Source organism: Oryza glaberrima, chromosome 5, assembly GCF_000147395.1.
Source record: "Oryza glaberrima chromosome 5, OglaRS2, whole genome shotgun sequence".
Taxonomy (NCBI): domain Eukaryota; kingdom Viridiplantae; phylum Streptophyta; class Magnoliopsida; order Poales; family Poaceae; genus Oryza; species Oryza glaberrima.
Window position 1 is genome coordinate 11,474,491 of NC_068330.1, and position 72,089 is coordinate 11,546,579.

Sequence of the window (72,089 nt, forward strand, 5' to 3'; positions counted from 1 at the left end):
AGCACACGGTGGCTGGCGGAGTGGAGCGGGGCGGTGGCGGCGGCGGCGGCGGTGGACGAGCGTGCGGCCGGCGGAGCGGCAGTGTCAGGCGAGCGGAGTGGCGGCAACATCGAGCGAGCGCGTGGCAGGCGGGGTGGAGCGCTGGTGGCGGCGGGCGATCGCACGACGACCAGCGGAGCGGCGGCGGGCGGGGCGGGGCGGAGCGGAGCGGGCAGGTCGTGGCTGGCGGAGTAGAGCGGAGCGGCGGCAGGAGAAGGGGGGAGGAGGCCGGCCGAATAGGGGGAGATGAGGCCGGCGGGAGAGGGGAGGAGGATGCGGCTGCACCGGCGGGAGAGGGGGAAGAGGCGACGGCCGCTCTCGCCAGCTGCTGGAAGGAGGGGATAGAGAGAGAAGAGAGATAAGAGAGCTAACATGTGGGCCCAAGGGCATTTTTGACATTTCACATGATTTCTCTCTCCTCTTCAACCGAAAATTATTATTTCAATCGGCGTGGTTTCCACTGACAAATTACCATGTTATGGAGTGTTTTCCCCCAAAAGTGAGTTTGTGCAGTGTCCTAGGGCTAAAACCACACATTAGTAGTGTTCTGTAGAAAAATTTGCCAAACTAAAAAGGAATAAAAAGAGGGAGAGGAAGGGGAAGGTCTTGGCATCACACAGTGGTACATATTGTTCAATTGTTTAGAATTTCAGCACATTGCAAATTCAAAGTGTGTGATTGGAAATTTTGAAATAAAATTTGTGTAATTGATGTGAACCCTCGCATTGAGATAATGTTATGTTGTACACTATCATGCATTGAGATTTTTTCCCCATATTCTTGTTCTATACTAACTCTTGCGGATAATTTACGGGCCACACCGGCTGCGAGGGAGCTGCTCCGGCCTGGCGGGCACAGGGCAGCTGCGACGAGCAGTCCTTCCCTGTTGAGGACCCTCCCCCTTCGTGCGGCGGGAGGTAAGCTGTGGTGTCAAAGCCACCGGTGGTGTGCGCGACGGTGGGCGTGGCTGGGACGGTGTGCACGGAGGAAATCACGGTAGCGGACACCCGTGGTGCGTCTCCCCTGCATGCACTGGTACTGTGGCTCTGGATGTGCCGTGCCGAGTTGCCGGCCATCGACAACACCGTCGAGGAAGGCGGCGGCGCCAGGAGAAAGCCAAGCCGAGAGAGCCAAAGGGCAATATGGTCTTTACTTTTTGTCTCTTTCTCTGTTTTGTTTGAAAAGAATAAAATAATGTCTTCAGTGTCCTCAAGCATATTACATGTTTTTTTAGAGTGTCATAGAGCCAATTCACGTCTTTGTGGTGTCCTATAGCTAATTACACGTTTTTTCGATGTTATTGTTGACGGTCATTATTGACCAGTTTCGACCGTCAATATTACCCAATATATAAAGACTAACTATGCTTACAATGCATAATTTCCAAATAAAATATCTCCTTCCACTATATACTATGCTACTAACATGTATCCAGGAGAAGCACATATAAATGGAGGAGAATCGACAGCAAAGTAAATGATCAATCAATCTGATGCTGTCGAGAATCAGACTTGTGGTTAGATGGGCTGACAACACGGAATTAACACGAGCAAACAAGCCCACAATTCACACCACTGGATCAAAGGACCAATGTTGACGGTCGTGAGCGATCAGTTTCGACCATCAATACTACCAAAATAAAGGAGAACTAGTTATACTTGCAATGCATATTTGTGTTAGAATAATAAATATTCCACTAGCACTAGGATTACTAACCTCTTGCAGAGAATGACATAAAATGGAGGAGAATCGATATCAAAACAGGTGATCAATCAATCGGACGATGTTGAGAATCAGACTTATCAACGAATGGGCCAAGAACTCAGAAATAACACGACCAATTGGGCCAAAATTCATAAGTCTGCAGAAGGGATCGAGAGAGGAGGCCACCTGCCGAATTTGGGCCAGGCCGGCCCAGCCCATGGTTTGGCCGAATCATTGGGTTCGGCCGAACCCACCGTGGCTCCGTTCGATGCAGGGTTTGGATGGGCGGTCAGGATTGCTCCCCTATGGCGGTTGGAGGGTATTACTGACCTTTCCAACCGTCATAACCATCATTCTCAAGATATATAAAGCCCTCTCATCCTCCATTTCAAGACACACCTCAAGCAAGAAGTTCATTTCATCTCTCAAGTTTAGCATAGTTTCTAGAGTATAATGGAATAGAAATAGAATAGAATCTTCAGTCCTCAGAGTCTTCGGAAGAATTCGTGTATGGCTCTAGTAGCTTTTCCTTTTCTTTTTTTTTGTATGACTTGTACTTTATTTAGAATACTCTTCTTTATACTACTTTGGTATTGTATTACTTTCCGAGTATATGAATACCAACTTTACTATATATTCGAGTTATATTTATTATGATGCTAGCTTATCTGGGAGATGCAATGGTGTGGGTATAATAATCGTATTTATGATAACTCTATGTCATGACGATGATATTAGAGTAGTATTTGGTAATTTAAGCATAGTGTTTAGATTACTAGATATCATTATTTGGGGTTATATGCCGTGGAAGCGAGGTGGGCCGCTGATGGTGACAGCTCAGTATGGGTATTCCTCCACGCGTGTATATAGTCCTAAGTTACTTTCCTGGGGAGGGTACTCCACCGTATTTAGTCCCGGTTGTATGGTCATGACGGATTGTCGTAAGGAACTTGACAATCAGGGGTGGCTTCTCGAAGCACCAGCAGGGCATCGGATGGAGGGTATTAGCTAAGTAATACTATAACTAGGATGTAGATATAATATGTATGTAAATTAGAAGTATAGGAATAGGATCTTTCTATATTCTTTCCACTTAGCTTAGATAATCACGAGTAAGAGGATGAATGCTTCTACTTAGTGTTATTGTACCCTATGAATTATATTAACCCCTGCTTAGACTTTGGTTATAAATTATTCGTACAGTAATATATAAATTATTAGTACTATTCTCTCTATTATAATCTTCCCACGGGATTAAACAAATACGATACCTTTGGAATACTCTCAGGTGAAATGCTACAATGGTATATCCGTGCGCTTGCGGATGAACTCTGTAACCATAATATACCAGAAGTATTTCTGCGCCATTACTGGGAATTAAATTTCTAGTAATGTCGTTAAGAAATACCAACAAGCATTTCTGGCACCATTGCCAGGGAAGATTTATAAAAGAGATTACCATTACTAATACTTTATATTTACCTCTATATAATCACTGTACTTTGCAGGCTAACCATGGTTGTTTTCACTTTTATTGTGGAAACAGGGTAGTACATGACTGGTTTCAACTTGCCGGAAAACTCTAAGGAAAATCCAGAGGCTTTCTTTTGGAGCGTAAGCCACGAGTCGTCGCTCTGCAGTAAACTCTTCCGACATAGAAACCAGCCATACCAGCACTACCAACTTTCAAGACTATGGCTGACAAGACCCTCCGTGAATTTGCTGCTCCCTCTGCTAACAACGTGGCCACTGGGCCGCAAATCAACATGGGAGATGTGGATTTCGATCTGAAGTCCAGCCTTATCACAATGGCGCAGGCTAGCCCGTTCTGCGGCAAGCCTAATGAGGATGCCAATGCTCATCTGCAACAGTTCCTGGAGATCTGCAACACGTTCACAATGAAGGGTGTCAGTCCTGACACCGTCAGGCTGCAATTGTTTCCGTTTTCCCTCCTTGGGAAAGCGAAACAATGGTTTTATGCCAACCGTGCCACGATCAACACCTGGGATAAATGCTCTACGTCATTCCTGTCAAAATTCTTCCCGATGGGCAAAACCAACGCCCTTCTGGAAGGATCTCAAGTTTCCAGCAGACGAGGGATGAGTCCATTCCTGAGGCATGGGAACGACTTCAGGAATATATGGCCGCTTGTCCTCATCATGGGATGGACGACTGGCTGATCTTGTAGAACTTGTAGTATCATGACGAGCTGCGTGCTCGAGACATCCGACCATGTTTTATTAGTCGTAATTATCCAACTAAAATGTGACTTAATGGTGGGTTGTGGGTGCATGGTTTTGCTAGTCCCACCCATGGCAGTTAAGGACCGGTTCACAGGATGCACTGGAAGACTTACCGCACTTACCACAAGCGGGAATAGGTAACTGTCTGACTTGAAGTATAGCTTTCCTCTCTGACGCATCCAGGCAAGGGTGAGCGTGATGGAGTTCGGATGGGCCCTGCGATAGTCTATGCGGCTTTTTGATTTGCCTAGGCACAAGAGGGCACTGCCCGCTGCCTGTTGAGGAGTGGGGGTGAAACCTGAGGTGTGGTGTGCTTGGTCAGAGAGGGTTATATGAAGGGTCTTGTCACAATCACTTGACATGGTGACGTGTCCGGACAGGCGCGGTGACATGCCGGTGGATTGTGTCTTGTGGGTACAGTTGTGCACCTCTGGCCAGAGTAAAACTATTCGAATAGCCATGCCCGCGGTTATGGGCGATCGACCAGATTCATCGTGATTAGTCACACACTTATTAAATCGACTCAATGCACTGTAGTTCAGGTGGGTTGGTTGGGCCTATTCAACGTGGTGTAGCGTTGATCAGTTGAGATTTAATATTACCTTAATTAATCAACTATTTTACCGTTTTGCTCAATAAATGTTTTATAATCGCCTTTATGCAAATAGCCTCAAGCCATCCTTGTATCCCCTTGCACGGCTGCATCATTGGTGTGGCTTGCTGAGTACGGTGGTTGTACTCAGCCTTGCTATTATTCCCCCTTTTCAGAAGTGTAGTGCTTCTGAGCTAAAGACGGAGTTAGAGGACCAAGGCTCAGACCCCAGTTGAGTTTTGCCTGTGGAGTGGAGCTGAAGCCCTGCTAGGATTGCCTTTTTCCGCTGCTGCTGCTTTCGTTTCGGGTGTGAGGACTAAGTGCCTCTTCTGTAAGTATTTTACGCTTTATTTACGTTTGAAACCGTATATTACTTGTCGTTTTGTTTACCCTGGGTGATTCTTGGACGGAGATTTAATGCACAAAATAGTCTGGAAATTTGGGCTAAATTTCTAGGCGTGACAAGGTACGACTACAACTGGTCTTCAACTAGCAGCGTAGCGGTCCTCGTACCACGACTTCAAATGGTCGAGGTACGACTACAACTGGTCTTCGACCAGTGACGTAGCAGTCCACGTACCACGACTTTAAGTGATCAAGAACAACTACACACATGGTCTTCATCTTGTGTGGTAGTCACCTCAGCATCCTATGAGCATCAATGTCACACCCTGAAGTTCTCCTCCTAAGCCTAAAATTGAATTTATAAATCACCCTAAGAAAATACCGGTGCAAATCAAGAGAAAACCTTAATAAGTTAATGCAAATAATAATCGGAATTGGCATGTGGAATTTTTCTTGAGTTCTACATGTCGAAATACGCTAACAAGATTTTTAGTGGAATTTTCAGAGCTCTCGAAATAATTTTAACCAATTAAAATTGAGCACATGCAATTTTAAATCCCAGGGAAAATCTTTTCCTCCTTTTCTTTTTCTTTTCCCTCCTTTTCCTCTTCTTGGGCCGTCGGCCTAGTCCACCCCGCCGCCGCGCGCACCCTCCTCCTTGTGGGCCGGCCCAAGCCGCCCCTCCCTCTCTCTCCCCAGGACGCCGACAGGTGGGCCCCACCTGTCGGGGTCGTCCCCTTCCTCCGGCCGCCTGCCCCACGTCGCCACCACCGCCGAAACCGCCGCTGCGCCAACGTCCCCGCCTCCTCCGGCCCACGTCGGCCACGCCCGCGCATGCGCCGCGCCTCCCGCACCCACTCCCCCTTTCTCCCGCTCGCGCCCGCGCCCGAGATGGCCAGGATTCGAATTCCGAATCCCGCCTCTCTCTCCACCTCCACCTCCACCTCCCCGCGTTGGCCGGCGGAATCCCGCCCCTACCGGCCACGTCCAGGATTCCCCTCCCCTATTTAAGCTCCACCGCCACTCCCTCTCTCTTTTTCCCCATCTCGCCGAACTCCCTCGTGCTCCCCATCGCTCCCGCGCCGTGCTTCCACCCGCCGCCGCCGCTTCCGCTACTCCGGCTGCCGCTAGCCGCCGCTAGGCTCGCCACCGTACCACGCCGTCGCCGCCGCCCGTCCGATCGGCCCCGGGGACGATCTGGGCCGTTGGTTCGGTGGACCGGCAGCCTTGAGCCGCTGACCCGGGGGCCCCACTTGCTGGCGCCCCTCTCTCCCCTTGAGCCGTTGACATGCGGGCCCCGCCTGTCGGCACCACCCCCCTTTGATGACGTCAGCCCTGGGACATATTGCGCAATAAATGATTTAAGGACTTTTTGTTACAGTAATAAACACAGTGAATCTTCTAAAATTCATAACTAATTCATCCGTGCTCTGTTTAAGCCCATTCAAGTCTCAGTAAATCAAGAAAAATGTGTAGAATCCATTAAAAATGGTATTGTTCTCTGTTTCAGTAGTCTTATAGCCTGTTTGCATTGTTTGCTTTGTATGTCGCTTAGATTCCGGTTCTTCCGACGCTCCGGTGTACTTCGAGATAGTCGCCGAGGTTCCTCCAGCTGCAGAGCAAGGCAAGTCATGCCTGTCACTTGAACATGTTGATTCTATATTGCAAATACTCTATTGTTTTTCTTCAAATACTGCATTGTTTTATAATGTTACTATGGGATGTTTACCTATTGTTACAGCCATGCTATTTTGATACCATGCTCCTTTGTTAGCTTTGGTTATAACATGAATAGACTTTGGACTAGGAATTGCTTAGCCATGCTTAGTTCAACTAGCACACATTGGGGAAAAATCCTATTAATGTTTAGACTGTAGGTTCTAATGGTAATGTTGGATTAGTGACACCGCTTCGGTGTTGGTTAATTAAAATAAATCACATGGTGGGCTGTGGGTGCATGGTTTTGTTGGTCGCACCCATGGCAGTTAAGGACCGGTTCACGGGATGCCCTGGAAGAACTTATCGTACTTACCACAAGCCAGCGTGGGCAACGGCTGGGCTTGTAGTGTAGCTTTTCTCTAGCCGACGCATCCAGGCAAGGGTGGGCGTGATGGAGTTTGGATGGGCCCTGCGACGGCCTATGCGGCTTCCGGATTCACCTAGGCACGAGAGGGGACTGCCCGCTGCCTTGCGAGGAGTGGGGGTGAAACCTGAGGTGTGGTGTGCTTGGTTAGAGGGGGTTATGCGAAGGGTCCTATCACGGCCTCTTTCCGATATGTCGTGGTGGCATGTCGGCGCACGGAAACGTGTCGTGGGGCTGTGTCTTGTGGGTACAGTTGTACACCTCTGATCAGAGTAAAACTATTCGAATAGCCGTGCCCGCGGTTATGGGCGGTCAACCAGATTCACCGTGATTAGTCTCACCCTAGTTTAGTCTAATGAAATTGGATACTATAGGTGGATGGTTGGGCCTGTCGCAACGTGGTATAGCGTTGGACAGTGGATGAATAGTACGATTAATTATTACAACTGTTTAATTCTTTCAACTTCTGTTTATAAATGCTCGCTTTATGCAAATGAACCACTCTAGCTCTCCTTTGATAATTCCCTGCATCATACCCCTATTCCGGTATGACTTGCTGAGTACAGTGGGTAGTACTCAGTCTTGCTCTATTTTCCCCAACCCCAGAGTACGAGTATGTGTCAGATGGTGGTTTCTCCGAGGAGTAGGCTTCGTCCGTGCCGTCGAGGATGCCTGTGGAGTGGTGTTCCCGCTGCAGATCAAGTCAAGGCTTAGCTCCTATTATCCTTCGTTTTTCCGCTGCATTTATGTAAGACTTTTATGATGTTTGTAAGACGTGGATCTGAATGTCAACATTGTCGTTTGTGTACCCCGGCCGGTCCTGGACGGGGATTTTAATGCACATTCTACTTGGAATTCTATTCAGGAATTTCTGGGCGTGACAATCAACCTCTGTAAGTGTTTATATGTGCAATATTTATCCGTTGATCCTCTTTTCTTATATTGCCTTGTCTTGAAGTCGATCCTATCGTCCTTTTACGCTATTCTGCTTCCTAGATATGTATTAACCAAACCGTGTAATCGGGAATTGGTTTTCCCAATTTCATGGCTGTGGGCTAGGATTTCATCAGCTGCAGCTTGGTTTATTATAATATTTAAGCTGCCTTTGTGGAAACATGATTTTTCAATAAAGACAACTAGGGGCTAGGAAGTGTACCAAACTCTGATTGCTGAGGGCAGCTCTAGCGAGAGTACTCTTTTATTGTCACATGCAAATTGAATTTATTTTCAATTTTCAAATTCATATTATATCATGTTACCCTTGAGTGTTCGCTCGGGGGCTATTTCTATCTAACAATCTGTTTTGAGTATTGATTTCAGAAAAGTCAGATTTCAAGGCTTTGTCGCAGACTTTGCACCTTCTCGATTATTCGAGAACGGTTGGTGGAGTTCGACAAGGAATATGGAATAAAGCGATGGTGTACTCGCCGAGACGAAATTTCTTGACTTCAATCCAAATTCTCGATTACAACAAGACAATAGACTTAGTCGTATGCTCTGTACCTTCTCGGTCGACATCGGAGATTAACCTAGACAAACCCAATATGGTGCGTACGGAGCCGATAAGAGGGATTTAGTGCTATCTCTGATCTTGCCAAGTACGGTCAAGCGAGCACAACGACAGTTGTTCCAAGGTCTTTGGTTGAGAACATACACTTGTTCATTTGCATTGAAGTCGGGGGCTACTGTCATGGTTATGGATACCACATACCTAATAGTAGTTTACTAAGATCGGCAGGTGTCACGCCCGAAAATTCACTAGTAATTTCCGAACTAATTTGTGCATAAAAATCCTCGTCCAGGAATCAGCCGAGATACACAAACTGACAATTTAATATACAAATCCATCTTAATAATAACGTTACACACTTACAAAAGAAAAGAAAACAGCAGCGAAATAACGGTCTAGCGATGGCTTCAGCTCCACTCCCACAGGCAGCTCAACTGGGGTATAAGCCAAACGTCTTCTCCTTCTGGATTCTTTTTCTTCAACTGAGGTTTGATTGATTATTGCAAGAATAAGCATATGACATACTCAACAAGCCACACAGCAAATATGCAAGTGCACAAGGATACCAAAGGATGGCATAAAATAGGCTCATTTGCAAAAGCAGCATTTAGCAAATATTTAAGAGTAATAAAACAGTAGAGTACTTTAATCATTAATTTTAATCAACACTGAACAACACGCCCATGCTGCTCAGGCCCAACCTTTCTGAACAACCATACCCGGCTGTATAGATCTAACTCCAAACCAGGAGCTAAACAAATTATTACCAGTTATAGCATCCATAATTATTGTGAGAGGTGTGAGACTAATCACGAAAAACATTGCTCAACTCGCCCATAACCGCGGGCACGGCTATTCGAATAGTTTTACTCTGGCCAGAGATGTACCACTGTACCCACAAGACACAGCCTCAACATCATGTCTACCATGCGTCGCGATACTGGAAAGTACCCGAATAGAGGCTGTGACAATACCACCTGCACAACACAACTCACCACAGTGCACCATTCCTGGATCATAATCACCCCCTCTATAAATATAACCAGAGGTATGGACTCCCCAGCGACCCCCACGGACTTCTCGCCGCTTCTCAGTCTGGTGCCCCGCAATGAACCATGCTATACAAAAAGTAAAGCCGTTGCCCACGCTGGCTTGTGGTTGGCATGGTTAATGTCTCACAACAGTAGCTCGCGAACCGGTCCTTAATTGCCATGAGCACGACCTTCAAAACCATGTGCTCACAACCTACCATTGTCAAGTTTTAGTTATCAATTAATTATCATAACACGATTAACCATCGTGAGCTACCATTAAATATAATCATAAATAATAATGTAGTATGATTCATCCTATTAATGAGCTAATGTTTCTAAGCATGGCTAAGCAATTATATATATAGCATTTAGCTGAACCAAACCAATATATAAGGTCCTAGCTAATCAAATTATAACCCATAGGAAAATAAAGTCATCTTCGGCCATTAATTAATCGGGAAAGGCTCACCACCCGATGACATTCGAAAATAATGCATAAATTGAAATAAAACATTAGCTTTAAACAGGTTCAACATGCTCAAAGGGTTGTTTGGGATCTGTGTGACTTGCCTTGAGCTTCCTCAAACGCTTCTGAACCTTCCTCAACGAAAACGCTCTCCTCCGGAACGTCGGAAACTAAAGCGAAAGAACAAAATCAACAAAACTGTACAAAAACAAGCATAAACAGTACATGTAAAGTAAACAAACATGTAGATCTTGATTTTAGATGAATTTAGCAACTTGAACCACTCGAATCTGAGTTACGATGATTTAGTTATGAATTTCCGAAGATTTAATCTATTAGAAAAAAGGAAAAAGAAAAACGATGATGACGTCATGACGACCTCATCAATGGCCGGACCAAGATGGCGACCTCGCCGGAGATTGGATGGTCGGCTGCGACTTTGGAGGACATGTACACGTAGAGGACGACGAGACGAACCCAACCGTACTCACCCTCGAACCAAACGACAAACGACGATGGCCGGCGACGAGGTCTAGCGGCGGCGCGGCTTCGGTCGACGGCGGCGATGAGGCTCGGTGACCGGCGACAGCGGGGAGGGAGCGGCCGAGCTTGCCCACACCTCGGCGCACCTTACGGCGGTGACGGCGACCGGCGGCAACGGCGGAGGCGACGGCGCGACATGGCCGAAGTTCGGCCGGCGACGGCGGCGGAGAGGCTACGGGGCACGGGAGACCACGGGAGAGGGGGCAAACGAAAAAGGAGGACTAGGGGGTCCTATTTATAGCCTTGGATTGAAGAGATCGGACTCCTCCCGCAAGAAATCGGCTCGGGAAATCAAAAACTCGGTTTTGGAGATAAACTCGAAAACGAGTTCGATTCGGATAAGATACTCAACGATTAGCTCCGATTTTTGGGGGTAAAGATAGAGGAGAACGAGAGGATCAAAACCCCTCAAACAATCGGAAGAAAAGGGGAGAGATTGAGGAGGAAACGGCGCGGCAAAGCGGCTCGGCATGGCAGCCAACTCGGCTCGGCCGGCGGCTGGAGCTTGAAGACGCACTGTAGCGAGGGAGGTAAACTAGACTTTTGGCTGGGCTTCTACTTCCCAGGACTGATTAAAGGAGGGACAAAAAGCAGACTTCGAGAAAGAGAGGGAAAGGACTGCAGGCTGAGAGGAGACTGGGCCGAGAGTGAGAGGACTTTTCCTAATTCAGCCCGAAAAGGAAAAGGTGAATTTCAATTACTTTTCCAATTAAATTAATCACTGAAATGATCTTTGAATTGTTAAAAATACTTATATTGCTCAAATAATTTCAAGAAAAATCTTGAAAATACTTGGACCCTCAAAGTACTTAACAAAATTACAATCAGACCATTTAACGATTAATTTAATATGTGGATAATTACTGAAATGTTCTTTGTATGATTAAAATTAGGAATTGAGCTCCGAAAAATCTGAGAAAATTCCAGAGAGTATAATTAACCATGAAGAATTTAATAAAAATTGAATCCATCCATGCTTTATATTTAGGAAATTTTATTTCCCACATTTAAATTCACTTGTAAATTAATGAACATTTAATATAAATTCTAATAATAATTTATTAAATACTTTATAAATCCTGAAACGAAAATCAGGATGTGACAGCAGGGCCCACCATATACCAATACGGAATCATACCTCACATACGGAAGGTATTCTAGATAAGGAGGGACAAGTAGAGTTCTATATGGAAACTATCAGGACTACTCGGATTGTATCCATATTGGTCTCTCTAGTCCTATTTGGACAAGGGGACATCTATGGGTATAAATAGACCCCCTAGGAGGAGGGGGAGGGGAACACGAAGACAGACAGACCAATACAAGTCAACACACGCCAAGACAAGCTGCTGGATATCGACATCAGAGATAAGCCTAGACAAACCCCATAAGGTGCATGCACAGGCCGACAAGGGGGATCTAGCTCTATCTCTGATCTCGTCGAGTGCGGATTCAAGGAGGAAGACTACCTCATCGTCGACTACGTGATGGTATTTTAGGCCGCCAAGTCGACGACGATTAGATAGGTTATCCCAAATATTGTACTGGTGTAATTATGATTAATAAGAGCAACACCGGCTTCGGCCAACAGGAGTAGGGCTATTACCTGTCAGATAAGGGGCACAAACCTGTATAAAAATCCTTGTCTCCATCTCTTTTACTTCAATCTTGCGAATACCGTGGCACCAACAATTCCCATACTATACAAATACCGTAGTCGTAATCTCAAACCGACATATTCCATACCTTGAATTATTGTTGATTATCCTTGATTATTTGTCACCCTAGACTGTATGAGAGTCAAACATGGGGTATTGGTTCAGGGTAGTAGACTGCTTAGCCCTGCTCACACTCGTTTTACAAGCAAAATATAATATTGACTAATGATCTACTTATCACTGTTTTCATATAAACTGTGGCTGTGTGCTATCTTCTTGGTGGCATGTGTTGCACTGTGTAGTAATTAACTGGTGCAAAATGTTTTAGACTAGGGCGATGGTGGATCTGTGTGAACCTAGGAGGTAAGTCATCTGTGTGCGTGCTTACCGTTGACCTGTATGGTCGATTGAGCTGTGTGCTCCCTTTTTGCTGTGTTCTTGAGGTTCTTAGTTTAGGTCTAACAACCATCTGTGTTCATTTCAATTTTAAAGAAAATATCGCCTAAGTTCATTTGGTGTTCAGCTGCAACATGAGAGAAAATATCATCGGAGCTTGAATTTAATCTGGTTGCATTTGATAATTTCCGAAGAGTGACAAATCTGATGCTTTACAACCAAGGTTACATGGACTTTTTGCCTCACTTGTCCACATCACACCAAAGTGGCAAATGAGGCACAAAATTAAGAAATCATCTTGTGCTATGAACTTATAGTAGAGCAAATAGTTAATATCCTAGATTCTAGTTGTGCTACTCCTGATAGTACCCTGAGCAAAATAAATATCTAGAATTGAGTCTTTATGTCTGGGAGCAAGTACTTTCCACTCTCGTCATTGAGCTAAAAGAATAAGAATGCTTCTATAGCAGAAGCATGGGGCACTTGTAGTGTAAAAGACGATGGATGAGAATACAATGCAATCAGGGAATGCTTCTATAGCATAAGCATGGGTCACTTGTAGCGCAGAAGACGATGGATGAGATACAATGCAATCAGGAATATATTATTGGTTCTTTCTATTAGAGCGAGTACAATAGATGACTTATAAGCACTTATGGATGAGAGAAGAGAAGAGAGAGAAGGAAAGCAGGCTACACATTTGTATAGAGCGAGTACAATAGCTGACCTATAAGCACATATGGATGAGAGAAGAGAAGAGAGAGAAGGAAAGCGGGCTACACATTTGTAGCCAGCTGCAGCACGGACTCCAATACGTTATGTGTATATGAGAGGTAAGACCATATATTAATTAACAAAGTACAAGAATAATGAGAGGATTGCTGACAACTCTGGAATTTCTCCAACTTCTTCTACTTCACTCTCTCCCTATTCTAAATATACTTAGAATATATAAAGAAACCAAAGTATACTTAGAGCCTCTTGTAATTCAGCTCTACATCTTAGTGTGTGTGTGTGAAGTGAGGGAGAGGGGCTCTATTTATAGGCTTCATATGATGATTACAGTATGGGAAATGTCCTAAACGCCCTCCAACTGTCATTAGGGAGCAATCCTGGACGTCCACGTGGAAGGCTAGGATGAATTGGGCTTCATGACGATTCGGCCAAACCCATGGGCTAGCCCAACTGCCTCCGGCCATCTTCTGTCTCCTGACATTTGGGTCCCTCTTTATTATTCTTCCAGCGTTGGCCCAATAAATAATGATTTAATATAGTTTATAGGCTCATCACTCCATGGACTCCAGCGGGAAGTATAATCCCCTCCCTGTATGTTTATTTCTTCTTAACTTTGATAGTTTGTCACCTGTATACAAATATACACCAACACTAGTAGAAATCATTAGAAATAAACCCTACCACTATGATTAATGTTTTACATTTATGGTTTTATGCAGGTATTGACGGCGTAAATTTTGTATTTAACAGCGTCAACAACGACACCTTCGGTGCTGTGTCATTTTGGTAGTGCACACATTGTGCACAGGCAGCGCGCCAAGGCGCGCTCCGCCCTCTAGTACCATTCACTCTGGGAACTCATGGTGGTGCGTAATATATATGATTGGTACATATGGCATAATAGTGTTTGTACTTATCTTTCCATTAGAATTTTTCTATGTAGATCATTATGCCCAATCATGTTGTTACAAATGAAAGAATAATGTCTATCTATACATAATAAAGTAACTTCAAATGCAGCACAATATATGCGCCTAAACTTTGCAGTACTGATTTTGCAGTTCAGTTTTCTGTGAGCTTTATGAGATGTTGAAACCGAATTTTGTTCTTTGCCCAAAGAAAATAATTTAGAGAAGTTTTGTTTCAATCATTATTTTGGCCTGAGTTTACCCTGCTAAATGTGTGGAAAATTATCTCATTAAAATCTCATGTACATGTTTATATATCCAAATCAAACTATTTAATGCTCAGCAGACCGTGAAAGAGGAAAATTGGGAAACATCCATTGCTGATTCACTGATCTATTTTAAGCTGCATTTGTACATTTACTAGCTTTTGATAATACATGGCTGCTATCTCACTTTTTCTTGAGTTATCTATCGTCGTTTGTTCTCATAATAGTTTAACTCTTACAGGCTTAACCATTATCTATTGCATGTAGTCCAAGGCATAAAGTAATGAAAATAAGATTCTCACTGAAAAACATCTGTTACGCTATATAATACAATAACAAATTAGTTTTATTCAATGAATTACCAAGACAATGTTTACAATACTTTTATTTTTATCAATGATTATGAGCTTTAATTTGTGAGTATATGTAGATGTACATTAGCAATGAATGCATTTTTCTTCAATTGTATATATCAATGTGCTTTGCACGTGCACGTTCACTAGTTTTTTTAATATATGACGTTGTTGACTTTTAGATATGATGTTTGGATATTTTTTTTAAGAAAAACATATAAATATAATTTATTATCATTAAAGATATTTTAATCATTACTTATATTTTTCCTAAGACGAGTATGAAATGTTAGATAAAGAAAAATCAATAACACCATCTATTTATTAATACGGAAGGAGTAGTATTTTTACTTCTTTCCCTTATCTGTTTATTAATTTTTCCTTGGTTTTTTACTTTCCTTCAATCTATGATAGCTCCAGCTCGTGCGATTTGTCGCTATATCTGTGAGGTTGTGAGCCTGTGATCGTGAGAGGCTATTTGGGTAGCCAGCTAGTTTGATCCAGACTTTCAGAGGGAGATGAGCGGCGCACGAAACACTCCCCAATTTAGGTGCGTTTGGTTGCTCGTATACTTCTAGCCTGGCTCATCTCCTTTATCCAGGCTAAGATTGGCCTGGTTAAAGATATATATATGCAATTATTTGGTTGTTTGCATTAAATAAACCTGCATATGGTTACATGTTGTTTGGTTGGTTGTATTAAAGATACTGTATGCGAAAGATGTTTGGTTGGTTGGATCAAAAATACATTCTGGATTGGAGGGTGAGTTTACCTCCATGGGTATTAAATTGAGTTTTAACTAAGTCCAAGATGAAGTTTTCGGAATATTGAGTATAGTTTCTTCGTATTGGAGAGGATAACAACATATTACATGCAGTGCTACTGACTTCTTGGAGATGCACAAATTTCAATGACGAAAAAATTCGCCAAACTAGGAAGTCCCAAAAAATTGTGCCAAACATTAAATTACACTATTATAAATTAATCGTCGGGATTATCCGGTCAACCGGATAGAAAAAGAAAAGAAAAAAATGAAAAAAAAAAGGAAGAGAGAAACGCATCGCCATCTCGCAACTGCCGTCGCCGCTCGCCTACATGACGCTCGCCACTCTCCCTTTGAGTCCCGCTGTTTGCCGCCGCCAGCAGAGTTCATGGCTGCGGATCCGGTGCCGTCGAAGCTGAAGACTCCCGGATCTAGCGTGTCGAAGCTTAGCGGTGGCCGATGAGGGAGACGATGTCGGCAACGACTAGGAGAAGAGGAGGAAGAAGATGGCAGCGACGACGATGCCCCTAGCCCTCCCTCCGTCCCTCCTCCTGCCCTCTCTCTTTCTTCTGGATTTCGTTGAGCTCAAGCTCCCCATGGAGACGGCGCCGACAACTACTAGGAGAAGAGGAGAGGAGGTAGAAGATGGCAGTGCCGCCGCCGCCGCCGGTGCCCCTCGAGCCCTCCCTTCTGGATGCATCGACCCCTGCGCGCCGCTGCACCTGTCCATCCCGAGAAAATGGACATTTAGCCACTTCCAAAACACGGTTTCACTATAATGCCATTCCGAAAATGTGTTTTTGCTAAAATGCTAATATGAAGTGCGTGCTTACCGCCACTTTGCAAAATTTTGGCCCTTTTGTACATTTTCGAAATCATTTTCGCTTCTCCACCGGATGATGAGATAAAATTGCCCTTCATGTCATTTGCCGCCATCATTGAGGGAGAGGAGCTCGTCCTCATCGGCCATCTCCATGTCCACCATGAGCAGCTCACCGTCTTCCTCCTCCTCCTCCATGGATGGCATCCGAAGCAGTGCTATATGGGAGAGCCCAGACGACGAGGTGGCCGGCAAGTCCTCCGACATCTTCTCTTCCCTCGACCTTGCCACCTCCGCCGACTACCTCGCCACGGTCGACGACGACATCCCGGAGGTCGCTTCGCCGTGGTCGACGATGGCGGCTAGGGTTTCGAGGTGGCCCCATGGCCTCGTCGGCGACGGAGGCGAAGGGGGGGCCTCCTCGACGACCTCACCTCTGCTTCCGCCTCGTCGGTGCCATCCGGATGCGGCAGGCAGGGGCAGCTGCCGGTGGTTTTGTCGCTCCACGCACCCAGATACCCTCGTTGGCAGTGGGCGTGGACTCATCCGACGGCACTGTTGGCCATCCCGCCGTCGTCGGCAGCGGTGGTGGGCTCATCCGATGGCGCTGCCAAGGCTGCCACCATGGAAGGGGAAGGATGGAAGGGCAATTTCGTCTCATTACCCACTGAAGAAGCGAAGATGATTTCGAAAATGCACAAAAGGGCCAAAATGGCAAAGTGGTGATGAGCACGCACTTCATATTGGAATTTTAGTGAAACGCGTTTTCGAGATGGCATTCTAGCGAAACTGTGTTTTGAACGTGGCTAAATGTTCATTTTCTCGTCCATCCCACACTTGCATCCGCTCATCCCTGCGTCGGCATGAGCTGGGTCTGGCTGAGGACCTACGGCCGATTTCCGCGTTTCCTCGCAGCCTGGCTCAGCGGCCGCTTTTGCATCAGATAATCTTGGCTCGCTCACCCATGCAGGCAACCAAACGCGTTGCTGGTTGCATGCGGGATGCGAGCCACCCCCGGTGCAGCCAACCAAACACACCCTTAATTGCCGATCAAATTCTAGGGGAACGGCCGGGTTGAGGAGGTTTCGCAGGATGGGAATAAGTTCACTTTGGCTCCGTTAAGTAGCGTCCTAATCTGATCCATATCCCTCAACCACAATATCAGATATTTTGACCCTCCAACTATTAAAACCGGTGCAATTTGACTTCCTCAGCGGTTTGAAAGGGCGGTTTCGCTGACGTGGCGTCTACGTGACAATGTTGACCAGGTCTTTATGCCACGTGGCATTGACATGACGCTTATGTGACATTAGATTAAAAAATTATATGTGACCCATTTGGCATTTATGCAAAATATTTTGTGAGGCCCACATGTCATGCCCCTCTCTCTCCCTTATTTCTCTCTTTCTCTTCACCTTCATCCGATGGCGGCAGGCGAGGGCTTGAGTGGCGGCGACGGCGGCGGTGGGCTATGGGCACGGTGGCCGGCGGGCGGGCAAATGCTGGAGTGGCGAATGAAGCTTCCGAGGAACTCTTCATCGGGAAACTGTTTTAAGCATTCGGGTGAACGTCCACCTATTTCTTGCATGTCATCTAAATGGTTATGGAAAGTTTTAAAAAAAATTGACATGATAGGATAATATGTAATATATTACTTCACAAACATGCAAGTTCAAATTTAACTTCTACAAGTTGTAACAAAAATAACAAATTTGACTGTGAATATATGTATACTAAGAGTTTAATTTGTTATTTTCGTTACAACTTGTAAAATTTGAATTTGAACTTGCATGTTTGTGAAGTGATATATTACATATTAATCTATCTTGTAATTTTTTTGAAATTTTTTCATAATTATTTAATTGACATGCAAAAAACGGATGGACATCCACCCGAGAGATTAGAATTCATCCTCACGCTTCATCCTCTCCTCCCCCTGTCTCGTATGCCGCACTGCATTGCTTGGCTCGTCCTCGTGTGCATGTGTGTGTTCGCGCGTGCGAGTGCTCATTCTGCCTTGCCTTTCGATTGGTTACTATTCCCCTTGTAATTTGATGCTGATTTGCGGTGAAGTAGATGGATTCGCCTATGTGTTTCCACATTTTTTTTGGGTCTTGTTGCGAGCAGCGTCTGGTTGTTTTGTGCTGTGCGTGTTCGGTTGTTTCCAGTTTTTCTCCCCCAATTTCGTGCGTTCTAGAGGTAAATTAGTCTTGTCTCGTGGTCAATTTTTTGCGGGATATTTCGCCTCCCCATATTTGATCTCTGTTTTGGACTTTTGGTGCTATTTCCCCCCAACAAAGAGAGCTGAAATAATCATGCATTGCATGTGTAGTTTGACATTCGGTAGAGAAGATAAATAACATGCCTTAGAGCAGTGCTCATGTGAAGAGAAAGGGGTGAGAGGGAAAAAGAGAGATCATGACATGTGGGTCCCACAAATCATTTTTTGTAAATGACAAATGAGTCTCACATATTTTTTTTTAATTCTAATGTCATATAAATGTCACGTCAATACCATGTGGCATAAAGACTAGGTCAACACCGCTGCGTAGATGACATGTCAGCGAAACCACCCTCCAAAACCGCTGAGGGAGTCATATTGCACCGGTTTTAATAGATGAGGGGGGGGTCAAGATATGCAGTATCGTGTGGTGAGGGATACGAATTAGATTAAGCCACTGGTTAAGGGATACGATTGATTTCTCGCGGCGGTTTCTTAATCTGATCGTGGGCAACCGCAACCCTGATGTCAAATCGCTATGGTACTTCGACATGATGCACCAGCAGTTATTCTATCCGGCAACACCTCCACCGACACAGAAGGTTGGCGAATTCTGGCAAAAGTTTAAACAGGCAGCTGGCACGATGATGGATAGTATGGGGCTTCCCTTCTCCAGCATCAACTTCCGAGCTTCAGCTCTCAACGTCAACAACCAATCTAAGATGGACTGTTTCCCGCTTGCTAGCCGCAAGGTGATTTGCACGGATCAGTCTGGCCACGCATTCCTCGTCAACGCAGATACGTGCGAGGTAGGAACCATGCCCAGTCTTCACAAGCCCAAGTCGATGCCCTTGTCTGTCTTCGTAGTTTGTTCCCATGATGGCTATGGCAGCAGCCTCTTTGTCATGGAGAGGATTCCCAAACCAGAGTTGGGCTTCAACAGCAATCAGTTTGAGGCCTTCGTATACCACAAGTCTACATTATCTTCCTACAGAAAGGCCTGGCACTGCCATCAACTTCCACCTCCGCCTTTTGTCTGTGAACACAAGCACTGTCACAGCTGCTGCAGCAGCCCAGACCCAGAGATCAGCTCCTACGCTGTGCTTGGCGGTGGCTCACACATTTGCTTATCTGTCAATGGCATCGGCACCTACTGCCTGGAGACAGCAAGCCACTCATGGAGCCAAGTTGGCAAAGTGGACACTGCCATTCCATGGCAGGATTGATTATGTGCCTGAGTTCAACCTCTGGTTTGGCCTCTCTGCTGAGGCCCGGCGCTTGGCTGCGGCTGACCTCTCTGCCATGGACTCCCAGCCACAGCTAGTGGGCCCTTGGAAGGAACTCAACCTGCCAGAGGAATGGAGGGAATGCAAGGATCCACAACTTGTCAACCTTGGCTCAGGCAGGTTCTGCATCGCTAGGTTCTTCCGCAGCAACAGTGACTTTGGGAATGAACCAATTGCCATGTTTACAGGTGTGGAGGTAGTGCCACATGTCGGTGATGCCAATGGCAATGCAAATAAGGGCAGCAATGGGAAAGTGCAACTCCAAATGATCCCTCACAGATCAAAATGTCACGCATCTAATGCCACTACAATCGATGTTGTGCTCTGACTAATATTAGTGCTGGCATCCTTTTTTATCCATTTTGTTTTTTATCTGAATAAGAGATAACTTAGAATATTGTTGCAAGAGATGGTCTCCCTATTATCTCTATTTGCTAGTTGTGCAGTATTGTGTCCTGCAATGGCAGATTCTAAAATTAACTGAATTTACTCCTACCATTTATATGGCAGTCTTGTTTTATATTTGTGAGAAAATTGCACTTCTTCGTGGAGCTGAACGGCTATCTAACTAGCACCACTTTACTTGCAAGTCGTTTTATGAGCCACTTAACACTTTATCACAATTGACCAAAATATCTTTTTTAAAAAAACTAAATTTTACAAAACTATATATACGTGGATCAAACTATCACAGAACTACTACATGAATCACAAAGCTACAGATTTAGTCATTGCATCACAAAACTATATATTTATCACAAAACTATAGATTTAGTGAAGTTATCAAAGAACTACAAATTTCACTAAATTACAAAATTTGTACTACAAATTGTAGAGTTTAGATCCCTAGCACTATTATTTATTATAAGTTATAACAATTGTGGTTTTGTGATAAAATTATGCTACATCTATATTTTTATATGATACCTTAAATCGGATAAATTTAACACTAAATCTATAATTTTGTGATGCGCATTCTTTTGCGATAGTTTTCATCAAAGTACATGTAGTTTTATAAATTTTATTTATTCTTATTTATGACTTTGTTACCCTGTAAGTTGGCATTGGAAGAGAAACGTAGAAAGAGGCCATCGAAACGCTTTGTGAACGACGACGCTCTTGGCGGTGTGTGGTGAATAAGATTATTCTTTCGTTCATGTAATAACCATATATGCAAGTTTACACTTTCAACTCATTTCCATATTATTACTAAGTGCATGCTGAATGGTTGTTTCTGGATGACTGTTTATTGAAGGTTACTGAAACTATACTACCTGTTCTTTTTTTTTTATGCGGGGATTGATTCCAAGATATGATTGATGGGCATGTTTATCTTCAGAATCTCAATCTGAGATATATGTATCTATGAATGTATGTCAGATCACATGGTGTCTTCCGATGAAATCAACCAGTTAGAAGATGGTCTCGCCGACGATTCTGATCTCGACACTGGTGCTAGCTCCAACCTCGGCGACGATGGTGCCATCAACATTGACTCTGACGCCAACCTCGACAACGATGGTGCCGTCGACCTCGACCATGACACCGATCTCGATGACGATACCGGCATCGACCTTGACGTCGTCGGCGCCGAACTCAACATCGATGATGCTGCCATCGACCTTGACGACGATGCCGCCATCAACCTCGACAACTTTGATCCTATGGATATATATAACATGGATGATTTTCTTGCTGAGTTGGTGTTTTTAGATGAATATAGTGAGCAGATTATTCTCAGGATGAAGGACAAGATAACAGCTGAGCCATCTCATTGTCAACGTCAAAGTGGTACAAGACCGTATATACCAAGAAACCAAGAAGATGGCAATGAGGATCTTGTGGCCAACTACTTCTCCGAGTCCCCTATCTACACCGATGAGATATTCCATAGGAGGTTTCGGATGAGGAGGCCCTTAGTGAATGGTCTCCTTATTTTACTAATAGAGTGGATGCCACTGGTAGAGCAGGACATTCACCACTTCAGAAGTGTACGGCCACCATTCATATGCTAGCATATGGAACTCCGGTGGACCAACTTGACGAGGTATTAAAGATTGGTCCTAGTATAGCTTTGGAGTGTTTGGGCAAATTTGCTAAAGGAGTCATTGAAATATTTAGTGAAGAGTACTTACGAGCTCCAAGGAATGATGAGGTTGAAAGATTGCTACAGGTTGCTGAGTCGCGTGGTTTTCCTGGCATGTTAGGAAGCATAGACTGCATGCATTGGGCATGAAAAAATTGCCCGGTCTCTTGGCGTGGCCAATTTACTCGTGGTGACAGGGGAGTTCCTACCATGATCCTCGAAGCGGTAGCATCGAAAGACCTTCGCATATAGCATGCTTTTTTTTGGTACTACAGGATCCAATAACGACATCGATGTGTTAAACAAGTCACCGTTGTTCATTGATGCATTGATAGGGGAAGCTCCTCGTGTGCAGTTTACTGTAAATGGGAACCAATATAACACGGGGTACTACCTTGCTGATGGAATTTATCCTGAGTGGAAAACATTCGTGAAGACAATACAACTTTCTCAGACAGATGAAGATATATTATATGCAGCCCGTCAAGAGGGAGAGAGGAAGGATGTTGAGCGAGCCTTTGGTGTGTTGCAGTCTCACTTTAACATCGTATGTCGTCCAGCCCGGATGTGACAGAGGGGTGATGCTATCAACATAATGTAAGCTTGTATTATTCTTCACAATATGATAGTTGAAGATGAAAAGGAAATGGCTGAAATTCCTTTGGATTTGAATGAGAACCCAGGAGCATCAATCGTTCTTCCACCGGAAGTGAGCAACTCCTCCAACCCTAACCCATGCTTTGCTGCAGTACTACGAAGGAATTCATCTATTCGTGATCGTCCAACTCATATGCAACTCAAGAAAGATTTAGTTGCACATATATGGCAGCGCTTGGAAAAAAGTAGAACTACTCTGTATAACAAAATAATGTAATTTAGCTTACTGTTTGCTTAAAATAATAGTATGTGTGTGCTGGTATGCTCATTGTCTTTTTTATATGATAGCTTACTGTTTGCTTAAATAATAGCTTGTTGTTTGCACAATTTATGGAAGGCTAAAATTTACATTTGATCTAGTATACATGATGAATTTATTAGCCATTTATTAGCCTGTATTAATGGAGAGTCAGCTAAAGAGACCATCCTTTGTATATAGGAGTTTTTTCGCTGACATGGAGTGTAGAGAGCCTGCACTGGGCTCTAGCTTTGAACATGCCCTAAGATTACTTTCTCATTATATTGTTTTCTTTATTTCCAGATATGAACGCAATATAACATTAATTGAAACCTAATGAAGGTAAATGGCCAACATAAGCAAGGTGAGCAACTGAAAGCCAATTATGTGGAGTGCAATAATGAAGGGTATTGTTACTGATAACTGAGTTATCAGGTTGCCGCAAGAGGTGCCTGAATAAATTTATCTACACATCTGCATTCATTCAAATGATGCTTTGATGACAAAATTGCTTTCCTAATTAGTTATTGGCTGAATCATATATTTCAATAGACTATTGAACAGCACATATGCATTCTGCTATAGGCAATGTCTAAACCTAGGAGGTTGGGAATGCCCATGGACCATGGTGGAGCGGATGCTGCGTAGGTGCAGGAAGGATAGCCCCACAGTTGCATCACTGCGTGGGGTGCGGAGGAGGAAACTGAGGCGTCTGAGAGAAGGGGAGGTGTCGTTCAGGCGGCGAAGAATAACACTATTATTTGAGGAACTCTTTGTAAATAAATTTCTAGAAGGACTGGGAAGATATTTTTGCCAATTAAAGGATCCAACGGCCTGTAATGTCTGAATTGAAAATTGAACGCTTTATAATCACTTAATGATGTGGCACTGTAGTTTTGCGTGCAGGGTTTCACCTTTCACTTATTTAGATATAGTTAAACATAGTGAGATTTATGTTATGTGATATTCACCATGAGAAATACTTTTAGATAAAAATTAGTTAAGTGTTATATCTAAAAGCCAAAAACAGCGCATATTTAAAAATCGGTGGGAGTATGATTTAATTGGCATCACTATTAAGGACAAAACAATCAATTAAAGTAACCCCTTGCAACATTAGCCCTGAATGAGGACAGATTCATCGCATTTATATGGTAAGAAAAGACAATTCATTTAAATTGAAGTAGAAGAAATAGCCATAAGTCCGAAAACATTTTCTTCCTTTCATTTCCAATTGGTAGCTGCCAAGGTTTGTACATGTAAGCTTTAATGTCGACAGGAAACATCAACTTGTTACATTGGTCACAATAAACTGGCTAATCCAGAAACAATTAGAGAATACAATAACTTGTTGCCATCAAGTTAGAAATGAATTGGGATCAAGCTGAAATGAATATCAAGAAATGCAATTCTAGAAGAATGCAAACCAATGGTGGCTCTATTTCAATTCTAATGGTTCCCTAGGGAAGCTGTCTAGGATGAGTTATCTGAAATTTCTGATCTATTCATGGCACTATGTATCTACATTATTGTTCATCTCATCCTGGAGAGTGGCAATTGCCACTCCAGATGATACCACTGCTATCTGATCCACTAGACTGCTACTGAATACTTCTTTTCATCGCCATTAGCTCTGGTTCTTCTGGGAGCTTAGCTAGCCTTCTTCAGCAACCTGCCAAGTGTGACCTCCTCACACAGGAATTATTGAAGCTACTTGATTGTTCTGATTCCTTCCGGGTAATCTCAATCCCGAGCAACTTTATTGGGGGGTTAGTGGAGTCATTAACCATTGCTGCCATCACAGATTCCGAGGGGAGTTCAGTTCCAACAGAAGAAACCCTTGACAACCAATAGTCCAAGCATTGGTGACAGGGATCTAGAGCCTCGATTTCCTGTTGAACAACAAAGAATTTTTGTGTAATATTCAACTAGTTACTTGAAGTGACCAGGTTTCACAAAAATAAATACTGTGGATATCGTAAAAATCTACCTTAATTATAGGGGAGGACAAGAACCCAAACATTTCAAGTCCATTCAAAGAATTGCAGGATAGAAAATCAGGAAGGCCAGATTTTCCGAAACTTATTTGTTTTGCTATTTCTTCATTTACTCTGTCTCTTACACTGTCCCAACATTGCATTGGTGATGTGTGAGTAAACGAAACTTCTGGAAGACCTTCGACAGTCACCTGTTATTAATTCAGTAGCTTATGTGAGCACAATGAAGGAAAGCAGACAAATCCTGAAATTTAGAAAAACAAGAAGCGTTTATAATAAAAGCGTACCCTAAACAATGGTCCAAGAAGCCCAGCATCAAGAACTTCGGAGATGTAGCAGCATGTCCTTGTTGGATCTAGTACACTATGAAATGTAACTCGACTCTTAAATCCTGCATAGATGAATTTCTATTAGTGATATTTCTGGAGGATGTACATATTACCAGAAGACAAAAATAATCATTGCATTGTTCAGTGTATATACCTTTGGGGAATATAGCTTGCTGATTGCACCACTTTTTACCAATCATCATTGTTCCACTGTCTAGCAGCTCAACCGTATACTTAGCTATTGCTGGCTTAGAGACTTCATCAGTTTGGCTCGAGGAAGGCTTGGCCAATTGACTAACTTGGCCATCAGAAGACTGTGCTAAATTGGATTTAATGTCAACACCAAACAGTTTCTCTGTGGTAATGGAAGCTAGCGTAGAATTTCCTGTTTGAATTCTTGAAGATGGTAACTCAGATGAAAGATTCAAGGACAGTGAGCCACTGCAGTCAGACTTTGACCTGCTTGGATTACTAGCTGTTGCTGGAGACTCAAGATTGACAACCATCTTGTTCTTATCATGTTTTTCTGAAGCAATCTGGATTCCCTTCTCTTGCTGGTATCCTGCTGGCTTTGCGGGGTCATAGTGATATTGATCTTGACTTCCTAAGCTGCAGCCATGATTGATGTTGGTTGCTGAATCCGGAAATTCCGTGTTTTCACCCAAGTCCATCTTCTTGTACTGAGTAGAACCAGATGGGCAGACTAAACCTAAATCATTCTGTCCCCACTGGTAGACCGCAGTTGGATCACCCTCTAGAGCTGCAACAAGAGTATGGAGCTCCTCTATGGTATACCGCAACAACGCGGTTTTTCTGTCCATTTCACATGAACATAGAATGTTTGCATGGTTTAAGCAAGCAAAACGATTTGGGGAGCATTGGCAGCTGACAGCTGACAAATGGAGATCATAAAAACATGAAAAGCATTCCCGGTCAGCTGAATCATAATCCCCATCCATTTTCTTATATTGCAGTGCCATATTCCCTCCCCGTGCTGCCTTCTCCATTTTAACCCTTGTCTGCAATATAGTACAACCAAAATATGAGTAATTAGTCTTTTTGATCAAAAAGAAAGAGTTAATCCTTTGAGTCACAGCTGATTAATAATCAGTGATAAATAACAACGGCCTAAACTAGTGAGTACCTTAATTGCACTTGTCAGCATTCCGTCCTTTCCGCAAGTATCCTGCCATCTGTATACTCCTTGTTCACTTTTGCAGTCGCTAAGGTTCATCCAAAGCTGTCTGACAGCTTCATTTGCAGTTTTTAGTAATAATTTGTCATGTGATATGGATGTCTTGCGCCGCTGCTCCCTGTAGAGCTCAACAGCACATTGTCCGTGAGGCAGCCAATCCACAGGTGCGACATTTACTGCCTCCGCACAGTTGAAGCCACAGTTGAACCCAGAATGGTAAGCTCGCGGTAGCGTTAGAACAAACTCGCCTGGATTCTGAACAACACGATAAACAGGAACTCCTTCTGATTTAAGAACAGAAGGAGATAATTGCGTAACCTGCACCATGAAAATTTAGGATGAAAATGAATGAAGATGCAGCATATTTATTTGTACAATACAGGAAGATAATTATTCTCAGATGAACCACTGTGTAGTGTCAGCAAGAATTTGTGACTGGTAGTAGGCACTAGGCAATGATAATAAATAGAGTACTAAAATGGAACAGAAAATAATGTTTTCCTTTGAATTTCAGTACATGGATGCTAAGTTGTTTCCAGTTCGCAATATATCCAAAAAGTTTATTTTGCAATCAGTGAATTCATGTTGTTAGAATCACAGGGTCAATTCTATTACATAACAAACATGCAATTTCAAATGGTTACCAGCTCCTGTAGGAGATCAGGCTGTTCTTCAAACAATCTTGGTAAGTTCTTTCTCATAGCTTCTTCCAGCTTCACTGCATCAGCACCAGGAACACCATACCATACTTTTGGTTCACCAAAATGCATGTAATTCATAGAATAAAGGAAATGATCTTCCACGTGCTACAAAGTTCAAGAGAGAGATATCAGCCAAGAATAATTATCATAATCAATTAAAAATCACATATTTTCCTACTATGTAAACATTCATCTTATGTTAATCCACTAAGAAGATTGAATAGCACTGCCAGGTTAGAATATCACTAGGCTAGTAGCATTTTCCAATCCCATAGAGCAATAATATGTTCATTCTTCAACAAGCAAGGAAGTTAATTAGATTACTTTTACCTAGGCAAACGGCTATTATACTATTACCAACAGAATGATAACATTGTAAAAATGGGTCAATGAGAAAATAAAAGCTTACCCAACAGAATGATGAGAAGCACATCCCTACATAAAGCCAAGGGACTACGACGCCAGATATATCCTCAGTTTCAAATGACAGTACAGACCCAGGAATACGTGGAAGATTGTTCAAATTCCAACAAGATAAACCATATGGATCTCGTCTATTTGAATCTGAAGATAATTTAGAGAATCCACTACTGAACATTGAAGTGTCCAAATCAGCACCATAATCCACCTAGTCAAAGAGAGTCCGATGCTTATCAGTATGTATTAATAGTTAAATAGGAAGATGATGCACAGATAGCAAACTAAATACCTCAACTTCGTCAGTGGGGCATACAACTATCCGCCAATATTCTCCCTCTATTTCATCGACCGATGGTTGCCAATTTTTTTTCTTCTTTTTAATTTCAGAAAGAGGGATTTCGTCACTTCCCTTTATTCCAAAATACTGCTGCTTAAACTCATCTGCATATTTCTGAAACTCATCTAGTGTGAAATCTGAGCCAGATTGAAAGCCAAACTTCTCGTCTGCATCTGCGCAGTCTTCTGATGTATTTGCACTAGGACGCCTGTGAGTCATCCCAAATCTCAGTCTCTTTCTCCTCTTCCTCTTCTTCTGAACTCGAGGTTGTGATTTTTTCTTTGTGGGTTCCCGGTTTTGAAGCTTGTCAACTTGTTGAACACGGGTATTGAACTCTGTACATTCCCAGAAGTTCTTCTCCTTCAGAGAACAAGGCGGTCGCCAAGAAGATGGTGGAACAATACGACAAATTCCATACTTTTCTGCTTGGGGACGAATGCTCGTAATATATCTAATTGGATCTTTAAACTCCTGAAGGGAAAGAACGATTAGCTAACTATTACTATGCTATCAGCATATCTCATGGAATAGTTATGTAAGATAAATGTACACAAACCTCTTCCGTTGGAGTGAAAACAGGGGCATCATCAATTTCAGGTCTGTACGATTCATGTGGATGCCACTTTCCATTTGTCTGTTCATAAAAGTAAGATAAAATAGCATGAAAAATTAATTAGCCAATAATAATAAAGCTGTAGAGGAATAGAAATGACAACATTCAGCTAATAAAATCAAAACTTTTCAAGGAATTACAGTTGTAGCTCCAGCAACATTGTCCCCGCAAGCTCCTGATGGGCAGAGATCCTGAAAAGGAGTAGTCTTACAAAATTAGCTTGTACCTTGAATATTTCATTCATCAGGAAAGTGCCACAGATTGGATGTTCTTATAGGACAGAGAAATTTCTATTACAAGTTAACAATTTAACATTTACCAATGGAAAATAAATAATATTGCACGATACCATTCATCAAAATTTGTTTACATATCCGCATGTATATGCTTGAGTTCATGATTGGTCGATCAATGGACTTTAGTTCCAACATCATTACTTGAGGAAAGTTGATTTGATTTAGTAGAATTTTCTCATAGATTGGCATATATTTATATCATATAATCAATTCATGGATTTGTCAATCTACTAGCACAAGGGCAAATCCAAGTTTTTTCGCCGGGCCAAATCCCAAATTCCTCCAATAGGCCAAGAACATCGAATTAGTTACAGCCACTGAAATCACACACAAATTTGCATCACCAATTTACAGATCGACATGATAGGTTGGGGGAAATTATTCCTTTAATCTCAAATCAGGAACAACAGAACCCAGAGTTACCTAGGGGAAGATGCCAATCTGTTGCGGCATCCGAATCGCATATCAATTTTAAACCTACAATTCTCAGGATCCATAAGTTTTTCTCTCTAGGACACATTATTCATCGATCCACCCAATGCTCTCCCCTATCGATCCACCCAATGCTCTCCCGACCTAATCTAAGAACCCCAAATCAAACGCATCGCATCCAGAAATTCGCATCTCATTGCTACTGATCCGACCTGATAGCACCCAAACAACACACAAATAGAAACTCCCCCCACATGCTCCATACCAGAGAACTAAATTCACGATCCATATAGACAGAATTCTATCCTCTCCAATCAAAACGAACGAACCCCAAACCCACGGCAACGATTCCTTACGTGCAACAGTCGCCTACCAAATGAACAGTTCCTCGAAACGTGAAGGGCGAGACGGAACAAAAATTATATATATAACAAACAAAAAGGAATCCACCACCACGTACGACGACGAAGAAGGCGGCGTGTTCCCCCTTGATCTACTCTACTAACACCACATGCAAATCCGGCCTCGTAAGCACGTACCTGCGGCGCGGAGGCCGGCTCCGGCGACGGGGTGCGGCCGCGCATTCGCCGCTTCTCGCCGCGGCGCGGGGGCGGGGCCGGCGGCGCGCTGGCCTCCTCGCCGGGGTCGCGGGAGGAAACCATGGGCGAGATTTGGTGGGCGGCCGCGGAAGCTATCTCCATAGAGAAAAGAAAAGAAAAAAGAGAAGTCCGCGGCTTGGTTTTACGGGGGAGGGAGTCGGAGAGGGGTAACGACCTCGCACGTGCGCTGCACCACGGGGGACCCCCACTAGGAGTTGTGGTCGGGCCGGGCCGGTGGGCCCCACCGGTCAGCGTCAGCCCCCTCTTTGTGTTCTATACTTCTATTCGGACCCGGTCGGGATGTGTGTGTGATTGATTATGTGAAGAACACAAAGTTCAGATCCAGCTTGGGCTACCCTGGGTAGGGTTTGCTCTCAAGCCTAAGGAACTAAAGAACATGGTGATGTGAAAAATTGTGAGTTTGTGAATGTGATGGTAGATGGATGGCTGATGGGGGAGGGGGGAAGGGCTATGGGGTGGTTTTATAGGCGGCCGCGGCATGGAGGGAGGGACGCGTATTGATATCCTACTAAAGTTAAATTATTACAAATTTGGATGTGAGGATGATTAATATGTGGATTTAATGGTAGAAACCAACACCACCTAGACCTTAGGTGGTGGTACAAGTGTCATTTGAGCTAGGTGGTTGTTGACGTAAATCTGACGTCTAGTAAATATTATAATGTTATATTTGTTTTCTAGATTTATTTCGAGAGATATTTTTTATATAGGAGGAAGTGCATTGATTGATGTAGATATAGGTGTGATACTCATGTCATAACTGGTGGTAGCTAAATATAATGTTTATGAAAATGCAATTCACTAGATCTGTTTATGGGCATCCCGCCTTGACCGGCCTAGGTTGGGCCTCTATTTTCATCCTAAAAACTATTCCAAAGCCTGAACAAACCAAAAAAGTAAATTAAATATTAATACTCATACTTTTTTTATTTTAGAGTAACAATAATAATAACTACTCCATTCAAATATGGAAACTGATAAGTATTTTAGGTTATAGGCTGGGCCAAACTCGGGCTTGTAGTTTTCTCTCAGCTTTTTCATGACCCAGCATAACCTGCTTTGACATGTCTACCCTTGGCAGACTATGGGCAAAGATGACACATTGCCCAAATCTGTGGAAGGGATAGAGAACTTCAAGTGGGGATTCCATTAGTTTTCAAAAAAAAAAGTGGGGATTACATTCATTTCATATGTAGATCACAATTTGAGATATTTACTATGCTCAAATGATGGTATGGAATCATTTCAGTTTTTCACAAATGTGTGCTATGGATTTTAGGAAATATTTCAAACAGGATCGGAACCAACTACAAATCGAACGGCTGATTTAACACCAAAGTCGGGCACCGGGAGCCACAGGCGTGGAGGGACGTGCATTAAATATCTTGCTAAACTTAAATCAAGACGTATTTAGATGCGAGAATATGGTCCATAAATATGTGGATTTAATGGTGGAAACAAACATCGCTTATGTGGTGGTATAAGTGTCACTTGAGTTGTGTGCTAGTTGGTGTAAATTTGGCATCTAGTAAATGCTGAGACATATCTTAACACAAAAGGATTATATGTTCATTTTTTTCAATATTTATTTCAAGATATATTTTTACAGAAGGAAGTGCACTGATTGATGTGATATGGATGAGCTCATGACGTAATGGGTGGTAACTAAATATAATGTTTACGAGAATACCATTGACTAGATATGTTTATGGGTAGCCGACATTGATAGGCCAGCTTGGGTCTCTATTTTCATCCAAAAAAAACCTATTCTAGATCTTAAACAAGCCCCAAAAATAAATTAAATATCAATATTATACATTTTTGTTTAAATAATACATAATAACTATTTAGATATGAAAACTAGTGTGGGCTTGTAGTTTTCTCTCGGGCTTTTCATGACCCGGCTTAACCTACTTTGACATATCTACCCTTGGCAGACTATGGGCAAATATGACACATTGCCCAAATGTGTGGAAGGGATAGAGAACTTCAAGTGGGGATTCCATTAGTTTTTTTTTAAAAAAAAGTGGGGATTACATTAATTTCATATATGGATCATAATTTGAGATATTTACTATTCTCAAATGATGATATGGAATCATTTCTATTTTTCACAAATGTGTGATATGGATTTTGGTAAATCTTCCTAACAGGATCAGAACCGACTACAAAGCGAACACTTGATTTAACACCAAAAGTTGGGCGCCCACCCCAACCCCCCTCCCCAGGAGCCACAAGTGCAAAGGGATGTGATTTGACATCCTACAAAACTTAAATCAAGAGAGATTTAGATGCGAGGATATGGTCCATTAATACATGGATTCAAGGGTGGAAAACATCATCGCTTAGGTGGTGGTACAAGTGTCACTCGACGTATATGGTGGTTGGCATAAATCTGGTGTCTAGTAAATGTTGGGACAAATTTGGATGCAAAAGATTATATGTCGAATTATTTTCTAGATTTATTTCAAAATATATTTTTACAGGAGGAAGTGTATTTATTGATGTAGATGTAGATGAGCTCATGACATAACGGGTGGTAGCTAAATATTATATTTACGAAAATACCATTGACTAGACCTATTTATTGGCAACCCACATTGATAGGCTAGCTTGGGTCTCTATTTTTATCAAAAACCTATTCCATAGCTTAAACAAGCCCAAAAATAAAAATTAAATATTAATATTTATACTTTTTTGTTTAAATAATAATAATATCTATTCAGATATGAAAACTAGCTCAGTTTTGTAGTTTTTCCTCGCACTTTTCATGGCCCAAGATAACCCGCATTATTCGACATGCCTATCCTTGGCATACTGTGGTTGAAGATGGCATGCTGCCCAAATGTGTGAAAGGGATCAATATCTTCAACTGGGGATCACATTTATTTCATATGTAGATCATAATTTGAGATATTTACGATGTTCAAATTGTGGTGGTATGAAAACTTTTCTATTATTCACAAGTACAGATGTGGATCCGGTTAGAGGAGATGATCTGGTGACATTCCATAACTATGACAAGGGAGATTAATACCCAAAAGAGAGAAAGACATCGACTACGCTAATATGGTGGTACAAGCGCTATTGGACATGCCAAAATTCCAATGATATATATGGACTCCATGAAGATTCAGAATGGCAAGCAAGAGTTACAAACCCTGTCTTTATCTAGGGATCAGGGCTTAATATAGGGGAAAATAACCGTTATAAGTTCACTAGTCTTTCTGCCCTTCCCCCTACAACTCACTTTCGTAAAAGGACCCCTACAAGTTCAATTTCTCTTTTACTTCCCCTTTCACTAGTTTTTAACGATTTATCACCGTTGGTTCAATTCCTCGACTCCTCATGCCTCCTGGGCTTCAGCACGGCAAGACGAAGTTACCCCATGTCGTTTTAGCAAGAACGTCTACCTCCTTGTCAACTACGGATCACCTAAGTTGTAAACGTTCTTAATAGTTGTGCTGTGTTTTGTGTTGAGGTTTGCCATCACCACCCCTGTGCTCGTGGAAGGAAAGAGAATCCTAGTAAACTTAAATCAAAGAGGGATTTAGATGGGAGAATATGGTCAGTTGATATGTGGATTCAAGGGTGGAATCCAGCGTCACTTAGGTAGTGGTACAAGTGTCACTTGAGTTGTGTGTTGGTTGGTGTAAATATGGCGTTTAGTAAATGCCGGGACAAATTTAGTTGTAAAAGATTATATGCTGATTTTTTTTTCTAGATTTATTTCAAGAGATATTTTTATAGTGGAAGTGCATTGATTGATGTAGATAGAGATGAGCTCATGCCGTAAAGAGCGGTAGCTAAATATAATGTTTACAGAAATACCATTGCCTAGACCTGTTTATGGGCAGCCTACATTGAGGCTCTGTTTGGCAAATGGGATGAGGAGTGTGGGAAATGGATGTTATTTCCATTTTTCATATTTCCACCGTTTGGGTGTGGATGGGAGTGGGATATAGAATCCTGCTTGATTGAGGGTGGATTGACTGCTAGGAAAAATTACTGAATTACCCTCACCATTTGAACTTATAGCTAATAGCCGTGCTGTTTGTTTACTCATTTAGCATAGTTTGAAGGGGCATTTTGGTCATTCTTCTAGAAACTTCCTTTTCCAATCCATCCAACCAAACATGGAATAAAATTTCCCTTCATATAAGAGCAAGTTTAATAAGAGAGTCATCAGTTAGCTATAAGCCAATGACACGTCATCTAAAAGCAATCAAATAGATAGATCTTTGTATCAACCAGCTGCATAACACACACTCCAATACTAATCATTCATTTTATTATATAGAGGAGGGCCCACCATCATCCAATGCATGCATGAGAGTAAATGGCTGATGAAGATAATCGGCTAAGTTTTCTAGGCGCCTGTGCCAAGGCTGGCGATTGCATAAGCGCCCGATCCCCTCTCTCTCATCTTGCCTCTCTCCACCACGTCAGACGAAGCTGAGCTGTACAGGCTTATAGCTGACTGAAATTTTGTTATTATACTTGCTCTAAACTACCACCACATCCTACCAGGATATTATATCCATTTCCCAATGGGTATAACCCATTAGCCAAACGGAGCCTGATAGGCTAGCTTTGGCCTGTATTTTCACCCAAAAACCTATTCCAAAGCCTAAACAAGTCCAAAAAATAAATTAAATACCAATATTTATACATTTTTATTTTAGAATAATAATAATAACTATTCAATTATGAAAACTAGCAAAATACTACTCCCTCCGTCCCAAAATATAAGCATTTTTAGACCCTGACACGATCTCTGAGATGCTACTTTGACCAATAATATCTGTAAAGTAAGATGTTTTAAAATAAAAAGTATTGCATATTATGATAATTTGTTTAATGATAAATCTAGTAACATCAATTTTACATTTATTGATCTTTTTTCTTATTTTTTTTTTGTTACTAATGGTCAAAGTTAGAAATAATTGATTTATCACTATGCTAGAAAATGTTTATATTTTGGGACGGCGGGAGTATGTATTTTAGGTTTTGGGATGGGCCAAGATCGGGATTGCAGCTTTCTCTCGAGGGTTTTTGTGGCTACGCTAACAAGCTTTTGACATGTCTATCCCAGGGATTCCAATTTTGGTTTGAAAATTTGAAACTTTTGTAATTACGCTCCCCTCTAGCAAGCAAATATCTCGCCCGGAATTTTTGCTTTTTCCCCAAAATTATGTGAATTTGGTCAAAAATTTATCCAAATTCAGTCAAAGTTTGCTAAATTTTCAAATAATTTTGGGCAAAAAGTTCCAAAATTACCAAAAGTTTCAGTTGCACCAAAATTCTAAAATTTTGGTAAAAACCAAAAGTGAAAAACCTGGTCTATCCTTGGTGTACAAGGGTTAAAGATGACACGCTGCCTAAATGTGTGAAAGGGATCCAGATCTTTATGTGGGGATTACATTCATTTCATATGTAGATCGTAATTTAAGATATTTATGAAGTTCAAATTGTGGTGGTACAGAATCATTTCTATTTTTCACGAATTGTATATATGGATTTTAGGAACCCCCTCCCCTCCCCTCCCCTTCCCCACCTTGTTAGAGGATATGATACGGTGATATTCCACATACTCCCTCCATTTTTTAATAGATGACGCTGTTGACTTTTGAACATATGTTTGACCATTCGTATTATTTAAAAATTTTTATGTAAATGTATAGATATAAATCATGCTTAAAGTACTTTGAGTGATAAAACAACTCACAACAAAATAAATTATAATTACGTAAATTTTTTGAATAAGACGAATGGTCAAACGTGTGATAAAAAGTCAACGGCGTTATTTATTGAAAAACGGAGGTAGTATATGACAATAGAGGTTGATGGCAAAAAAGTGTTTGGAAAAGAAATAATTGTACTAGTTGCCTTCATTGTTTTCACTTGCTACGATCGGTAGGCACTGATGAGTTTGGTTTGCTGGTAAAGAGGGCCAGTGCATTCTTTCGTCTGTGACGTGAATTGGTGAATGTATGATGCACCCTTGATTTTTATTTTATATAAAAAATAGTAGTACTACTCTAGTGTCAAATCCCAATCAGGGTATCAAACTATTTTTATCCTAGTTAATTCTAGTATAAAAGAAAGCATACGATCAGCTAAAATGGCCATACAGAAATATAGTGGTTCCCCGAAAGAAGAAAACCAAAAACTGGACTGACAACCTTACATATACTATATGAGCAGCCAAAAAGTGATTATAAAAAGACCTTATGGTGACCATATACATTATGGAGGTAAGCCACAATACATTAAATGGTTGTTTGGATGCTATATTAACATTTTCATTCTTTAATATATGAGAAACGATTTTTTATCCTAAGTCCCAAAACACAAATATCTCGACTAGATTAAGAACTAGTACCAAAGATGCTTTAGTACTAGTTAAAGTCGAAGTACCTAGAAACATCTTTATTCTCGGTTGGTGTTACTAACCGATACTAAAGATGCCTCCAGGGTTAGTTTAAAAAGAAAGCAGAGCTGAGGTGAGAGCTCTTGAGTTCGAATTCCACATCTCACATTTTTTTTTTGTCTTAGTATGCATCTTGAGATCGAGATATTTAGTCTCGATTTACTGGATCGGTTGCTACAACCGGTATTAAAGATCGTTTCTCCTGCAGTTTTTAACCGGTACAAATTTATAATACTTTTGTACCACACTTTAGCTAAGTTATGACCAACAAAATGTAAACCACACTTTAGCTAGCAAAAGAAAAGTGTGCCATACACTTTTGAGTTGATGACATGTGGGACCATGAGAAATGAAAGAGAATCTTATCACAAGTGCGGTCATGAACCAAACAATGAGCTAACTTGATCAAACTTGCCTAACATGAGGTGTAACAATGTTTGGCAAAGTTTAGGAGGTAACCAAACAACCTCTAAATGCAAAGGATAACTCCAAACTTATGGCTCAACCACAAGCAATAAAATAATATGTAAAACTAAGATGGTTGATAAAGGTAATAAACTTTACACTTGTGAGGTCCATCTTAGCATACACTCTTGTTTTAAGCATTGTGGCAATAACCAAGAAATAGTGAGACCTACCTTAATGTTATCAAGGCCATAAATATTGGAGATGGAGATGCCTACTTTTTTTTTCTCTCTTTATGGATTTGGTGATTATCGTGTGTATGTTTTTCAATCTCCTAAACGATATTTTTTTTTAAAAAAAATCTTTTTAATATGTAATTCATTTGTTTGGGCCTCAAATAATTCTAATAAACTCAGTTCAATCCGATCATGTATTGGCTATAAAGAAGACAGCGAGAAAGGTTGAGGCCCCTTCATCCTGTTGGGAGGCATACTCCTAGTAGAAAGACAGCTGAGCTGTTCAATTCAGATAACCCAATTTTTGCTAAAATTTCGAACACTTTCTTTATCTGTTACTGTAAATCTGTATCCATTTTCTTGGCCGGGCTGTTTCTTCAAATGTCAGCACATCCATTGTCGATGTTCTTTCTCTATCTTGACCAATCGATTGAGCTAACTAACGCCGACGATTCAGCCATCCATGCTTCTTACCTAACCAGTTTATAAACCGATTGAGAATACTAAACATTGCAACAAAAGGTGCTTCTTTCTGAAACTGCGAACTGCTTCGATACCTACAGGCTACAATGCAGTTCTTTAATAGTTCTCCAATTAAAGTGATCCATTCAGTCACCAAAGACTTCGACGTTTGACTTTCATTAACTGAGCTTGAGATGCGATTTTGACCACAAATTTTATATTCGAATTAGTTTATATACACACCTCTTACCAATTTCTACTCCATCATTTTTCACATATACGCTATCCATATTCTAAACGGTAGATTTTAAAAGAACTATATAAAAAATTAATTTTAAAAAATATATTAATTTGTTTTCAAGTTTATTTAGCTAATACTTAATTAATCATGTGCTAATGAATCACTTTGTTTTACGTGCGGGAGATGAAGCTCCGAATCTCCACCTCTGAAAGCAGCCTAAGTTTATAAGGTACTATAAGTTATACTTACTGTATTTTTAAAACAAATATACATAAAATATATTTTTTTCAAATTAAGTATTTCATAAGCCATTGACAGTCGAAGCATCAAAAGTTTGATTAAATCTTATCCACAACAACAGTATTTGCGACCAGGAGTATAATTCGTGAAATGATAATATGGAGTACTCCACTTCTTAATAGTTTCTGAATACAAATATAATTTATATCAGTCTCAGCGTAGGAGCAGCATTAAGGATTTTCGCGTAAACTATAGCAGTATTTATGGGTCTTGTTTGTACCCCGTTGCACATGAACACACGTGGAGGGTCATACAGGGGCTGATCCAGGAACAAAATATTAGGAATTCAATTACACAGTTTTTTTAACCTTCAGCCATTTAGGAATCTTTAGTTTATCAGTCATGGTGAAAAAATTAAAGGAGGTGTTCCGAGGGGTATCCATGGGTCTTGTGGGTCCCCCTACACCCACGTTGAATCCGCCCTTGGAGTCAACGAACCACAGGGTGTAAATAAACATGAAACCACAAAAAGAAACTCTGAACTATGGGCTACTGACAGTTTGCCACAAAACCCCTGTTGCTAACATTCGATACATTAGGATACTTACAGATCTCACGCATCAATGTTCTCAATTCAAGTACCTTTATTAATTTATTATTTCTCTTAGATCTTGTTTGGTCAATTCCTTTCACAAGAAAATCCAAAGGAAATTTCATATACCTGGAACTAATCCCTTTTAATTCCCTCTAATTTATTTCTCATGGGGATTATCTGAAAAGCCTTTTCCTTCATTGACCTGGCAATGCCATACAAGCAATGATGAAAGAACATTACCAACAATCTCTGTGCGCGCTGTGAAATTATTGATAAATCCTCAGCTAAGTCATTTACCGACTCCGACGACCACCTTAATATACCGCGGCCGCAACAACTCGACGCCACCACCTCACAATCAAGGTCGCTGACGCACCGGCCACCGCCGCCACAGCACCACCACCTCATCACCGTAGTCGGCACCCCACGCCCGCCACCAAAGTCACAGCCACGGGCCCTCGCTACCTCGCAGCCGCCGCCGCTACCACACACAAGGGGAATTAAACTAGGGTGTTCAGCTAGAGAAAACTTATCTACACGAAAAGACAAAAATACCTTTCCACCACTCTCAATACAGGTGGTACCATCTCATAAGAAAATATGTAACTGGAGGTACCGTATGTTTCCAACCGTTCGATCGGCAGGATGAAGGGCCGAGATTCAGTACCGGGAGAGCTGCTGGATGGGAGCAAATATTCTTTCTAGCAAAGGGGCTAGTATTCAGTAGATTAACCTTACTGCATTTCCAAAATACAACACATCAAGTTATGATAGTCAGGTAACACATATAGATGCATGGGAACACTTAACCATCGTTCTGGCCTTAAGGGACTTCAACTTCTTCAATACCCTTCACATCACCACAAACAGCGTAATTTCCCTGCAATAAAATAACACAACATGACAATGGTACCAAATAGGGAACCGAAAACATCAAATGAAACACTTGACACAGTAAGTTTGCTAGCTATTTGAACTCTTTCTTTTTCCAGTAAGTTTGCTAGCTATTTGAACTCTTTCTTTTTCATCTACTTCGTCATTGCAGCATCGCATAATTGTTGCACCGTTTCTGAATCTAGACCAACACACTAACCATAGCACTGCTGGCAGCATCTGAAGCATCCTACACAGACAATGAAAACTTATCGATTTCGAAGGTAAAAAAAAAAAAAATCAAGGTAGAGATATCTCAGTGTTTTTTGGACAGTGACCAGCACGGATTCTCCTCTAAGCTTGACAGCTTCAAACCATCCCTGCATGTTTAGAACTATGATTAAGTATACAAACTTGGCACATAGCAGAATGAAAAAGTATGATGCTTCAATTAGGAATTCCATCTTACAGGTATTAACAAAAGATCGATCAAATCAAACCATTGTATATATGTTCACCCCCATGATAGGCAAGGAACCCACGTGCTTATTGTTTCAAAACAAAATATGCATGATTTTATGAACATGACAAAGGAATTACCTGAAAACACCAGCAAATGCAAGTGCAGTGTATTCTCATAAGCTGAGACTGCATGCGACATCTACAGAGTCAATTACATTTTGGTCTCAATCACGTGCACGCAGTACTTCTACAGCTGCAAGGCTGGTACTTCCTCCATTTCGCAATGTAAGACTTTTTAGCATTGCCCACGTTTATTTAGATATTAATGAATCTAGACATATGTATGTGTTTAGATTCATTAACATCTATATGTATGTGGGCAATGCTAGAAAGTCTTACATTATGAAACGGAGGAAATCCCATACATAGATGGCTAAAAAAAGTATTGTTCTACCATAAGAATTCAACTTTTTTAACTGACAATAACCGGAACCATATCTGAAATATGTCATACTTGGCACTCAAACAATTGTTGATAAAATCATAGCTGGGAATTCTCAAAAAAATTGTGGGCTAGACTTCTAGCAGAAATTGCAAGATGAAAATAACTAGAATTAGTTAAATAAATTATTCATGACTTACCACTTATATATATATATATATATAGGTGGAAAAGATATATGATAGGACTACTGCTATATGATAGAGGTGTTTAACTAGGGGCTGTTCAGATTATAGCCAAAATAAACATTATCAAATTTTGGCAATGCTAGAATGTTGGTAAGTTATCAATATTGCCAAGTTTTTGCAGGATTCCTTATGTATTTAGCAATATTTGGTACAAAACTAAATGTATGCACATCTTTGGTAACTTTAGAAAAATTGGTATGGTTTAAAATGTCATCAATCTAAACAACCCCTAGATTCATCAACAAACCTAATTGAATCAAGCTTTTCTTTTGGTCCATTGATTCAAAGATCCAACAAATTTTGGTCCATTGATTTAAAAACATTAGCATGATCACTATTTTTTTCAACTTTGGAGTAGAGCACAGAAACTTGTTAACATGGCAGAACAAGTACTCTGAAACAGGTGAAATCACATTGATAGAATAAAAGGTTGGGGGATACCCAGTACATCATTGGCCTTAATCAAATAGTTTGGCAGTTGCTGGAACATTCAGTGCTTCTGCAACCATTCCAACAATCTGAGCACCCTGAAAAGTGAATAAAGAAAGAATAAACACATAGAAGTAATGCAGTAGATACACTGCAAATGTTTATTTACCCTAAAATTGTGCATATGGTTAAACTGGGAATGTCTCTACACCATACTATCGCACAGGGGTTTAATTCAGTTTGGATCACATGGATTAAACAGCTTTTGGAATCCGGCAAAGTACACATCATGATTAATGGAACAACACTAATCAAATACCAACGAAGAGTCAGGGTGACCCTTGTTAAAAATATACATATTGATTTAATTTATTCTATAAATAAATCATAAGATTGAACATGTAAACTAGCATAATCGTATCATACAATCTATACATGTAAACTAAAACTAGACAGTACGTAAAACATGAATAGATTGAATATACGAAACAGGGTGAATGCGTACCGAGGGTTTTGGACGTTCAGCTACACAGCAGGAAGAACTCACGGTAAGGTGGGAGCCGGTTTCCAAATGGTTTACACAAGAGCCCAACCTCACCGATCAAACTGTCAAACCTCCAAATCCCCTAGTTAAGGAATGGGTAAGGTGGAAGCCAAACCTGAAGTTGTTCATATAAGGCTCGATCACTAGGACGGTTATTCCTTCAGCTGAAGGTGGTTGTGATGCCTAGGGTCTAAAGGCGGATTTAGGCGCAACTCAATTTGTTGGACCACACTATTGATGCTAAAAATACACACTGACCTGGGAGATCTGCTTAGCTCCAGTGCAGGTCCAAATCTTGATAATATGCAGGCGTGCCAGTCAGTTTGATCCTGCAACCGACAAGATATATAAACAACAGATAAAACAGCCGATCGGCTGACAAGCCGATGGAGTAGTTCTAGCCGATGCCGATACCAGCCGATAGTGATAGGGTTTCGAGTACTCGACTATACGTTCAATGTAGATAATGATATAAAGACAATCGGCCGATAATCAATATAATTAAACAATATAATCCAGTAGAAACCAGTCGGCTAGAAATGATATGATAGAATAAGCACTGATCCGAAGGTTAAAGCATACATCGGCTAGAGGTCTGATGTCATAAAATCCACAAGATTGGATAAACAGTGAAACCTTTGTTGCAATTAGCTAAATCCAACTTGTATGTAATGCTTGTAAGCCGATGCAACATCTAGATACCTCATCGGCTGAAACCCCGATGAAACCCTTATTAGCAGTCAAGAAGCAGGCTAGAGATTATGGTTCTAAACACGGCTTAGTAGATCAAACTTAACTGATGCAGCACTAAGTATGAAAAGAAACATAATATCTAGACAATCAAACCCTTGACTAATTAATTTTTAAGGTGGTAGATGCCTTATCTAATCTAATCTAGTAAAACAATTTAGCCGATACCGGCAGAAACCCTAAAGCGAGAGACAACCGATAGAGCTAAATTGATATACTAAGAATAGATTAACTAAGACATATGATAAATAGGAAGACAAATATATCATCCAAACCGGAGCAATCCAAGAGGTCGAATGTATTGATGCAGTCTTGAACGACGCCAACGTAGACGATATAATTGTCTCGGCCGGCGGAACATTTGACCTACCCCTTCGCCGGAGATCGAAAAGCGATGCAGCCCCGCGTTAGGTGCCAAATCCCGCCGGATGATAAAATAAAATAGAAAAGGTAAAAGGTGACGAGGCCCGAATTATATTAATCGTGGAGATCTCTTACAATGACCTCAGGTGTACATATTTATACCTATGGGAACATACTAGTACTTGTAGGACAATAAAGAAACTTTCCTAAAGATAAAAGGAAAACATATAAGTCCTTATAGGACATTAAATACACTTTCCTAAAGATGAAAAGAAATCTAACAAATTATTTCTAATTAATAGATAACTTGTCATGCCGCATCCTTCTTAAACTCTGTCACTTCTGGATAAGCTTTCTTTAATAGATTAATTTTCTTAACCAAATATAGCAGGAATCTGACTATTGGTGATGTGATAATTCTTTTAGGGGCTTACCAAATTTCACTGTTAACACACTTACAATGTAACACTATGTGCTTTTATCCTCGCTTTAAAAAAGTTTCAATTTTGATGTTAATATATAAGTAAGCTAGTATTATATCTCAAGCTTCACTAGAGATGTGGGACCAGCTAGCTTGTTGCGCTTTGCTGGCTGCCTGTTGCTGCTAGCCTGATACGTTGATAGCACCGCTACTCCTCGCGTGGGCCGGTCAAGGCCCAAAGGCCAACCAGACTAGTGCTGCACGCTAGCTAGCTTTGCTCTATGCGTCCATTATATTTGCTGCTTACTTTTTTTTTTCTTCATCCCTTTTTTCTTTTTCCTAATTATTTCTGGGGCATCACAGACAACTAATATCAAGTCTCCTTCACAATCTTCTCGTAGAGGTCACTGGACAACTCGTTCCAACCATATAGGATGCAGCAACCTTCAAAAGTAACAGGTGGCAACCATGCTCGAATGTGATGAAGTGCCACAATAGTTCAAACAAGGGACAATTTTGTTTCTGCCCCTATTTTAATGTCTAATATTGATTTTACCCCTACTTTTTAGAATTTTTTTTACCCTCACTTTTTTAACTGAACGCTTGTTTTGCCCCTACTTTGGATGGTGAAGTTAATGATGTTAAGTAATTGACAAAATGGCATTTATACCCTCTCATGTATGTTCATTAATTGTGTTTTTGTCCCCATCTTTATGCATGTAGCTTTAGAACCTTATTTTTGTGAGTATATTTAAAATTAAATGAAGCACATTGACTAATATCTAGAGGGAACATATAATTACATTTTACAAAATGTTGTCAAAATTTTGTTTAAGTTCTATCAAAATGCTGAAATTTTGTCAAAATTCCATCAAATTCAGAATTTGTCCAAATTGTTATATTAGTCAATGTGCGTCATCTAATTTTAAATATACTCCAAAAATAAAGTTCCAAAGCTACGTGTATAAAATGGGGACAAAAACATAATTAATGTACATACATGAGAGGGTATAAATGTCATTTTCTCAATCACTTAACACCGTTAACTTCACCATCCAAAGTAGGGGCAAAACAAGCATTCACTTCGAAAAATTGAGGGTAAAAACGAAAACCCTAAAAAATAAGGGTAAAATCAATATTAGACATCAAAGTAGGGGTAGAAACGAAATTGCACCTTCAAACAATGATCAAACAATGATGCAATACACTTATCTTGGCTTACTCTCCCTCAAAAACCAACAGTGAATGGAGAAGTGCTCAAGTGGTATGAGAGTAAATACAATAGATCAAGTGAAATATAAAAATATTGCCAAGAGTGTCTCCTTGCCGAGGAGGAAGGTGTTGAGGGGGTTATAGCGCCATGGGCATGCCCGGACCGACCGGCCTAGCGCCCGGTCTATCCACCTTATCCAAAAAGGTTTTCTAATATGTTGGACCAACCCAAAGCGACCAGTTCTAAAACCCTGGTTCGACCGGCCTCCACTGTCAGGGTTACGAATAAGGCATATCTCCTATCCTTGGGGTCGTAAGATATACAAATACGGTATATCCTCAAGTATACGGGAATGTTACCTCCAAACTAAGGAAAACAGCCGATCCGCAAGGAAACCGTCTCCCCGAATAAAAGATGTTAGTGTTGTCAGGGTTACGGATACCACATACCTAATAGTAGTTGACTAAATCTTGGTAGGACCCACCACATACCATATCTTATACGGAAACTGACCTCGGATATGGAGGGAGTTCCGGATAAGGAAAGACAACCAGAGTTCTACATGGAAACGACAAGGACTACTCGGATTGTATCCATATTGGTTTCCCTAGTCCTACTTGGACAATGAGACACCTATGGGTATAAATACAAGGCCTCCTAGGAGGAGAGGGACACACCCACCACAATCAACATACACGGAACAATAGATCAAGACAGAAGATCAACATACAAACCAACATACGCCAAGACAAGACGCCGGATATCGACTTCAGGGATAAGCATAGCTAGTTCCCTACGGTGTCTCCAGATACTGTCAGGAGAGACGAAAACGCTATCTCTGATCTCGCCGGGCACGGATTCGAAGAGGAAGACTACCCTGTTGTCGACTACGAGTCAGAACTTCAGACCGCCATGTCGACGACAATTAGATAGGCTACCCCAAATATTGTACTGGTGTGATTATGATGAATAAGAGCAACGACCGGCTTCAGCCAACAGGATGTAGGGCTATTACCTGGCAATTCAGGGGTCCGAACCTGTATAAAATCCTTGTACATATCTCTTTTACCTCAGTCTCGCATATATCCTAGCACCGACGATCCCCATACCATACAAATACCGGAATCGCGACATCAAACGTCGACAAGAGTCATATTCGGAGGAAATAGGGGATTTGTGATCCCATACGTAGAAAGGTATCTCCGAGTTCTACTGGAGGTCAAGATAACCTACGATATAAATACAGGACCCTGGAGGGGCACATGGCATCGAATCTTAGCGCAAGACACCCGCCATAGCAGAAACAATCAAGAGAACACGAAGCCAACTCGCCGGTGGATCTCGTCGAGCCGTTCTTGATAGGGATCTCGTCGGCAATCTCAGGGTTCCATTGTTCTCTATTATAATCTATATGGTTTTCTCCATAATTCCATATAAACTGGATTAGGGCTTCCTCGCAAGTGACCTGAACCAGTATAATCTTTGTCTCATGTGTGCTTGATGTCCTATCGTATAGATTCTCGTACACAGAAAACAAGATCAAAGCTACAAATAAAAAAAACGCGCTCATGTACTAATGTGGCGTGTGTTTGCTTAGGGCATTTGTAGTGTTGGTTCGGTAAGGCTGTGTTTGCAACCCCTGTTCCCAACCCCTCTCCCTCATTTTTCCTCCGCACACTTTTCAAACTACTAGACGGTACGTTTTTTGTAAAAATTTTCTATACTAAAGTTGCTTAAAAAATCAAATTAATCCATTTTTGAAAAAAAAATAGCCAATACTTAATTAATCATATGTTAAAAGGACGCTCCGTTTTACGTGCAAGAGGGATGTGTTCCCATCCTGCACTTGCGAACACAAAAGTCTAGTCCACAAAAGTCGAATAAACATTCGATTCGACCCCTACAACGTTAAAATCGATTTTGGGTGGGACCCATAAAAAAAATCTTAATCCCACCTATAGCAACAAGCAATTTTTTATCATCACTGTTCGACTTTTGTTTTGGAGTTGCTTTTTCATCTGACTCATGCAGTTCGCTTCCCACAGTGTGCATAGTTCGGTTCTTTTTACGTTGAAATCGATTTTAGGTGCAGGCTAGAGCTGCTCTTATATGTTTGCCAAGATTATCACCTCTCTTGATAGTATGACAAATTTATAAAGAAAACCAAGCAAATAAGTATAGGTGGTTTAGGCATGCGTACAACTCTTTCTTTTTGATGGGCTGCACTTGATGTTCAGGGCGTCTTTTTTCTTTATATATATACAAACAAGTATAGGTGGTCTTGGCATAATCTCTAGTAGTATTAAAAATCCTTCGCCAGGCAGACCCGCGGAGTATGAACCGTTGGATCGATCGCGAAATCCAACATCTGGATCGCCTTTCTTTCGAAAATCTCTACGTCGCGCGACCGGCGCGGGAGAGCCGGATCAGGCACTCCCCGCGCGCCCCTCCCCCCACGTGGGCCCACCCACTTCTCCCTCCTTTTGTTTTCACCAAATATATGTTTCACGTAATGTACTTATAATGTTTTACTATTTGTAGATCTAATGTTGCAGTGAATTAAAATACTCTTTTGCAACAAAAAAAACCCTCATATTTTAGAAACTCTCTATTAAGGGAATTTGGTTTATTTTTTGTTCCACCAAAAATGTTTCACCTAGTGTACTCACAATGTTTTACTATATATAGATCTAATATTGCAGTGAACGAAATATTCCAGTGCAACAAAAAAAAAATCACATATTTTGGAAACCTCCTATTAAGAGAATTCGTTTTATTTTTTGTTCCACCGAAAAATGTTTCACTTAGTGTACTTAATGTTTTACTATGTATGGATTAAATTTTGCGTTCACTTAGTGTACAGACGATCCCGTTCCTGTACAGGAGGCATACGAGGCAGGGTATGGTTCATTCATTCATAGAGATTCATAATGGCTTTAGAGTTTAGAAATCCACTGTGTTGACTAAATCCCCACTGTTCACTATTAACCATAATTTCTCATGTTTATTCAATGATTTTAATTATAGCAGCTAAAATCAAGATTATGTATGTTGGGTAGTCTGATATATTAAAAAGGATCGCTGCAATATATTTTTAATGAATATCTGCAGAGAAATTGGATAAGCTTTCTCACTCTGGTTTTCCTTTTCAGGCTACACTTCGATCATCTCTTAATTTTCCTCAATTCAATCTCTCTTAAGGCTGTTCAAGTTCAGCATCATGCCATCTACCTCTCCAGTATAATACACTTCTTGGTAAGTTCTGCTGACTGCATATGCTGCCATGTTTTCTCTTCATAATAACAGCAGATATATACATACTAGCCATGTTAGGGAGCTCATGCCATCACATACATTAGTTTAAGTTTCAGGTTGTAAATAGGCACAACACGTATAAAATCTGCTGATTTTCTTTCCTACTAAGTTGATCATACGGTTTTGAATATAATCAAAAATCATGAACAAGAACAACCTTGATTCGCTTTATGTTCTCTACTGGAGAGATTCAGATTGTTATCACTCATTTGTCTGCACAACTGGTGTCATGGGCTGCCGATGGGCCTTAGCCGGCCCAACGCCCATGACAACTGGTATTTCAGATAATCACCTATATGTAAAAATCACCTGTATGTAAAAAAAGCAAAGTTAAGTTTGGAACCATTTGGTAATCCCCTACATCTGGTATTTCAGATAATCCCCTCCATCTCGCGTTGCGATGACCACAAGTATATGCAAACAATAAATTTCTTCTGATTCGAGTTTCAGAGTTTACAAGCTGGCTGACAGGAAGCTGACCCAGGTGCATAGTGTCCGGTGAGAATTGTTCTTTTTATTCGAGTTTCAACTGTTGCAAACCCACATGCTTTCACCTCACGAAATCTTCTTTTGCTTTTTTCTGTTCACAGATTGATGCTTTAAGGATTGCAGCTCCAGTTATTCAGATCTTGTGAACTCACATGCTACTATCTCTAGGTGAGAATCTTAACTTCTCAACTCTTGATTGCTATAATATATGTGTTCACACTATTCCCTGGTTCACGAATGTCTTTTTTTTATGGCTGATCAATATTTTTAGATGCAAGATGAAGGTTGAAAAATCATTAGTTTACAAATGCAGACCTTCTTTTTTTTTGAAACAAAAATACTGATGTGAACAATGCAGACCTTTTTGTTTCTAAAAAATTCTAATGACACATTTCTTTGTTGTTCCTTTAATTGAGTCAGCCATTCTAACGGGATAGAAGCACTAAAATATTGTGTAATTGCTTGGAGAACATGACCTAAAATTGATAAAATGATGTGAACTAGTTGGGTGCCCGTGCGTTGCAACTTGAAAAAAATATATATCAATTTAAGATCACATGTTTTAATCACTCACGATCCCATGTGACTAAAATTTGAGCCAATGCCATAAAAGGGAAGTAATAAGTAGATAATTTGCTTAATAAAAAATACTTGAAAAGAAAGTTTAAGCATGAAATATATGTATCTTCTTTTATAGCTGGACAATAGTACGAATACATGAACAACAAGTTCCTAATTGTTTTTTGAAGTACACATAACGTTAGGTGAATTCGAATCCGACCAGTCAATGATTATTTGGATCAAATATACGACGTAACAATCATCTAGCCATCATAAAAACTCATGATATATTAAAAAAAATGAAAATCATCTCGATAGACTGTATGCTACATTTTAAATCCAATGATAGAAGCTTAATTTAAATGATAAAATACGGTACATTGAAGATATGTATCAAATATATGCCAATTTGTGATGCATAATTTGCATACAAATTGTTCTGATCAATGTTAAATTTCCATACAAAAATTTCTGCCACGAGTTCACGTGTTTGCCTTCACCACATGCTTTAAGTTATCAAAAGGAGTAAAACCTGCAGAATGAAAACTGTATTCTCTTAGCATATTCGTCAACATACTATCGTAATAGATGTTAACTCTTTCTAAATAAAGAACTAACCTGGGTTACAAATCAAAGAAGCAACTTGCTATTAATTTGGAAAAAAATCAACATGGCTTACAAATTTAAAAATACAACCAGCTACTACTTTGGACAATTTAATATGCCGAGATGACTTATATGTCCAACTAACAAAAAAGACTACAGACATGATGATAACAATCTTACATCTTATTGGTCAACATACAGGAAGGATTTAATTTATTGACAATGAAATACCATCAGGAACATGTTAGTTGGACAATTACGCTGGATATTTTAGCAACATAAGGGAAGCTACACAAACTGAAATCAATTCTACATATGTGTACATATATGAACATATCAATATATTCATATTTGGTGAAATCACTCTGCAAATCTGATCATGCAAGTGAGGCAAATAGTATATTAATCTTATTTTCTCAATTAATACTGATTGAATTAGTTATAACAATAATTGAAAAAAAAAGGAATGTGATAGCCAGATCTATCATGTTTAACTGCATGTGATAAACCATTGTGTACGGCAAATGAAATATGAAATAAGTTTGACTGATATTCCAGTAGGTAATGATTTCAACTGAAATATCAAATGTGTTCAATAGTTAATATAAAAATTGCAAAGATAATTAGTTAGTACACAATATTCTTTGTGCACATTAGATATACCTCGTCTATGTTGTGAGGACCTCCTTGTACATAATATTCTTTGTGCATGTTGCAGTCTGTTTAGACCGTTTGTTTTTTTTCCTCTTTGTCCTGCACGGTGAGAATCTTGATGTTTGTTTTAGAGGGTTGCTCTAGACAACACGATGTAGAGCTGACCATTTTTTTTCTCCTTCTCTTTGTCCTGCACGGAGAGAATCTTGATGTTTGTTCTAGAGGTTGCTCTAGACAACGCGATGTAGAGCTGACCATGAGAGAACACCGGCTTCGGGAGGTAGACGCCTGCATTTGGAATTGTTTGTCATTGTGCCTTATTGATCGTCAATGCGAAGCTCAGTCTAATTGGAAATTGCTTCCTCTTAAAGCGAAACGGGAACATCTCATCATCCGAAGGGCATAGGAGTATCCAAGGAAGGAAAACTCTCTTACCAGCATGTTTCCATACCACAATCTCCACGTCAATAGCATTTCTTCTGAACCCACGAACCACTAGCCTTGTCCTGTTAAAAAGTTCGTTGGCTGGGTCAATGTTCCTCAATAGCATGATGGGACAGTTTATCTTCAGCTTTAACACATGTGGAGGTAGCCCGTTTGGAGTTAGAGAGTTCAAGAATTCGAGCGGGTAATAGTTACAAGGGTCATCCTCTGCTCGATCAAAACTATGATATGTCATCACCTCTCCTCGAAATCGCTCAATCATTTTCATGTTTATTCGATCCACGAAACCATTCTGAGTGGACATTATGGCCCTAGATGTGATGTAGTTTGGGTCCATAAGGTTATCATTTAGGTTGGGGAACACGGTATCGATGAGCCCATCGAGGTCCGACTCAATCCCTTTGCATGGCACACAAATATCCGAAGTCAGGTGTATGTGTCCTTCCTCATTCACCTCCTCAATGCCATTCCCAACTCGAAGGAGGTTGTCCGCAAACCACGGGTCGATATGCGCCCTCTTATTGCGAACAAGCTTCAACTGAACTATAGAATCCCAAAGATAGGACCTGCGTAGAGTGGCATCTGTTATCTGAGACCTAGTGTCCTTCCTAATGATGCATACACCTAGTGTCCTTCCTAGGTCTCAGATAACAGATGCCACTCTACATAGGTCCTATCTTTGGGATTGTATGATTCAGTTGAAGCCTGTTCGCAATATGAGAGTGTAGAGCGACTCGTGGTTTGCGGACTACCTCCTTCGAGTTGGGAATGGCATTGAAGAGGTGAATGAGGAAGGACACATACACCTGCCTTCGGATATTTGTGTGACGTGCAAAGGGAATGACTCGGACCTCGATGGGCTGATACCGTGTTCCCCAACCTAAATGATAACCTTACGGACCCAAACTACATCACATCTAGGGCCATAATGTCCACTCAGAATGAGTTCATGGATCGAATAAACATGAAAATGATCGAGCGATTTCGAGGAGAGATGATGACATATCATAGTTTTTTACCGAGCAGAGGATGACCCTCATAGCTATTACCCGCCCGAATTCTTGAACTCTCTAACTCTAAACGGGCTACCTCCGCATGTGCTAAAGCTGAAGTTAAACTGCCCATCATGCTATTGAGGAACATTGACCCAGCCAATGGACTTTGAAACGGGACAAGGCCGCTGGTGGTTCATGGGTTCGGAAGAAATGCTATTAACGTGGAGATTGTGGTAGGGCAGCATGCTGGTAAGGGAGTTTTCCTTCCTCGGATACCTCTATGCCTTTTAGATGATGAAATGTTCCCGTTTCACTTTAAGAGAAAGCTGTTTCCAGTTAGACTAAGTTTCAAATTGACGATCAATAAGGCATAAGGACAAACAATTCCAAATGCAGGCGTCTACCTCCCGGAGCCGGTGTTCTCTCATGGTCAGCTCTACGTCGCGTTGTCTAGAGCAACCTCAGGAACAAACATCAAGATTCTCTCATGCAGGACAAAGAGAGGAAGAAAAACAAACGGTCCAAACATACTACAACGTGCACAAAGAATATTGTGTACAAGGATGTCCTCATAGCATAGACGAGGTATATCTAGTGTGCACAAAGAATATTGTGTACTAACTAATTATCTTTGCAATTTTTATATTAACTATTGAAATCATTACCTACTGGAATATCAGTCAAACTTATTTCATATTTCATTTACCGTACACAATGGTTTATCACATGCAGTTAAACATGATAGATCCGGCATGCATTTATCACATTCTTTTTTTTTCAATTATTGTTATAACTAATTCGATCAGTATTAGTTGAGAAAAATAAGATTAATACACTATGTGTGCATGATTAGATTTGCAGAGTGATTTCACCAAATATGAATATTATATGGTCATATATGTACACACATGTAGAATCTATTTCAGTCTGTGTAGCTGTCCTTATGTTGCTGAAATATCCAGTGTTACTGTCCAACTAACATGTTCCTAATGGCATTTCATTGTCAATAAATTCCATCATTCCTGTATGTTGACCTATAAGATGTAAGCTGTTATCATGATGTCTGTAGTCATGGTTTTTTCTATTAGTTGGACATATAAGATGTCATCTTGGAATATTAAATTGTACAAATTAGTAGCTGGTTGTATTTTTAAATTTTTAAGCCTTGTTGATTTTTTGGATCTTTATTTATTGTCAAATGTTCTTTAAGCATGATTTTTTAATGTTCTTTAAGCCTTGTTGATTTTTTGTCCAAATTAAGCTTCTATCATTAGATTTAATATGTAGCATACAGTCTCTTGAGATGATTTTTATTTTTTTAATATACCATGAGCTTTTATGATGGCCGGATGATTGTTACGTTGTATATTTGATACATATAATCATTGACTGTTCGGAGTGGGATCTAACGTTACGTTATGTGTACTTCAAAAAAATTTAGGAACTCGTTGATCATGTATTCATACTATTGTTAACGTTCCTCGCAAAAAAAAATAGTATTGTTAACGTTATGTGTACTTCAAAATAAAACATTAGTAATATTGTTCAGCTATAAAATAAGATACATATATTTCATGCTTAAACTTCCTTTTTCAAGTACTCCCTCCGTCGTTGATTTTTGACCAACATTTGATCATTCGTTTTATTTAAAATTTTTGTGCAAATATAAAAATATTTATGTCATGCTTAAAGAACATTTGATGATAAATCAAGTCAATAAAATAAATGATAATTACATAATTTTTTTGAATAAGACGAAGAGTCAAACGTTAGTCAAAAAGTCAACATCGTCGTACATTAAAATACAGAGGGGGTATTTTTTTTATTAAGCAAATTATCTACTTATTACTTCGCTTTCATGGCATTGGCTCAAATTTTAGTCACATGGGATAGTGAGTGATTAAAACATGTGATCTTAAATTGATTTTTTTTTCCCGTTGCAACGCATTGGCACCCAATCCAAACAGTAAGAGATGATCGCTTTTATGGCATTGGCTCAAATTTTAGTCACATGGGATCGTGAGTGATTAAAACATGTGATCTTAAATTGATTTTTTTTCCCGTTGCAACGCATGGGTACCCAATCCAAACAATAAGAGATGATTTCTAAGCATGCACCTCAGTCAGTTGTGGTTGAAGATAGTTGATACTAATAGTAGGCATATTTCACACCTTCCGAGCATGCACGTCAGGAAGCAGATTCAGCATATTTGTTCATCTTGTTAGCTTTCCGTCATCGATGACAATAAGAGGGAGGACATTGAGGAGCAGTCAACCTCTATAGGATGACTGGATGTTTTTTCAACTCTGCTGCCAATTGCTACTACGCTTCAAATTACTGAATCAAATTCCTTCTTCGTAGATCATAGCTTCAAATTATGTAATTATTCTCATTAACTGAATCAACTACCGTTGCAACTGAACATCTCCTCCATGAGAGATCAAACCAGCTTGCAGCCTCCCAGCCAACTGCCGTTCAAGCACTTCCAGTTTTTCTTCCTTCTTTGCTTTTGGAGGTTGTGGAATCATACCTGCGGTCCCTCGCTAGGTTTATAACAAAATGTGTAGATGATGCTATGCGGCTCTAAGCTGAGCATCTGAAATACGATTGCAGGATTGTAGTTACACCCTGTGAAGAAATTTTATCTCCCCTTTATGCTCCATTGTAAATCAATGAACCTTGTATTATCCTCCCTACTTATAATCAATTCAGATGAAGAAACCTTCACCTAGTGATCGGTCTAAGAAAACTAGTGCTCCCTGTGTGTGTATTTTAATGTATGGCGCCGTTGATTTTTTATCAACGTTAAAAAGTCAATGGCGTCCTACAGTACGGAGGGAATATTGTATTGCTAGTTTGTAATTAACACTTTGCCTGCTAGTATTACGCAAATGAATTCGGGAATATCGTTACGCAAGTAAATTTAACGGCACCTGTACGGGAATATCGTGAAGAGCGAGCAGGTACTAAGGTTTCATAAAAGTACACTTTTCACTTCCCTTATATAAACACAAAAGTACACTTGTTGCAGATTGTTTTAGAAAACTAAACTTTGCAACAAACAGGTGCAGTTTCGTAAACAAGATTGGAACAAACGTGTAGTTTGGAGCCGGGAAAAATCAAATGCAGTTGTTGGAGGAAAAATCATGTCTGTGCAATAAACAATTAGCCACGGATTAGTGATGTGACCATGGCTACTATAGATACAACCGTCGTTCACATCAAGATCAAGCCGTCCAAGTTCTGCAATCTAGTTCGGCCACCTCCTACAGTGTCAACTTCAAACGGCCGCCAAATATGCATGCGAGCTCCGTTTTGGGTCCATGAGTACTTGATGGAAAGCTCTCGGAGTCATCTTTCCAATGGATCCAGCTTCATCACCAAATTCCATCCCAGTCGGCCGAAATCACAAAAAGAAGGTGCTGCGTCACCTATAATGGGCCTATGGGCTTGTAACTTCGTCTGGGACCCCGGCCCAAGTGGGGCCCATGTGGGGTGCGCCCCAACCAGGTGGAGCACGACCCTAGGGTTCCCTTAGGTCGTCCTCCCACCTCCTTAAATAGTTAGGTACCCCTTTAGAGTTTCTGGGGTTTTGATTAATTGTAAGTTTAGCCATTGCTACTTCGCTTGCAGCGCGCGTGTCGGCTAGACCGTCCGTCTGCTTGTTCGGAACCCCACTTTATAGTGTATCAATTTATCTTTGTGTGTCTTGTCTATCTAGCAATTCAGTTGCTTTATATCTTGTTCTTGCTTGTTCTCGATTGCTTGCAGGAATAGGGTTGGTCTGCACCGGCAAGATCAGCAACCCACGGAGAGGTGTATCGATCGCTAAGGCGCAACACAACGTCTAGTACGGTTGTAGTCGGATCGTCAACGTTTCTCCCAAATCGTAGTTATCACAACTCACCGAAAGATCGGGCCAACAACAGCCTTGAGTGTCGAGAGGAACTCAGGGTTCATCAGGTGGTATCAGAGCTTTCGTTGCTCGGTGAGTTTTATCTACCCATAACCAGAAAATTGCCATACAAAAAAACTGTCCTGTACCTAGCCATATTGTACCATTGCATTGTTTTTATCAGTTTTTGCTTTGTTGAGTTTTGTGTTACATCGTCGAGTCGAGTTGCTGGTGTTAGCGTCTAGTTCGTTTAGAGTTTCGAGTTCTGGTCACGTTTTGTACCACAGTCGTCGTCGCCTCCGTGTCTCTGTTGTCGTCGGGACCTACGAAAACGGAATCGGCTCGCTGCCACGGTTCTATTTTTGTAGTTTTCATAAATTTTTGTTGGTTGGTTTTGGAGTTGATGAGTTATATCTAGGTTTTCTGTCGTGTGTTTGAACCCTCTCCCGTGGCCGTGCTGTTGCGCGTGAAAAGGGAAGAAGGAAGGGGGCGTCTGTTTGTAGATTAGATCAATCAGGTTGGTTTGTTTCTATCCAAGGCTGACCTTTCCAATTTGGCCGACTCTGCTCCCACCACCCCCCACGTGTGCGTTTCTTTCCATGTGAGTAAGTCCCACGGGCCCAGTTGCCGAGGCCAAAGTCGGACTCCCCCTCTGTTCGGTTTCCTTCCCCACCGTAACTCCAACCCCACACTGGTTGTGCCGAGTTGCCAAACACCTTGGTGAATTTTGGTTTTGCGTCAGTTTCGAGTTCTGTTTGGAAAAACGGAACCCGTATAAATTCAGCATTCCATTTTTGTATAATTTTAATTTTGAGTTTGCATGTTTACATTTGAGTCCCTGTAATTTTTATATTTACGTTTGAGTCCCTATAACCTTACAATAAGGTCCTTGAGTCAGTTTTTGTTAAAAAAAATCAAAAAAAAAGTGAGAAAAAAAAGGCAGAAAGGTGCATAAAAAAAAGCCGCACCAAAAAAAAAGAAAAGAAAAGGAAAGAAAAAAAAAAGAAAAGAAGAAAGAAGAAAGAAAGAAAAGAGAAAATACTGTTATGTTTGAGCTGAACTTCATATATCAGAGTTGTGCATGAGTTGTTCCTAGTGCTATCTTGTTGTATCGTTTGTGTCTAGGCTCGCGTCTCTAGTACGTTCTAGCCTAGGACCAGCACGGTACTTGACTTTGAACGATCATTCAACTTTGCATTCTCTGATTTGAGCATTTGCTATTCCTTTGCTACATACTTTAGCCTACCCGGAGCTATACAGATTTGACTGCAGCCGTACAGCAAGTGTTTGCCAAGGCATCGATACATCCAAACTCCATTGGGGTGCTTGGTTGAGTCGGTGTACATCACCATTCCGCTTGCTTTGGTAAGAACTTGTAAGAGCTTGGTTAAAAGCTTGAGTGTGTGTGATATTTGAACTGCCACTACCTAGTAGTTGATAGGAGCGTGCATATTCTTGTGTGTTTCTTGTTTTCTACTAACCATGGCAGGATTGTGTAAGGGAATACGAGAACATCGACATCTACACCTTCGACAAGATATGACGACTTCTCCACGTAATGCATATGAGGTACATGACTATAATTTTGAACAAGTTGCATCTAAGTTACCATTCTATGAGGGGAAGTATGATTCTGTTGCATACATTAATTGGGAGCTAGCAGTAGACAATGAATTTGATATATATGATTTTTCTGATGCTGAAATGATTAAGGCTGCTAGTAATAAGTTTACCTCTTCTGCATTATTTTGGTGGACTTATGTTAATAATAAACCTGAAACTTGGGATGAATTGAAAACCATGATGAGAAAACGCTTTGTGACATCTTATTACAAATGTACTCTTCGGGAGAAATTAGAACATCTGAAACAAGGTGATAGAACTGTTAGGGAGTACATTTATGAATTTAAGGTCTGTATCATCTACAGTGGTCTCAAAGAGTGCAATGAAAATACAATGCGTAGATTTTTCAATGGGCTTAATTCTGAAATTCAGGTTTTGCTTGATAATGTGACATATAATCATATTGGGCACCTATTCATGCTTGCTCGTAGCATTGAGAGTCAGATCATATCAAAGGCGAGGATGCATGACCAATGTGATTTATCTCCTATTTCTGAATCCCCAATATACTTATGTAATGATGATGTGCAAACATTGGAGGAGAAATCTTTTGTCTCCCCTGTTACTAACGTTTTGCAGGAAGATCAGCACATCCAAGAAAAGGAGAATGGTATACTTGAGAAGAAAGAGGATGAAGCACCTGCGATGTCTGAAGAAAGTTCGCAAGGTAAATTACATGGTGCTGAGAGAAATGAAGGTGAGTATTCTCAAGGTGAGCTACACTTGTCCACTTTTCATGCTATAGTAGAGCAACCATTAGTGGAATCAATTGCTGAGTTGCCTTTGTCACAAGTTGATTTACTTGCTGTTCCTTGTGATAAAGAAGAGTTGTGCGATAATGCTTCACTTATATCCATGCCACAACTAGTGAATGAACATGTTATTCCTGTTGTTAATACTAACTGCGCTGATTTTAAGCATGTTGTTCACATTGCTAATAGAGTAGAGGAACGCGAATTGACATCTTCTTTAAATACTTTGGGCTATGTTCAGTTTGCTAATTTTCATGAGCTCGATAATTTGAAGGAGAAATTATTTGCTAAGTCTGATTTGCCATGTCCAAGTAACGCTATTTTTCATCTCTTTGGTGAATATAATGATAGAGGAATATATTTGGTGCATAGAGTTTACATCTGTTCAGATTTAGAACCTCCTGTACATGTGGATAAAACATGCAAGCTGGAGAGAAATGTTATTGCTAACAAAATTATCTCGAGTTTGTCTTGTTGTGATTGGAAGAAACAGGTAGTTTTAAATGGACTACACGAAGAGCACCATATGGAAAAACCGAGGACGGTTTTCCGTGAAGAAGGGGAGGATGATGTGACCATGGCTACTATAGATACAACCGTCGTTCACATCAAGATCAAGCCGTCCAAGTTCTGCAATCTAGTTCGGCCACCTCCTACAGTGTCAACTTCAAACGGCCGCCAAATATGCATGCGAGCTCCGTTTTGGGTCCATGAGTACTTGATGGAAAGCTCTCGGAGTCATCTTTCCAATGGATCCAGCTTCATCACCAAATTCCATCCCAGTCGGCCGAAATCACAAAAAGAAGGTGCTGCGTCACCTATAATGGGCCTATGGGCTTGTAACTTCGTCTGGGACCCCGGCCCAAGTGGGGCCCATGTGGGGTGCGCCCCAACCAGGTGGAGCACGACCCTAGGGTTCCCTTAGGTCGTCCTCCCACCTCCTTAAATAGTTAGGTACCCCTTTAGAGTTTCTGGGGTTTTGATTAATTGTAAGTTTAGCCATTGCTACTTCGCTTGCAGCGCGCGTGTCGGCTAGACCGTCCGTCTGCTTGTTCGGAACCCCACTTTATAGTGTATCAATTTATCTTTGTGTGTCTTGTCTATCTAGCAATTCAGTTGCTTTATATCTTGTTTTTGCTTGTTCTCGATTGCTTGCAGGAATAGGGTTGGTCTGCACCGGCAAGATCAGCAACCCACGGAGAGGTGTATCGATCGCTAAGGCGCAACACAACGTCTAGTACGGTTGTAGTCGGATCGTCAACGTTTCTCCCAAATCGTAGTTATCACAACTCACCGAAAGATCGGGCCAACAACAGCCTTGAGTGTCGAGAGGAACTCAGGGTTCATCAATTAGTCTCCGTCGAATTTCGTTAAACTTGTCCTAATCCGTCTTACATTCCGTGCCGCCATCGCCCATCATTAGAGCATTAGAGCAAGTACAATAACAGGTTATAAACCAGCTACAAACATATTTTAAGAAGATAAATAAGGAGAGAGGAGAGCAGCGGGCTATAAATCTATAGACAGCTGTAGCACGGACTCCAAGACACAGTGTGTGTATGACAGGTGGGACCAGGTATTAATAGTGTAGTATGTAACTATTGTATGAATGAGCTATTAGATTAGCTATAGATGAATTAGAGCCAGTAGGTGGCTATACTATTAAACTTGCTCTTATGACAACATATATACATTTATTATCACCTTTATATACTTTAGCGATGATAATTTTATTCGCTTCTGAAGGCTGAAAAAGACAGGAGCAGCCTAGTGTTAGTGTATAGAAATCGCAAGTAGAGCTAGCAGTGTGCCACAAGAATCACATTCTTTAGCAACACACACGCCCCCACGCGATCTACTACTACAAGGTATCATGATACCAAATTGCGTGGAATATTCGCCAATACCATGATCTGTCACATGATCCAGAAAAAGATATCGACACATTTACACATACACCAAGGTTGTGTTTAGATTAGCCCAAAGTTTAGATTTTGGTTGAAATTGAAGATGATGTGATTGAAAAATTGTGTGCGTATGACATGTTGATGTGATGGAAAAAGTTAGAAGTTTCGATCCAAACTTTGGATTTAAACACAGCCCAAAGCTTGCTTCCGTGTTTAAGGAACCAACCCAATCAACCCAATATGGAGTATGCGATTCTCCTTTAGACGGTATTCTGAATGTTTCTATTTCCTTTTTGCGAGGACAAACTTTCAAGCTGTAAAGAAAAAAATAATCTCGTGTTTTAAGGCTTCATTTGGAGCTCTATTTAGCTTGAAATTTTAAGGGCACACTGAATGAGACAACCATTTATGCATAATTAATCGAGTATTAAGTATTATATTTTAAAAAAAGATTTATTTATTTTTAATGGAACTTCTATATAACTAAAATCTTTTGCATGAAACAAGCATTTAGCATTTCATGAAACGTGATCTAAGTAGCCGTTTCGAAATAGAGCGTGTGCTCTTCCGGACCTAATTACTTCGTAACCAAATATTCCATGATCCATCCATACATTTGTTAAGCGTGTGTCGTGGATGTATATGCCTTTCTTTAATGTAAGGAGGAAAAATGACTAAATATTTAGAAATTATGTTTAATGAAATGATTTGATATATGTCCATGCTTCCCAAGTTTATAAACAGAGTGATTTACGGAAAACTTTTATATATGATTTTTTGACAAAACTATGTTAGATTTATTTTTTATTTTATACTCCATCCCAAATAATATTACCCTCAAATATTTAATTCATTTGTTTATACTACTCTCGAATAATTTTTACTGTCTCTATCTCAAAATATAGTCAATTTTAGCTACACATTTAGACATACCTTTATCAAAATACATAGTTAGTAATAATTATATTTGAGGATGAAGGGGATATAGTTTATTTAACGCTTTTTAGACAAGTATAGTTTATTTAGCTATTCAGCCATATTAGTATAAAACAAAAGGAGCCATTTACAATACTATCTTCGTTTTTTAATATATAATGTTATTAACTTTTAATAAATGTTGGATCATTTATCTTATTTCAAATTTCTTGTATACATTGAAAAGTCTTGCTTAAAGAACATTTGACAATAAATAAAGTCATAATAAAATAAATGATATTTTTTTAATAAAATAAATGGTTAAACATATCTCATAAAATCAACGGCACATATGTTAAAACACGGAAAGAGTATATATACTATAAGATACTCTGATCGATGAGTATAAATTTATATACCTTGTTCGTTCGTTTCGAGTGATTCACTGACAAAATTTTACTTGTTTTTCCATGTCGGCATTGTGCCTCTCATTACAAAGTCCAAACATTTTTTTTTATTTTCAGTTCATAAAACTGCTAAAAATATAACTTTGATATGAAAACTCGTGCCAACTCAGCAAAATATTGTAATGATAGTTAACCGAGAAGAAATTTCATGGCACCCAAGTCTCAACCATAATATAATCTTCAATTCAAACAACACCCGGAAGACTGACCTTCCTTCCAAAACCCCAATTTAACACGCAAACCCTCTATAATCCTCTACCTAATCACTCAACCCAAAATTAATTTGAATTTAATTTGGAAAAACCAAACCAAAACCCACGTAAACAAATATCGAAAAAAGAAAAGAAAAAAAAAACAAACCAAAACCAATCGCTTTAAAATCTCCCCCTTTTCGTTCCCCACCATCCACGCGGCCGTCCATCCCTTCACACTGCTCCACAGCCATCCATCCCTCCGCCGCCGCCGCCGCCGCCGAAACCCTACCGCCGTCGATCGAATCCCCTCGCCTCCGCCTCGCCCGCACGCGGGGGGTTGGGCCCGAATCGGAGGCAGACCGGCCAGGAGCGGCGGGATCCCTCGCTCCGTCGGCGCGAATCTTGGTCCGGCCATGGCGGTGGTGGGGGTGCTGGATTCTTTGGCCGCCGAGGAGCGGTGGCTGTACCCGGGGTTCCTGGCCATGTACGCCGCCATCTACTGCGTCGGCCAACTCGCCCTGCTCCGGCGGTGGGCGTGGCCGCTCCGCCTCGACGGCGCCAGCTGCCTCATCTCCCTCGCGCACGGCACGCCCGCCGCGCTCGCCGCGGCGGGCGCCATCCTCGCGCTGCCGCCGGAGGCGAGCGGGTTCGCCGCGCCCAACACCCGCCTCCAGGACCACGTCCTCGACTACAGCGTCGCCTACTTCACCATGGACCTGCTCCACTACCTCGCCTTCCTCCCCGGGGACACCCTCTTCATCGCCCACCACGTCGCCACGCTCTTCGTGTTCGTCACCTGCCGCTACCTCGTCCGCCACGGCGCCTACGCGCTCCTCGTCCTCCTCGTCCTCGCCGAGGTCACCAGCCTCCTCCAGAACGTCTGGACGCTCGCCGGGATCTGGCGCGCCGAGAAGCCCGCCGCGGCGAGGGTGTACAGGGCGCTGTCGCCGCCCTTCTACTTCATCTACACCGTCGTCAGGGGCGTCGCCGGCCCGCTCTTCTTCCTCAAGATGAGCCTCTTCTACCTGTCCGGCCAGGCCGTCGACGTCATCCCGTGGTGGGTGCGCATTTCTTGGATCGTCGTCGTCGGCACCGCCATCACGGTCAGCAACCTGTGGATTTGGAACCTCTGGAAGGAGCTCTTCAGAGAACGGAAGCAGAGCATGACGAAGAAAAGCACGTAGGTGTATCAAGCAACCATGCTGTAGCATAATCTATCGAAATTGCACTGATGATCAGATGATTCAGATGACGATGATGGATATTTTGGATGGCATTTGTGGAGAATTCTCTATATGACATAATTCTTTCATTCAGGTCAGAAATCTCAAGTCTAATTAATTAGTACTTAGTAGGGAATAGTCCAATGGGCATTCTGTCGCATGCATTGGGATTTTACTTGTTGATCATTCAGCTAAGAACACTAATCACTCCTTGATGGCGAGTTCTTTGGAGTGATGGTTCCCTTTAGCATTTAGATAAAAAAAAATACTGTACTGCTACATATACCTCACTTGATGATTACCAATAGATGGTTCTTTGGAGTGATGGTTCCCTTCAGTATTAATGTTGTCTGCCACAATTTGTTCATGATTTGATGTTTTCACTTTTTAGTTCCTGTCACATCGGATGTTTAGACGCTAATTTAGAGTATTAAACATAGACTAATAAAAAAACTAATTTCATAAATGAGAGCTAATTCACTAGACGAATTTTTTAAGCCTAATTAATCCATAATTATGAAAAGTTTACTGTAGCATCACATTGTCAAATCATGGCGTAATTAGGCTCAAAAGATTCGTCTCGCGAATTAGTCCAAGGTTATGGAATGGGTTTTGTAATTAGTCTATGTTTAATACTCTAAATTAATGTCCAAACATCCGATGTGATAAGTCCCTGTTTCCCAAACAGCCGCTTAAGCAGATGGCGAATTTCTTAATAACAGTTCAATCCAAACACTAGGATTGCTTAGTTTTTCTGTACATGATGGATAGCATGCAAATTCAGTGTTGTTCTGGTTGTGGCAAGATGGTATAAACCATCCCTGTGAACCAAGATTCCAAATTGATGCCCAACTGTATAAATTCCAGACATCTTGGTCCAGAATAAGTTGACCTACCAGACTATTCCTCCGGTCCTCCCTGCGATCACCTGAAAAATATTTACTACAGCTGCATGTGCTGCTACAGTCGGTGTTAATGCCCGTTGCTGGGACTTTTGTCTGTTTTATGCCTGCTTGGTGTTGTATTCTATTCTTGCTTACTACTAGCAATTGTGGGCAACATTTTGCTGAAGTCATGGACAGGTTTTTGGCTTCAATGTTCTGCCACTCTTTGTGTGGCAAAGATGATGTTTTGTGGATTAGTGCTTATCAAATTGGTTGTGTGTCATCTTTATGTGATGCATCTTACGAGCACTACCTCTGTCATCTTATGATGTTTTGTTGTTTTATTTTGGGGTAGGAGTACGCGTAAGGGTTGTGAACCCTCGTTTGGAAATGGGTTTTTATGTTTCCTCTTAATGAAATGAATGTGAACCCTCCTTTGGAAATGGGATTTTATGCTTATTCTTAACGAAATGAAGCCTAGCTCTACTATATTTATGAGAGAAAAAAAAGAGCCTGTCAGAGTGAAGGAGTGCAAAAACTTACTAGCCATCATTATTCATTACTACTATATTATCCCCGTTTTAAAATATAACAACTTTTGGCTATAAATCTAGATATATAGTTATTCAAATTTATAGCTAAAAATACTTATATTTTGGTATTTTGGAACAGAGGGAAGGGAGTAGTAATTATGGAATTTTCGGCCGCCTTGTTGTAAGATTGTGACGGATCATGCGCGTAGAAATGTTCTCCCATTGATGTGGCCGTCAATGCAGTTCGCAGTTCTTTGTTGGTGATGTAGGTGCCATTACCATTATCAGCCTGCCATATTTGATGCTGACCAATCTGCCTTTGGGGTTGGAATCGGATCGTACAAACTACAAAGTGATTTGCTTGCAAGAGTTCAACAAATTTTGTAAAATTTCCTTCACAAGGAGTACTATTCTTAGGGCTACTTTGATTTGAAACGCGTGAAGGATATGATTTTAATAGGAATACATGCGTAAACTAGAAAATCGATACACAGAAAAAGTGTATGATGTTGTGATCGCCGTGAAGTCGGAGCTGCTTGGTCGCTGGGCGGCAAGCTCGGCAACGATGACATGCGCCTTGTGATGTCAAAGTCGTATGCCACTTCTTCAGCATCTCGGCGTCGATGTTCGTCTTTGGATTTCGCCGTGGTAGTTTGGCTAGAAGTTGTGTGGTGCTCCGTGTGCTGTGTGATTTGTACCGGCCACGGTTGGGGTACTTGGCGAGTTTCTACTCGCCGAGTGGTTGTTTTTTTTCTTTTCTATAACCCTGTCTGTGTTTTTACTCCTGCTTAATTGAAATATAATTGACAGTTCTCCTGTCGGTTTAGTTTCAAAAAACTATGTATGAAAAATTGTATAAAAAATTGTAGGAATCATGTTTCTAAAAACCCATGTTTTTGTCATTCTAAAAGAATTTTGTAGAATTCTTAGTCTCACTCCTTTGTTCGCTCTCAACAAGAAATTCTACTTTGTTCGCTCAACAAGAAATTTTCCCATATTATTATTCAAATCGTACAAGACCTCTTCCCAAAGGTCAAAGGAGGCTTAAAATTCCTACATTACTGAGTACAAAACAAATTCACTCTGACATTCTTAAGGAGTACAGATCCCCAAAATTCCCATCTTCGCAAAGACGAATTAAGGAGTTTGATTTACTACTCCGCCATGCCAACACGAGGACGAATTCTTAAAGCCTGGTTCGGTTTAGAGAGCCTTGTTCGTTTTAGAGTGGATTGAAGAGGATTGGAGGGGATTAAGGGAGAATAATTTCACACCACAATAGATGTGGAATAAATTTCCTCCAATCCCTCCCTCATAGGGATTAACCAAACAAGGCCTTCCAATCCCTTCCTCACAGGGATTAACCAACCAAGGCCTAGAGGAGTTTTATTTCTCTTTCATTTAATAATTTCACACCACAATAGATGTGGAATAAATTTCCTCCAATCCCTTCCTCATAGGGATTAACCAAACAAGGCTTTCCAATCGCTTCCTCACAAGGATTAACCAAACAAGGCCTTGAGGAGTTTTATTTCTTTCATTTATTACTACTCCGGCATGTCAGCGCAGCCCCGCGGATGTTTGCGTGCTTGTGTTATCTACACAAATTAAATTTTCTCAAGGAATGTTATGTCCTCAGAAAGTCAGCTTGCAAACCACAAAAAATATCCTGAACAGCTTCTAAGTCCTACCTCTCACATAATAAGATAACAAGGGTTTTTTTTCTTTTTTTTTGCATATGTGGTTAGATAAGACAAAATCCCGAAGATGCTACAATGGAGTGATAATCTATATAATCGACTAGGAACCACATCAATAACAATCTCAAGAAACGCTTTCACAGACAATAATTTGGCATGTTTTCAACTAGGAAAACTCGTCTTGCTCGATCCCCCAACAAAAAAGGCATAAGCATCTGCCACCGATTTTACACACTCAGAAACCTCACCTGACGCCTAATAACATGTAAACGGTGTCCATACGTTAAATTTATTTAAACGCAACAGCATCCGAAAGCACCTAATATGTCCATAGTTCCCCACTGCTTATCATCATCATCTAGTCTTAGCCACCACCAGAACCGTACTTCTTACCAAAGACGACCACCTGCAGCTTGTCATATCCAGCAAGCACACCAGCACCAGCAACAGCACGCAGAATGTTAGCACCAGCGCCCTTGAAGAGTGACTTCGCACCCTCCTTCGCAACAATCTGCTTGAACGCATCCAAGGAGCTGTTGTACTTGACAGCCTCACCAGATGTCATCATCATCCGACGACGAACAGTGTCGATTGGGTATGAAGCAAGGCCAGCACCAATGGTAATGCCCCAACCAAGTAAGAAGCTGGCAAGGAAGTTATCCTGAAAATAACATATATCACATATTATCAGAAGTAAATATAACAACCAGCAGGAGTATAGAGACATTGAGTAGATTCAACTAAACCAAAACAAATGAAGCAATGAGAAAGGCAAAATATTTGAGCACGAGGTATTTTAGTGGAGCAACATTATGGAATAAATAAAAAATTGCCAGAAGATGAACAAAGATTGCATTCACTTCACTAACCTGAAGGTTGCCAACAAGAACGACTGGCTTGAGAGAATCATACATTCCAAAGTACAGCCCACGATAGACAATGATACCAACACAGGAGATGTTGAATCCACGGTACAGACCAGCGATACCATCAGACGCAAGGGTCTTGCGGTAAACATCAACAAGTCCATTGAATTGCCTCCCACCACCCTTCTTTGCAGCCTTGGCATCATTAGCCAGACGAGTACGAGCATAATCCAGAGAATACACAAAGAAGAGAGAGCAAGCACCAGCAGCTCCTCCAGAAGCCAGGTTTCCAGCAAACCACTTCCAGTAACCATCCTTGTCCTTCTTAAAGTTGAACATGCGCTTGAAATGGTCTTTGAAGGCAAAGTTCAAGGCCTAAGCAAATGTACAATATAAGTCAACATCCAAGGGGTGAATAAATAAAAAACAGACAGTAGGATGCAGTACCTGGGTAGGAAAGTAACGGATGACATTAGCAGTGTTCCCTCTCCACAGTGCAATCACACCTTCATCCTTAATTGTGCGGCCAAAGCAGTCCGCAATACCTTTGTATGGGTGAGAGAGCCTACCACTCTTGATCATTTCATCCTGGTTTTGAATGAGAAGCTTGATTCGCTCAATGGGAGCAGCAGCAGTCTTGGAGACAGCAGCTGAAACTCCACCCATCATGAAGTCAATCATAAACCCAGAAAGACCTTTCTCCTTTGGGGCAGAAGCAAAGACTGGGGATACAGATGTGACAGATGAGAACCCATTGTTCCCATCCATCCCATTGAATGACTTCAGAGGCACACTGTAAGAAGTGTTGGCATTGTAGAGTGCGGGATTCTTCATCAAAGAATAAGGTGAGATCTTGCTGAACATCATGGACTGCCCATGTATCTTCTGGAGCACAGTGGGAGGGCCCAAATCGTCAGCCATCTTCAGAAAACAACCTATGAAAAAGCAATTTCAGGACATGGATTTCAGTTAGGTGGAAAACTGGATACGATAATGACATGCAAAAATTTGTCCAAGCTGTAAAACGTTAGAATGCTCTACTGACAAATAGTTAGAATGAATAAGTAGAATATTCAAAATAAGTACAAAGGTAGTTAATTACTACTTCCTCCGTTTCATAATGTAAGTTATTCTAGCATTGCCCACATTCACATAGATGCTATGTCTAGATTTATTAACATCTATATGAATGTGGACAATGCTAGAATAACTTACATTATGAAACGGAGGGAGTATAATACTCAATTAAAAAAATCTGAACAAACAATGAATATCAATTACCACAAGACCACAATGACAACGTAAAATCTAAATAAATCTGGAACCCTCTTTCACACAACGTCTTGTCATATAAAAGGAAACAGATATAGCTACATCACCTAAAAAGATAAAATATACAACAAAGAGATGTAACCAACAAATCAACGAAATTACAGAAACCAAACATATTCTTCCATTTCAGGTAGAACCTTTCATCCAACTCGTGTGAATTATGCATCATCCAGATGAACAAACAGTTCACACACGACCCAATATAAGATGTATGTCATAACCATCCCACAGTTCAAACATTACTGCAAGTTATTTGTAACTCCAAGGAACATAACCACAATATATACCGGTTTTGCAAAAACCAGTCATATTTGTCACTCCTATAATGCATTCTTTGTCCAACACGTGAACTATCCACAAAATCACCAACGTTCAGACACCTTGGCAATTCACAGCGGGAGGGCCATAACCAGTTCAAACAGCACAACTAACCATGATATCTCAGCAATCCAAGAACGTGAATAATTGTAAAAACCCTCTACTACACGGCAATATATGAGCGAAGTCGACCAAATCATAGTCTATGAGAATAAATAAGATATGAACTTATACTACAGTGAATTGAAGATTCCAGAACCCCACGTGGAAGCAGAAAGAAGTCACACGAAGAGACAGGAGATTGGAATATCCGTTCCCAACTAGTTCAGAGAGTAAAGATAGTACCAAATCCAGGTGGAAAAAATACAGTAAGCACGCTTCACCTCAATCCAACCAGTTGGGAAAGAGGGAGAAGCCATTCCAACAATTTGGAATCCAACCAGTTGGGAAAGAGGGAGAAGCCATTCCAACAATTTGGGAGAAAAAATAATAAAAAAATATATACTAGAACAATCCAACCAATTTATTGGGACAAAAAAAAAGACCGTGTTCTCCCAATTCTTCAGACTTCTCACGCTAGGAGCGAAGAGGGAGAAGCCATTCCAACAATTTGGGAGAAAAAATAATAAAAAATATATACTAGAACAATCCAACCAATTTATTGGGACAAAAAAAAAGACCGTGTTCTCCCAATTCTTCGGATTTCTCACGCTAGGAGCGAAGAAATCCAACAAGAATCATATTAGCTCGCAGCATTTGCAAGTCGACGACTATGGATCTAGCGTCTCCGAGAGCAAACAGCACACAGATCTGAAGCGCCAAACCAGCGAGCACAGCACGAAGCACTAACCCGACTAAGAGCAGCATCACAAGGCAAACTAAGTAGAACGCGCACAGCGCACCGACGTACGCGCGCGCAGCAACAAAGTTGGTGGCGACGAGGAAGAGCGCGTCGTGTGAGGCGTAGAGCACGAGAGCGAAGCAGATCCGAGGAAGCAACAGAGGGAGACTAGGAAGGATGGTGTGGGGAGGAGAGGAGATGAGGAGGGGTGGAGATGGAGCTCACCTGCACTAGGTTGCCGATGAGGGGTGAAGCCGACGATGGCGAGGGCGGCGGCGGCGGGTGCTCCGCCTCCGGGCGCTGGTCGAGTCGGCTGGCGGCTAGGGCTCGCGTGCCTTGCCTACCTTGCTCTTTGGCGAATGGGTGGTATATTTATCCATGTTCTGTGTTGGGCTAAACGGGCCCTGGCCCATGCCAAGTTGTGCTTAATTAACTGGGCCTCCGGCCTCCCATCGTAGCTTAAAGGAAAACGTACACCGAAGGTCCCTCAACTTGAAATCGGGATACAAGAACGTCCTCGAACCGTAAAACCAGATACCGAGGGTCCCTTAACTATACAAAACCGGTCACAATAGGTCTCTCGGCGGTTTTGATCCCGGTTTTGTTCTACGTGGCTGCTGAGTCAGCGTGGGACCCACGTGGGCCCCACATGTCATCGTGCCACGTCAGCATACTCTCTCTTTTCCCCTCTTCTCATCTCTCTCACTCTCTCTTCTCAGGACGATGGGGGAAGGAGCGGAGGCCACCAGCAAGGGCGGCGTAGGCCACCGGCGAAGAAGCAGCCGAGGCCATCGGCGAGGGCGGCGTAGGCAGAGGTGAGGTTGCGCATGGCGTCGGGGGCCTCCTAGTAGAGGAACTCGAGGAGGGCGATGAGGCAGAAGCCCTCGGCGAGACCGTTGGACACCGATTGCCAGTGCCGCACGGCCTCTCACGGCCGTCCTCCCACACCGCCACCGTTGCCGAGGGAGGAGCTGAGCGCGACCGTCGGGGGAGGAGCAGGGTGCGGCCGTCAGGGGCAGAGTAGTGCGCGGCCGGCGACATGGAGCTTGGCGCGGGCGGCATGGTTGCCAGGAGAGGAGCTGGGCGGCGGCGGGTGAGGGTGGGCGCGGGAGGCCGTCGCCGCGGTTCTCGCCCTCTCCCCTGCCCCACCGTCTTAGGGTCAGAGAGGCCCAGGAGGTAGGAGAAAGAGGAGGACGTCGGCGTCGGCGGGGGCAGCGCCGTTGGAGAAGGGGAGGGTGTCGCCGCGCAGGCGAGCTCGAGGGTGTTGATGGCGATGTCGTGGCCGTGGTTGAGCTTGATGGCACCGTCGACGGAGCCGCCGGCGTAGGTCTGGCAGAAGCTGTAGAGGCCGTCGAAGACGGGCTAGTCCTCGCCGACATTGAAGCGCTTGAGCGCCCGAATCTGGTCCTACTGGGGGCACACCCGCCGCTTCGCCCCGTTGACGCCGGTCCCGCCTCGCCCCACCGGCCTCCTCACATACACTCGCCTCCCCGCCGCCGTCGCAGTGCCTGGGTCTGCGCCAGCCATGGCGAACTAGGCAGAGACGGCGCGGCCGTCGACGACGACGACGTCGTCGCGGCCCACCTCACAGAGCACGTGGCGGGCAGTGGCGCGGGACCGCGCCCCACCGGCCTCCTCCCCCTAACGTCGGCTAGTCTACGCCACCCTCGCTAGTGGCCTCCGCTCCTTCCCCCGCCGCCCTGAGAAGAGAGAGTGAGAGAGATGAGAAGAGGGGAAAAGAGAGAGTAGGCTGACGTGGCACGATGACATGTGGGGCCCACGTGGGTCCCACGCTGACTCAGCAGCCACGTAGGATAAAACCGAGATCAAAACCGCTGAGGGACCTATTGTGACTGGTTTGTATAGTTAAGGGATCCGTGGTATCTGGTTTTGCGGTTCGAGGATGTTTTTTATCCCGATGTTAAGTTGAGGGACCTTCGGTGTACTTTTTCCTAGCTTAAATCATTGTGATTTCGATTTTGCTATATCTCACTCAAAAGATTTTTTTCTTATCTCTCACTCGATTTTCTCACTCAAATTTACAGTGCATTTTCTTGTAAGTTGCAGTGTAATTTATGAAACTTACATTGTAACTTTTGTAAGTTACTGTGTAATTTTTGAATCTTCACATGTAAGTTTCGAAATTTGTATTGGATTTTGACTTTTTCTTGAAGATAGGATAATTTAGTGTCCATTATGGTGTTTCTTAGTTGCTTTTTACCTTTTACTGTGTCTATCAGATTTTAATCCAAATATTAAAAATCTGTGTGATACGATCATAAAAATCTTTCGAAAGATGCATAGGTACTCCCTAATGATTTTTAGAGTATTTTGAAACTAAATTGCACGTGTGGTTACTTAAAAAAATTGTAACTTTCAGTTTGTCACATCAATTTTTCGTCCGTAACATCAATTTTTTGTCCATAAGTCAGATCGAAATCCAATCAGACAATCCAAAGAAAGAGAAAAAGAACTGGAAAAAATAATAAAAACCGCACAATCTTATCTCAATCTTCGTCACCGCCGGATCCACCCACGGGAAGCCATCGTCGCCGCCAGATCTGCCCGTGGGAAAATGGGGAGGGTGCCGCCATCGCCTCCTAATCCGCTTGTGGGAAGCCGCGGGAGGACGCTAACGCCGCCGTCGTAGCCGGATCTGCTCGGTGGGGAAGGGCGCTAGAGTTGCCGCCCGCTGGAATCATCACAGCTGTCGCCGTTGCTTTTCGAGAGAGAGAGCAAGGTATGGGGGAAATGATTTTAAGGTTAAGGTTTAAGCTGTTGTATATTCATTTAGGTCAGGATCAATCGGGACCGTCCATCAGATCGGACGACCCTGGCTTCTGCCGTGTTGGGTCGGGCGTCATTCCTAGGCCAAGTCGCCATTGGGCCGCCTCATGGACCGCACATACGTAGCACAGAAGAGGGACATATATTTGGGCAAGGCTAAAATCATTTTTTCTCTCTAAGTGATTTTAAGTATTTTTGTATTTTTAGAAATAGCATTAGTATTATTTTAATTGTTTATGACTGCTTATTAATTTAATTCTAGCTAAATTGAACCAATAAGAAATTTGGCTATACGTTTTTCATGATATCGATTTATTTACATTACTTCTAATTGTATTTCTATACAAACTCTAAACTCTCATTTCAATATTCTTTTTTTATTTGAATTTGAAGTCTTTTTCTAAATTGTATTCCTATATGCACTCTAACCTCTTTGGGAGAATATTCTAGAATCCTCATCAAATATAATTTATTTTATAATTTTTGTTATTTTATAAATTTTATTCCTATATGAACTACTCATATTTCAATATTTCTTTTCTTA

The 72,089-nt window shown here is 41.5% G+C and overlaps 3 protein-coding genes, 1 non-coding gene and 2 pseudogenes across 4 annotated transcripts; 3 read left to right on the forward strand and 3 right to left on the reverse strand.

Moving 5' to 3' along the window:
• Positions 1-3,803: 3,803 nt before the first annotated feature.
• LOC127775237 (small nucleolar RNA R71) lies at positions 3,804-3,909 on the reverse strand. Its single transcript, XR_008017913.1, has one exon. It is a non-coding gene; the product is annotated as a small nucleolar RNA R71 (small nucleolar RNA).
• Positions 3,910-16,621: 12,712 nt separating this feature from the next.
• On the forward strand, positions 16,622-20,293 carry LOC127774163 (uncharacterized; annotated as a pseudogene).
• A 1,057-nt stretch (positions 20,294-21,350) lies between these two features.
• Positions 21,351-22,925, forward strand: LOC127774164 (uncharacterized; annotated as a pseudogene).
• Positions 22,926-24,122: 1,197 nt separating this feature from the next.
• Positions 24,123-30,219, reverse strand: LOC127774128 (lysine-specific demethylase JMJ14-like). Its single transcript, XM_052300410.1, has 11 exons — positions 29,806-30,219; positions 28,679-28,729; positions 28,482-28,559; positions 27,878-28,396; positions 27,578-27,796; positions 27,112-27,273; positions 26,417-26,785; positions 25,427-26,291; positions 25,231-25,334; positions 24,937-25,134; positions 24,123-24,838 (listed from the first exon to the last, which is right to left on the reverse strand). Exons 1-11 carry the CDS (start codon positions 29,965-29,967, stop codon positions 24,611-24,613), a joined length of 2,955 nt encoding a protein of 984 aa, XP_052156370.1. The 5' UTR covers positions 29,968-30,219; the 3' UTR covers positions 24,123-24,610.
• Positions 30,220-61,263: 31,044 nt separating this feature from the next.
• On the forward strand, positions 61,264-62,651 carry LOC127773319 (TLC domain-containing protein At5g14285-like). The gene is made up of 2 exons (XM_052299375.1): positions 61,264-62,241; positions 62,310-62,651. The coding sequence occupies exons 1-2, from the start codon at positions 61,475-61,477 to the stop codon at positions 62,311-62,313; spliced, it is 771 nt and encodes a 256-aa protein (XP_052155335.1). The 5' UTR covers positions 61,264-61,474; the 3' UTR covers positions 62,314-62,651.
• Positions 62,652-65,543: 2,892 nt separating this feature from the next.
• Positions 65,544-69,097, reverse strand: LOC127773318 (ADP,ATP carrier protein 1, mitochondrial-like). Its single transcript, XM_052299374.1, has 4 exons — positions 68,984-69,097; positions 66,715-67,202; positions 66,271-66,642; positions 65,544-66,062 (listed from the first exon to the last, which is right to left on the reverse strand). Exons 2-4 carry the CDS (start codon positions 67,186-67,188, stop codon positions 65,766-65,768), a joined length of 1,143 nt encoding a protein of 380 aa, XP_052155334.1. The 5' UTR covers positions 67,189-67,202; positions 68,984-69,097; the 3' UTR covers positions 65,544-65,765.
• Between the last annotated feature and the right edge of the window lie 2,992 nt (positions 69,098-72,089).

Bases quoted from the DNA above. Each gene is read 5' to 3' on its own strand.
- LOC127774128 (XM_052300410.1), bottom strand. From the start codon at position 29,967: ATGGAGATAGCTTCCGCGGCCGCCCACCAAATCTCGCCCATGGTTTCC. The intron at 26,292-26,416 runs GTACTCACTAGT...ACTATATTGCAG, and splicing joins TGCTGACAAGTGCAATTAAG to ACAAGGGTTAAAATGGAGAA. The intron at 24,839-24,936 runs GTAGATTTTTAC...GTTGTTCAACAG, and splicing joins TGTCCTCCCCTATAATTAAG to GAAATCGAGGCTCTAGATCC.
- LOC127773319 (XM_052299375.1), top strand. From the start codon at position 61,475: ATGGCGGTGGTGGGGGTGCTGGATTCTTTGGCCGCCGAGGAGCGGTGG.
- LOC127773318 (XM_052299374.1), bottom strand. From the start codon at position 67,188: ATGGCTGACGATTTGGGCCCTCCCACTGTGCTCCAGAAGATACATGGG. The intron at 66,643-66,714 runs GTACTGCATCCT...ACATTTGCTTAG, and splicing joins TCCGTTACTTTCCTACCCAG to GCCTTGAACTTTGCCTTCAA. The intron at 66,063-66,270 runs GTTAGTGAAGTG...TGTTATTTTCAG, and splicing joins TTCTTGTTGGCAACCTTCAG to GATAACTTCCTTGCCAGCTT.